This window comes from Coregonus lavaretus (genome assembly GCF_964263955.1).
Source record: "Coregonus lavaretus genome assembly, chromosome: 2".
NCBI classification, from domain to species: Eukaryota; Metazoa; Chordata; class Actinopteri; order Salmoniformes; family Salmonidae; genus Coregonus; species Coregonus lavaretus.
Window position 1 is genome coordinate 46,707,939 of NC_139989.1, and position 72,089 is coordinate 46,780,027.

The window sequence follows — 72,089 nt, forward strand, 5'->3', positions numbered from 1 at the left end:
TCTGTGGCATTGTGTTGTCTGACAAAACTGCACATTTTAGAGTGGCCTTTTATTGTCCCCAGCACAAGGTGCAGCTGCGTAATGATCATGCTGTTTAATCAGCTTGTTGATATGCCACACCTGTCAGGTGGATGGATTATCTTGGCAAAGGAGAAATGCTCACTAACAAGGTAAATAAAATTCAGCAAAAGAATTGAGAGAAATAAGATTTTTGTGCGTATGGAACATTTCTGGGATCTTTTATTTCAGCTCATGAAACATGGGACCAACACTTTACATGTTGTGTTTTTATTTTTGTTCAGTATATAAAGAAATGTTATCAATCTTCAAAGGGATTAAAAATAGAGTCCATGCATCCGGTTCTACAGAAAGCAGGACTCTGGACGTGTGACGCAAGTAAGCGTTGTAATTATTATCATCAGTCCCTGAAGTAGGCTATTTTCTCCAACTGTAATTAGAAGAGTAGTACAGTACAAACATGAAATACAGAAATATCACATTTACATACAGTCAAAAGTTTGGACACACCTACTCATTCAAGGGTTTTTCTTTATTTGTACTATTTTTTACACTGTAGAATAATAGTGAAGACATCAACACTATGAAATAACACATATGGAATCATGTAGTAACCAAAAAAGTGTTAAACAAATCAAAATATATTTTATATTTGAGATTCTTCAAATAGACACCCGTTGCCTTGATGACAGCTTTGCACACTCTTGGCATTCTCTCAACCAGCTTCATGAGGTAGTAACCTGGAATGCATTTCAATTAACAGGTGTGCCTTCTTAAAAGTTAATTTGTGTAATTTCTTTCCTTCTTAATGCGTTTGAGCTAATCAGTTGTGTTGTGAAAAGGTAGGGGTGGGTATACAGAAGACAGCCCTATTTGGTAAAATACCAATACCATATTATGGCAAGAACAGCTCAAATAAGCAAAGAGAAACGACAGTCCATCATTACTTTAAAACATGAAGGTCAGTCAATACGGAACATTTCAAGAACTTTGAAGGTTTCTTCAAGTGCAGTCGCAAAAACCATCAAGCGCTATGATGAAACTGGCTCTCATGAGGACCGCCTCAGGAATGGAAAACCCAGAGTTACCTCTGCTGCAGAGGATAAGTTCATTAGAGTTACCAGTCTCAGGAATTGCAGCCCAAATAAATGTTTCACAGAGTTCAAGTAACAGACACATCTCAACATCAACTGTTCAGAGGGGACTGTGTGAATCAGGTCTTCATGGTCGAATTGCTGCAAAGAAACCACTACTAAAGGACACCATTATGAAGAAGAGACCTGCTTGGGTCAAGAAACACGAGCAATGGACATTAGACCGGTGGAAATGTGTCCTTTGGTCTGGAGTCCAAATTTGAGATTTTTGGTTCCAACCGCTGTCTTTGTGAGACGTGGTGTGGGTGAACGGATGATCTCCGCATGTGTAGTTCCCACCGTAAAGCATGGAGGAGGAGGTGTTATGGTGTGGGGGTGCTTTGCTGGTGACAATGTCTGTGATTTATTTAGAATTCAAGGCACACTTAACCAGCATGACTACCACAGCATTCTGCAGCGATATGCCATCCCATCTGGTTTGGGCTTAGTGGGACTATCATTTTTTTTTCAACAAGACAATGACCCAACACACCTCCAGGCTGTGTAAGGACTGTTTTACCAAGAAGGAGAGTGATGGAGTGCTGCATCAGATGACCTGGCCTCCACAATCCCCCAACCTCAACCCAATTGAGATGGTTTGGGATGAGTCGGACAGCAGAGCAAAGGAAAAGCAGCCAACAAGTGCTCAGCATATGTGGGAACTCCTTTAAGACTGTTGGAAAAGCATTCCAGTTGAAGCTGGTTGATAGAATACCAAGAGTGTGCAAAGCTGTCATCAAGGCAAAGGGTGGCTATTTGAAAAATCTCAAATATAAAATATATTTTGATTTGTTTAACCCTTTTTTGGTTACTACATGAGTCCATATGTGTTATTTCATAGTTTTGATGTCTTCACTATTATTCTACAATGTAAGAATAAAGAAAAACCCTTAAATGAGTAGGTGTGTCCAAACTTTTGACTGGTACTGTATATATACACTGGTCCATAGAGAGACCCAAACATAGAACTGATCAAATGCTATTGGGTAAAAGGATGTGGGAACGATAGTGGTTGATTTATTTCAATATGAGAACAGCAAGAATATAATTTCAGTCACCTTCGAATATGGGGTCAACATTCACTTTCAGCAGCGAGAGAGTGAGAGGAGGAAGACATCTTTGAGAGAGAATCTGAGATGAAGGTTTAGAGCTGTATTGTGTGTGAGAGAGAGAGAGTGAGAGAGAGAGAGAGAGAGAGAGAGAGAGAGAGAGAGAGAGAGAGAGAGAGAGAGAGAGAGAGAGAGAGAGAGAGAGAGAGAGAGAGAGAGAGCGAGAACAAATCAGTATTTTGTGTCTTTTAGAGAGAAAACCGAGAGCATGTATCAGGGGTGTGTGTGTGTGTGTGTGAGTGTGTTTGTGTGTGTGTGTGCGCAACCGCAGATTGTGGGGGAGCTGTGTGTGCGTATGCAGGAGGATGCTGAGGGAGCGTGGAGACCACCTACACTCCCACCTGCTCAGCCTTTTAGAGGGGCCTCTTCAAACAACATAAGGGTCATTATGGATGTGAGCCTCTAGCTGCCAGGCATTGTTTAGCTATTTCTGTCCACTCGCCTAACACTGAAAGATCCACCAGAGCCCCATACAACTGAGGATGAAAATGAACAGCTAGAGAGACAGCATTACTGTACCACTACATCTTGTAGGGAAAATGTGAGTTGGCAGTGTTGTACATCACTAAAAGAAAACTGGTTTGCTTTTAGTGTCAACTATTTTTGATCATTCAAATCAGATGTACATCTTATTTGGGTATAATACAGTATAATAACAACCTTAGATACATCAAATAAGTCCAGGAGGTAAAAATAATAATAATTTGATGAATTAACATGTTATTTTCTATATGTTCTACAGATGTTTTGAAACATCTTTATGCAGAATACAGTGGAGAGGGACACACAAAAAATAAATGAATGATTCATTACCAATGACAGCTCACTACCCATGATGACACATAAACAACCTAATTCTTGTAAACATGCAACACATTAATGATTAAGTGCCTTCATTAAGTATACACATGTTAATACATGAAGACACCCGACTTGGCCTAGTCCATCACTCTGATGTGGAGTGACGAAGCGGCGAGCTGTTTGACAGGCACTGAGAAGATGACTAACTTAACTTTCAGACTGAGGGATGAGTAGAAGATGCTGTTCTGTCTCTCATTCAGGGAAAACAAGTTAAGGAGGCTTTTGATGTCGCAGAGACCTAAGCGAGTTTCTCCTGTAGTGGTAGTTTTCCTGTGGTGCTAGTTTTCCTGTGTGGTAGTTTTTCTATGGTGGTGGTTTTTCCTGTGTGGTAGTTTTCCTGTGTGGTAGTTTTCCTGTGTGGTAGTAGTTGTTTGTATGTTACTGACTGCTCTGGTCTACTTCAACTTTTAGGAGTTAGTTTATCACGTTTATGAGGGCAGTGGGGAGAGGAAGAAGGGTACAGGTAATGGCCAAAATAAAGGAAACACCAGCATAAAGTGTCTTAATAGGGCATTGGGCCACCATGAGCTGCCAGAAAAGCTTCAATGCGCCGTGGCATAGATTCTAGAAGTGTCTGGAGGGATGCAGCACCATTCTTCAATGAGAAATTCCATAATTTGGTGTTTTGTTGATGGTGCTGGAAAACGCCGTCTCCATAAGTGTTCAATTGGGTTGAGATCTGGTGAATGAGACACACACACACACACACACACACACACACACACACACACACACACACACACACACACACACACGTTTGGTATTACTATCCTTGTGGGGACCTAGAATGTATTTCCATTCAAAATCATATCCCTAAACCTTAACCTTAACCCTACCTCCTAACCCTAATTGTAACTCTAAACGTAACCCCTAAGCCTAAAATAGCCTTTGTCCTTGTGGGGACCTGGAAAATGTCTCCACGAGGGAGAATTTTCCTTGTTTTACTATCCTTGTGGGGACTTGATTTCAGGTGCCCACAAGGATAGTAATACAAGTACACATACACAGACACACTTTAAACCCCCTATGCTCCCTTGAAACCCCTCTTTTAAAAAGTCACTGAGATTTCTTCTTCTAGCCATGGTAACCAAAATAATGGGTAAGTGGGCATTTATATACATTACCCTAAGCATGAGACGTTAATTGCTTAATTAACTCAGGAACCACACCTGTGTGGAAGCACCTGCTTTCAATATACTTTGTATCCCTCATTTACTCGTGTTCCCTTTATTTTTGTTACCTGTATGTGATTGTACATTATATATGTTATGCATTACTGTGGCCTGTATATGTTGGATACAGTATATACTGTATGTAAAGGATTTGTGCTGACTGGCCTCCAAATGTCCAAAACCAAAATATTTGCCACAAGTAAACAACGCACAAACAATTAAATAGTGATTTGTGCCAAAACGAGACCATGAAATTGCCTGAGAGAGTCTATATTTGGAGTGGAGCTTCCTAAATGCACTACTTAAGGTAAACTACATTAAATGTGAGGTAATTACTGTGCCACACACAGACCGCAGACTGCTAATTGAGCTGCATGTGGTAGTCCCAGCCTGTCTCCACCCTACATAACCTCTACTGCTGTAAACACCAACCTTGGAGGGTAACCTTCACAACATCACCTCACTGAACCAAAGGCTCTGCCAGGAACTATAGTCTGACGTAAAAAAAAACAAAAAACGGAACATTGCAATGGCACAGATTGGAGATGAGAGCAAGAATTCTGAGTTTTTGTTTTTATGTGTGTTTGTGCTTGCGAAGGGTATATGCGTGTGTGGGAGGGGAATGGATCGTTTTTACATGCACTACTTTACTTGAGGGCAACCATGTCTGGGCTTGTTTAAAACATGCTCAATTCAAGGCCTTGGGAATGACACTCGGTTACAAAATCACACACGGCTCCCTGGGGCTTTACAGGAGTTGCAGACGTGGCCAAAGTCAGATCTTTTTGGTTTTGCGTGTTGACAATATGAGTGCTTTTGCCCCCAGAAACTGCTGGCACTGTGGTTCCATGTAAAGGCCTACTGTTTCTAAACTATGATATTTTGTGAGACATTTCATTGCACATTATGTTTGTGCAACAATAAACTGAGTAATATGCCTGTCTTTAGATGTATGATGTGTTTACATTTGTTTTGAGTTTCCGGTTACGATGGGTGTGTGAGTTGTAACTTACTCACTGCACCGTCATCCCCTCTCACTCTTTATCGCTCCCTCTCCCCAGCCAATGACGTCTTCCCTTTGAAGGTCATGACCTCAAACTCTCCATCTCCCCTGAAGGGATTCCCTGGCCAGCAGGTCAATGCTATGATGATGAGCTAACACTTCCAACTTTCCACAGCATCTCAGCCAGTTTAGATGGCCAAGGTGAGGTATCAGGAAACAGACCAGACTCTGGGAGTGGATGTGACTCCAATAAACATCAACAACTGCTGAAGCGTCTTCACAGCGTGCCACAGAGTGATCGTCAGGTCACACACACATTTTTGATTTGTCTAAGGGGCTCTTTGAGTTTTTTGAATTTATGAGATCTGGTTTGTAATGAAAACCGTAAATCAGTAGGCTGCTGCTTTGAAAAGTGCCTGGGTCGGCAGAACCTCCTGAGGGAGAAATAACTCCTAGAGTGCTATATAATTTATGTTATTATAAAACCCCACTTTATGAGCGCCGTATGACCTGACATGGCAATAATCTGGTGGCATTCACTTTTAATAAAAAACAAAGGCGCATTTCAGCCATGTGGAGGACAGAGAACTAGCAAAAACAAACAGATAACATTAGTGCCGGGCCAAACCGTAACTAAGCGGACCAACTCAAAGGAAATCACAAAGAACCCAGAAAGAGTCAGCAGAAGAAGAAGACCAAGATCAAACATGTGACTGGATTTTGAGGGGAGAGAAAAATCCTCTCATCTTTGATTTGTCTATTCTAAGTCATGGGAACAAAATATTGGCTATCTCATCAGTCTTCCATTCTCTCTCTCTCTCAAACACACTCCCCTCTCTCTCTCTCACATGCATGCACACACACAGAAAAATCAGGAGACAATTGTTTTATCATGCCATGCTTGCTTACCCCCGCATTCCCGTGTTACACTAAATGTTCTCTTGCGCTACAGGCTCTTTGCCTTTTAACTTGTAGTTCTGTATAGGCCAAGCTCATTAAGAGCACATTCAGCATTCATTATAATGATTATACACCACTTCACTAACAGAATAATGAACGGAGAGAGCGATAGATGATAGAGCAGAGGAGGAGGGGGTTGACAGAGCCATGAGGTACAGAGAATTGTTGACCTCTGGCGCTGACATCACTGACCCCCACCTATAGCTGACTAACAGGACCTCTCCGTCCTGGTTGGCCGAGCAGAAGGACAGTTGCCCTGGGGCAAGCCCCCATTACCCTGGCCAACTACCTGACTCACTTCTCCTACAGGCTCCTTTAGGTTCAGTGAGCTTGGCGAGTGTGGGACCTTGCCAAGGAGGAAGGCTTGCTAGATTTAGCTTTGCCCCATTAGCTGCTTTAGCCAGTGCTAAAGGGTGGGGCCGTGTTTCTGCCCAACAGGCTTTTCCCCTTTTATCAAAAAGATGTGAGCAAAAGGTTGTGACAGGACTAGAATGGGCTGCAGAGGCTGCTGGTCTCCAGGGGTAAAGCCTGTCTTGTCCTTTCCTGACTTAAACAGGACTTGACTATGCAGTAGCTGAACCTGAGAATTACAGAATAATGGAACCACCCATCAGTTAGTAAGCACGGTGAACTGGGGGTGAGCAGATGAAACCGGGATTCTCTCTGTGCCGTCCATTGGCCAACCATGACATCAATAGATGCCAATCAATCGACATGAGTTCAAGCTGTTTGGGTCAACAGCTCGGACTTGAGAAAAACACCATCGTAACCATCATGTGATGTTGTTGATGATGATAATGATGATGGATGGTTCTATTTATAGACTCACAACACTGACCACAGAAGACAACAACAACATGAGAGGCTCCATTGTGTCCCAATGGGAGAATCACCCACTCAGTCAAGAGTCAGCCGAGAGGGCATTCACAACCCCCATCCAACCAAGCACGTCTTTCTTTCCCTCGCTCTACCCCCTCTCTCTCTCTGTTCACTTTCCCTCACCCCTCTCTTTTTGCTGACTGGGAGTTCTGGAGAGTTTGAAGGACAGTGGAAAGACTCTGAAGACTTGTTGGTCTCGGGGCTTTGACCTCTGATTGGTACAGACTCCTCCAGCCAGGGTGAGTCAGAGAGCGGGAGCTTCCAGCCAATCAGAGGCCTGTCCTCTGAAGGAGCCAAGGACAGTGGCTGAGGCTGTTGTGAGCCGGGACTGACAATAGCAGGTTTGTGAGGAGGTGTAGAGGGACAATGGGATGGTTGTGAAGAGGTGGTGTGGAGGGCTGAAGACTCAGATCAGTGTCTTATTGTGAGAGCCTGCTTTGTCTGGGGAGCCTATGGAAAAGTCCCAAATTCCCATTTTCCAGGGATTTCTTCCCCTGGAGGTAATATTACATAACATAGAGAATGGAAAAACTGAGGAATAGAGTTATGCATGTCTATCTACTGGTTAGTAGGCTAGAGGTTATATCCAACCGTGATATTATCACTGTCTATGGGTCAATGGCTATTAGGCTGATCCTAGTTAAAGTTTTTCACATAACCATTGTAAAGAAGAAAACAGATATTGTAATAGTTTGAACAATAGATAACTTTTGAAGTGAATGCTAACATGCACAACATCACACAGTATCTCCATATGGTGCAGTGAGCAAAAGCCCTGTTGCTTAGTTCATTATAGATAATTACACTCATCGTAATAAGGCTCTTGAAAATGTCAACACAATAAAACAAGCAGATGTTATCATGTGCAGGAGTCATTTTCGACACGGAAAAACAATACATGCAGAAAGGAAATAATGATCACGTTATCCTCCTCTTTCCCTGCAGATGTTCACACAGCTGCAAGGGTATCTGTTGTAACACATACTGTTGTACACACTCCAGCAAAACAATACGTGCACGTGTGCACACACACACACAGTTTGAACTCTTGCCGTAAATGACTTACACCTCACCCCCTAAGGCATGCCTTTCCCAAACTCACCCAGGAGCAAGAGCAGGTAACATTGAGTTGTTTTTGGCCTCCATCCATGTGAGCCCAACCATGAAAACCGTCTCTTGCCAAGAGGCCTGCCCCTCCCTCTATCTCTCAGAGAGTTTACAGAAAAACACACTAACACATTGGCACAAGACAAGTACAAACACTGATAAAATAGAATAGAGATCTTCAGAAAGACAAATATCATAAAAAGGGTTGATGAATCCAATCTCTATTGTAAACAGAGGCTGATGAAGCACATTGACCTGTTATATTGCTTTTATTACATGGGAGGGTGGTACAGCACATTGAATATACAACTGGAAGTGTGCATTCAATGACCATGTTTTCTGTGTCCCTCTTGCACATATTCATCCCTCTTCTCTCTGTCACGACTTTGGCCGCCTCCCCTCCTTGTTCGGGCAGGCTTCGGCGTTCGTCGTCACCGGCTTACTAACCACTGCCGCCCCAATAATCATCACATTTGTCTTGTCTTGTCAAGCACACACACCTGGTTCTATCCCCTCATTAGTCCGTGTAGAAGTGTTCCCTCTGTCCCGTTGTCCTTGTGGGTGATTGTTATTTGTGAGAATATTATAGCTCGGTGGATCAACTCGTACATTTTGTTGCCAGGGTAGATTTTCCCCTGTGCCTATGTATTATTGGATTATATCCGTTACAGTGTAATTGCCAGGAATGTTAGCTTCCCCTGGACCTGTTTCGTTGATCACTATTTGAGCGCATTTGTGTCAAGATGGAATAAACTCTGTATTCTGTGATTACCCTCTTGCGCCTGACTCCTTTCCATCACACTCATCACACCCTCTTAGCTAACCTGGGAGTGTTTTAGAGTAATGTGTGGCAGTGGCAGCATGTACTCTCATGGATGTTATGGTAAACACTCACTACGCTGAACCCCACTGGGCTGCAGTCAATGCCAAATGTCACAGGAGCTGAGGTCAAAACTCTACCACAACGATGCATAATACCAAAACCAACCTGACCAGAGCTAGTAGTGACAGAATAGAATGTATGAGGGAGGTGGCAGTTTGGGAGTGTTACATTGCCAGTAACTGTTTTCCTCTGTTAGGGTCTATTCCCATGGATACTGACAAAAAGGCAGACTCAATAATCGTTTTTAAATACTTGAGAATTACCAGAGAGACAGCCATTATATGGGCATCATTCAGGATACGAAATAAAGCAGTGGCAAGCCACAGTTTCAAGTTTCAACATGGTCTCTGGACAATTAGATTTCAAGTGTCACTTAAAATCATGAAAATGATGTGCAGTTTTCGTGTTTTGTGCTAACATATCACATTGATCAGTTATCCTATAGCCTCGTGAGAAGTTGGTCCACAGGCCTAAACATGACAAGAGTATTTTCTTATCAAATATATGTACTGACTGTGCAATTCACATTAAATACATGTTGACGCAGGTTGCTGTTTCTGGTTTGTTCCAAGGCGGTAAATGTGTTGAAAGCTTAACCCAGCCCCTTCGCTCCTGCACAGCTCTACTAACCTGTGTGAATGAGGGTGCCAAGAGCTGTGATATCAGCACAAAACAGAAATTCTAAATTTGAATATGCTTAAGATGAGGGATATGGATTTTTCAGGTAAGCTCCTGATGCATTTATGAGTTAGTGAGACAAAGCGGTTATATTTCACTGTCATGTTCTCTGAACCACAATGGGATCTGCAGGTTTGAGCCGTGTTTGTGTGGGTGATGGAAAGATTACACACAAGAGACAAAGCCACTCTTCTCATTAACCAAAACAGGTTCACTGTGGGAGAATCACATTTCCCTCCTCTCAATATACACCGAGTTGGGATGAGGAGTAAACTGAAACTGATCTGCAGAAAAACAAATCAAATGTGGTTTATTGGAACAAACTATGGGTAAAATTCAATCTGAGCACTGGAGCAATTTATCGAACAAGATTCTGCTTCTAGCCTGGCTTATCTTCCCATTGTCTGACATTGCCTTTGAATCCCATCTATGATTAAAGGAATAGAACTCGTGGCAAGATTCCAAATGCAACCCATCTGCAGCACAAAAAGTTCGAACACAGCAGGCTAGATGGAGTTGTTCATTATATTAGTTACAGGTAGAAGGTGTCTTTTAGGTGATGGAGAGTGGCAAAAAAACTTTCCCATTCTCACAGTCAGTCAGCTCACACAGATAGGGTGCCAGTTACAATTACTCTGCTCTGTGTGACACTGACCAGTAGCGAAACCAATTAAGCCACAACAGTTGAGGAGAGAAAGGTTAATCCCCTATGATCGTCGACTCCTGGGACAAACTGTATCCCTCTCTGAGCAGTCATGAAAGACATACAGTGTATTCGGAAAGTATTCAGACCACTTCCCTTTCTCCACATTTTGTTACGTTACAGCCTTATTCTAAAATGGATTAAATAAAACATTCTCCTCATCAATCTAAAAAACAATACCGCATAATGACAAAGCGAAAACAGGTTTTTAGACATTTTTGCAAATTTATAAAAAAAAAAAAACAGAAATACTTTATTTACATAAGTATTCAGACCCTTTGCTATGAGACTCAAAATTGAGCTCAGGTGCATCCTGTTTCCATTGATCATCCTTGAGATGTTTCTACAACTTGATTGGAGTTCTTCTGTGGTTTATTCAATTGATTGGACATGATTTGGAAAGGCACACACCTGTCTATATAAGGTCCCACAGTTGACAATGCATGTCAGAGCAAAATCCAAGCCATGAAGTCGAAGGAATTGTCCGTAGAGCTCTGAGATAGGATTTTGACGAGGTACAGATCTGGGGAAGGGTACCAAAAAATATCTGCAGCATTGAAGGTCCCCAAAAACACAGTGACCTCCATCATTCTTAAATGGAACAAGTTTGGAACCACCAAGACTCTTCCTAGAGCTGGCCGCCCAGCCAAACTGAGCAATCGTGGGAGAAGAACCCGATGGTCACTCTGACAGAGCTCCCGAGTTCCTCTGTGGAGATGGGAGAACCTTCCAGAAGGACAACCATCTCTTTAGCACTCCACCAATCAGGCCTTTATGGTAGAGTGGCCAGAAGGAAGTCACTCCTCAGTAAAATGCACATGACAGCCCGCTTGGAGTTTGCCAAAAGGCACCTAAAGGACTCTCACACCATGAGAAACAAGATTCTCTGGTCTGATGAAACCAAGATTGAACTCTTTGGCCTGAATGCCAAGCATCACCATCCCTACGGTGAAGCATGGTGGTGGCAGCATCATGCTGTGGGGATGCTTTTCAGCGGCAGGGACTGGGAGACTAGTCAGGATCGAGGGAAAGATGAACGGAGCAAAGCACAGAGAGATCCTTGATGAAAATCTGCTCCAGAGCGCTCAGGACCTCAGACTGGGGCGAAGGTTCACCTTCCAATAGGACAACAACCCTAAGCACACAGCCAAGACAACGCAGGAGTGGCTTCGGGACAAGTCTCTGACAAAGCTTGAGAAGATCTGCAGAGAAGAATGGGAGAAACTCCCCAAATACAGGTGTGCCAAGCGTGTAGCGTCATACCCAAGAAGACTCAAGGCTGTAATTGCTGCCAAAGGTGCTTCAACAAAGTACTGAGTAAAGGGTCTGAATACTTATGTAAATGTAATATTTCAGTTTTAAATTTCTAAAAACCTGTTTTTGCTTTGTCATTATGGGGTATTGTGTGTAAAATGTATGCACTCACTAACTGTAAGTCGCTCTGGATAAGAGCGTCTGCTAAATGACTAAAATGTAAATGTAAATGTAGATTGATGGGGGGGACGATTTAATCAATTTTAGAATAAGGCTGTATTACGTAACAAAATGTGGAAAAACTCAAGTAGTCTGAATACTTTCCGAATGAGATGAGAAAGTCAATATCGCTGCTACAATTGGAAAACATTGAATTATTAATTTTACATTTTAGCAGACGCTCTTATCCAGAGCGACTTACAGTTAGTGAATACATATTTTTTTATACTGGCCCCCGCAGGAATCGAACCCAAACGCCATGCTCTATCAACTGAGCTACATCCCTGCCGGCCATTCCCTCCCCTACCCTGGACGACGCTGGGCCAATTGTGAGCCACCCATGAGTCTCCCGGTCGCGGACGGCTGCGACAGAGCCTGGATTCGAACCAGGATCTAGTGGCACCGTTAGCACTGCGATGCAGTGCCTTAGACCACTGCGCCACTCAGGAGTACAAGTGATTTTAAGTGATTAATAATAAGACTCATGGGGTACATTCAATGAATCGGTAACCATGAACTCAGTAAGCTGAAAAATATTTGTTCTCATCTAAAATGATTCAAACAAAAAGTCCCTAGCTCTCACACGGATGGCCTTTATACAACAGGAATGCTGCTGGCTTAGCTTCCCGATTCTCTCAGAGGAACTAACGCGTCAGCATGCCCAAATATGGACTGCGGACTTAAATACTCGATCCCACCACAGTACATCAATATATATGGTTAATACAGCTGGTAGAGCACGGCGCTTGTAACGCCAAGGTAGTGGGTTCGATCCCCGGGACCACCCATACACAAAAATGTATGCACGCATGACTGTAAGTCGCTTTGGCTAAAAGCGTCTGCTAAATGGCATATTATATTATTATGTGGTCTCCCCGGTTACAATAACCCCATTGCGGCATTGTTAATCACATTTGCACACGGAACAGTCAAATATAATTTCTGCAGAACATTAGGCTAATAGTTATTCCTGCTACATGCAAGTCATCAAACAAACTTGCTGTAATATTAACAACTTATCATACAGGCCTACACAATATAGCGTCCACATAATATGTAGGCCTAGGCAGCGCAGCTCAGCGTCGAATGGACAATGCCTTTCAATTTGTAAGAATGTAAAAACTTCGACCGTGCAACATCACAGTAACTTAGTTGCAATGTAACAGCCAGATCACAAAACAACGTATATCAACAGCCTACGAACATGTTCACAAATTAGTCTAAACCTCGTTGTGCATTAGCCTGCACAGCGATTTCAATAAATTAGGTGAAGAATGTATCGAAGTATTTTCTTAATCCAGCCCTGCTTCACTGTTCACTTTTCTTGTCTACATGCGCGTGTTAACAATCGGTTTACAATCAAAGTAGTTCCTGGCAATCGCGCCATAACCCTGACGCTTTGTTGTTGGGGCGTGCACAAAGAGTTTCTATCCAATCAATTCCCTTTCCCAATCTTGACAGCGTGTGTGTGGGCCAATTCGTTTTGCATGGCCAGTGCACCGGGTGGGTGGAGATTTGTCTTATGGACCAATGGAACGGTCTAAAATATATAGACTCCGCACACCCGGGGCACCGTGCCATGCAACACGAACTCGCCCAATGTTTGGTGTGTATATAAAACGGCATGTTACTAGCTGCTCACTCAGAGTGATTTTATCACGTAGAATAACATACCGGGAACGCAACCGTATGTGTGGGTATAAAGTTGAGTTTTTTCTTATACAAGGTTGAGAAAGACAGTTCAAGACATTGGATCACGTCAATACTGCGGTCATTCATCCGTTGACAGCCTTCGTGGACCACTGCTCTGTTCTACATCTTGGATTTTCCCTCACACTTTTAGAAGTGAAATTCTTTTTAGTTTTGAACTTGGGTCATTGCTGAAAAAGAACAGGTACTTGCGTTGATGCGTAGGCCTACTTTTTGCTGACACCGTCATTTGTTGACCAATATCCTGAGACTGTTTTTAAACAATTGGTAAGCTCACTTTCCTACGACTTTATGTCTACAAAAATGGAGCAGCCTTTTTATCATGACGACTCTTTTCTCTCGGCTTACGGCCACTCTGATGTTGCATTTCACGACTACAAACTCCTAAAGCAGAATATGAATATGAATTTGACAGAGCCATATCGCAACCTCAAGTCTGACTTGTACCAAGCAGCGCACCAGGACGTCGGGTCACTGAAGCTTGCTTCCCCCGAGCTCGAAAGGCTTATCATCCAAAACAGTAACGGTATAATTACTACTCCAACCCCAGGCCAGTACTTCTACAACCGGAGCATCACCGATGAGCAGGAGGGCTTTGCGGAGGGCTTCGTGAAAGCCCTGGACCAGCTCCACAAGATAAACCATATGCCCATGGCCCCGCCCAACGTCTCTATTGGAGCCAGTGGTGTGACGACCTGTTCGGCGGCGGCCTCTAGTGTCTTCGGCTCCTCCCTGCAGCCGGAGCCTCCAATCTACACAACACTGAACGCTTATAGCCCAAACACTAACCTCTCTTCTGCTTCCAGTTACCCCAGTACCACCATAAACTACCTACCGCCGCAACACCAGCAGAGCCATCACCAACAGACCTCGACGCACGCGTCACACCACTTTCAGTACTCTCTACCTGGAGCTGGGGTCCATCCACAGCGCCTTGTGGCTTTCAAAGAAGAACCACAAACCGTCCCTGATCTACACAGCAGCGACGGTTCCCCGCCAATGTCCCCAATCGACATGGAAAACCAAGAGATAATCAAGGCCGAGCGGAAGAGGCTTAGAAACCGACTAGCAGCAACCAAATGCCGGCGCCGTAAACTGGAGCGCATCTCCCGACTGGAGGACAAGGTGAAAGTTCTGAAGTCGGATAACGCTGGGCTCTCCAACACCGCGACTGTGCTTCGTGAACAAGTCGCCCAGCTCAAACAGAAAGTCCGGACACATGTAAGCAGCGGCTGTCAGCTGATGTTGACGAGCAAAATGGAGGCATTTTAAATGGAGAGGCGAGGGCATTACGCAGAGAAATTCATGATTTAGAAGTGACAACACTGGCGGAATGTTCTACATGAACAGCACTGGAATATGCCCTATACCGGCAGGCTATTGTTGGTAATGACAATAGGGCTGCAGGCTGTGTAGGCTACACTCATTTCTGGTAAAAGACTGACAGAAATGGTACTTCCGGATGCTGGACACCGCGCAAGGGACCATATAACCCAAATACATGACAACAGGAACATCATCCAGACTGAACAGAGACACTGACACTCAGAGTGACTAGAAAAACAAACCCAGAGACCACTTGATAGGCTTGTTTGATTAGGTATCAAATGGAAATATGTTATTGTATTGTTTGTAATTTTGCATATCGTCATGCAATGTTGCATTCATCAAATGTGTAAGTTATTTTGTTTGACAGGTTGATCCTGACAAATTAATATGATGTCATATGTTTACAATGTATTTTTTATTTGTGCGATGTATATTTAAGTAAAGTCTCTCTTTCAAAACGATTTTGGCTTCATGTTTGTCTATTGGTGTCATTATGCCATCCATTCATGGTGTTTGATCAACATGAGTATGATTGCTATATGCACAGAGGATTTTACACATTTACTGAAGTCTAGTGTTATCCCTATGTAGGCCTAAACGACAACTTCAAAAGCGTGTGAAATAAATAGCTAGTTTTCATTGAAGACAGGTTTATAATTTCTGGCTACTTTACAGTGATAGATCCTATGCAATCGATGCCACTAGACTACATTCAGCGCCTTCACGTCCAGAACGTCAGCGCGTTACCTTTCCTTTACGCACAGCGTGTCCATATAGGGACATTTCTGGTAGAGATTACGTCACTGAGAGCGAAGCTTTCTGGGAACCCCCGCCTACCTTACAAATTGGTTTCATTCCACTTCATCTAACACTTCGTATCAATAAGATGAAGGTTTGGCTCACAACGGAATTTCCAATATTATTGAAACTAAGCTGGCGCATAGGGTAATAAATAATTAAACGTAGAACTGAGATAAGGAGCATGAAAAGGAAACAAACTTTGACCAGATATGGACTTGGCACAGTCATAATTTCACAAGGGTTATCAATAGACTACAGATAAAATTCAGTCAGAATACCAGACACTAACATTTCTTGACTATTTACAGTATATTAATTTTTCATATGGCATGAAGTGGCCTACCACTAGACAGAAATATTCAGTCATCCCATATTCAAGGTGTCTGTCCACAGTCCATAAATTCTCTGGTTGGATAATCTATTTGTATAAAGATTTATGCCCAATGGCCACCAGCTCATTCTGGGCACATTGTTTCCCATGATGCCCAGCCAGGGTAACTAAACATGGTGGTTGCATACACACCACAGTTAAGACCGATTTGGGTCTTATCATATTTGAATGAGTGCACATGGAAGGAAGTGACAGTGGCCTTTGGAATGCTGGGGGTGTTTAAAGATGCCACACCGCTTGGCAGAGCAGTAGGAGCGAGTGGGCATCTGGTGTGTGAGAGCATCTGTGTGTATGGATGGGTTGGGTTGGCATTGCCAAGGACAAGAACATTGTGGGGACATCAACAGAGAAATATGAGGCCCTGTTCTCTTCGAATTGAGGCAGGGATATGGGAAAAGTCCCAGTAAAGTCGAGTTAATTGAGGATTAGTCATCATACATTAACTTCTTATCCAAACAGTCTTTTAAATTCAAGCCCTTCAAAGTTGGCAACAGTCGCAACTCCTGTTGTGTTGCGGTCTTTGGCAGACAGAGGAGTTATTGAGTATGCACAAGCTGCTCTCAGGAAAACAGGAGGGGGAATTCTGTCCTGTTAAGCTGTTAATGATATAGGCTACAGCAGCCAGCTAGGCAAACAACCCAGCCAGCCAGCTCTCCACAACCTTCAGCACACTTGAGAAGAAAATTCAATAAAACCACTTCAAAAGAATCGCTGAACGCTGGGGTTTTGACACACTTTCTAACCTCAGCTGTTTTGGAGAGAGGTTAAAACTTCTTCATATCTGACATAAGTAAATGTTCCATTGCCAGATGGAAACAATGTTATTTGGATACTTGATTTCCCAGATCCCACCAAGGGGGAAATACATACAAACATGGTGTTAACATGGCCTACACAATATGAACATATGCACACGCACAACCTGCCCATTTCAGCCAAACCGCTTCTCGCTACCTCAGCCAACAACACACAGTGTCTGTGGGAACATCTGTGATGCAAGTGATGACGTATGAAGATCTGGGGTGGGTTTATTTTCCTCCCCCCTAGCCCCCTTCCACTCCTACAGGCCTCACTTTCTCGCTCCATCTCCCACACTTCTCTAGCATCATACATATTCCTCCCACCTCACCATGGCCATCTGAGCTTCTTTCAATAATTACATAACAAATTACCGAGACATTTAGGGCTACGTAGGACAATGCAGATTGAATGGGATTTTGCTATGTAAAGGCGACATGGGTCTTCAATAGGAGTCGTCTAATGCACTACTACAGCCTTTTCCATCTATGTCAAACCTAGGGAGGTAATCCCATAATCTTTCAAAGACAGTCAATTTGTGATAAGTAGTAGTCTACATAATGTCTGGTTTCTCAGTCCCATGTGTCACCAGAGGAGTAAGTTAAGTTGTAATAGAATGGAGTTGGAGTGCAGTGTACACTGTGCAGCTCACCATTAATGACCTCTGGAGCACAGGGAACTGATTATAACCTCTTCTGAGACATGCAGGGCTCACTGTCACCCTGGAAGATACAAGAAGCAGTTCAGTCAAACAAGTGGGGTCATTCAAAACTAGAGAAAGTTTATAATATATTATAATATAAAACCTTTAAAAGGGCAACTACATTTCCTGATCTCGTTTTAGATTTGGATAATTAAGAAATGCTAGTGGCCAATACTGAATTCAAATGTGAGTTGATATCGGGGTGTGGTTTGATGTGGGTGTCTTGTGTGTGTGTGTTCGCAGGTAGGAAGAGTTAGCCAAATTGTTTTGCCAATTAGCTTCAACCGGCTGGTGTGCAACTGTGGCAAAATTGGTTTCACTTTGGATAGCCTATCTCCAGGGCAAATTGGGGACCGTCAATAAATTACACAACGTAAATTAGAATATTTTCATGTTGCACACCTTTTAGTTCTCATTATGCTTTACATTTTTGTATTTTAATTTCTACAATTTATATTGGTTTGAGGTTTTTAAGTCATTGAAATTTGGAGCTATTGGATTTTAAAGATTTTGTCCCATGTACATTGTGTAATTTACCAATGGTCCCTAACTAGTCCCATAGGTACAGTATATCCAAAGACAACCCAAATTTAGCACAGGTATTATGATCGGGTCACATGCAGCTGCACTCCGAAATAATGATTACTTGTGTGCTGCCAGCTGTGGGCAGGTTTGAAACAAACCCAACCTTCATTTACATTTTGATGCAGTCATGACCACAAGTCTCACAAAACTCTGTTTTGGATGAGACTATGACCAAAATAATCCTATTTACACATTGTACTACATTTTGACAGTAGAATACATTTTTCTGACTCAATGCCACATAGGCTGTTTTCTGTTTTGTAAATGAGAAGTTGTTTTTTAGGGGCAGTTGCTCTTTAAGACTAATCTGTATGTATTGTATAAATAAACAAAACCTATACAAAACCAATATGTTCCAGAAAAACAGGACATTGCTTGTTGAATGTGTGCATAGCACCATCTAGTGGTTAGTAACTAAAGCTTACTATTAACTCTATACCAGTGTTTATTTCATACTCCAATACAAAAGTACTGAATAAATCACGTGGTCCTCTGTAGCTCAGCTGGTAATGCACGGCGCTTGTAACGCCAAGGTAGTGGGTTTGATCCCCGGCACCACCCATACACAAAAAAATATATATATATATGCATGCATGACTGTAAGTCTGCTAAATGGCATATTATATTATTAAACTATATTTTCTTTAAAAAGGCAAAAGCAACTTCCAAATGCCTCATCACAACAAAACTAGAGAACAATTTAGCTAGAAATTCTGTTTTTTTATTAACATTCCAGTTCATTAACAAAATGTTGGAATTGTAATCAAGCCCCATGATGGATTCAACATCAAGCCTAATACACAAATAATACATATTTTTCAAGAAATCTCACAAAACACAAAACACAGAATCAATGCGATCAGCAGACTCAGTCAGTCAGTGATCCAGCTAACAACAGTAAGTGCTCAGTTAGTACCCTGTATAAACGTAACACCTCTAAGGAGGTGAGGACAGATCAGTTCTGTTTGGAGAAAAACTCCTTGCTCTTCTGGACGTCTGGGACAATGGTGTCTGTTATGTGAATTATTTAACAAACTATTTCAGTGTCTCTGTGCGTCTCCCAAAATCAAGAAACGGACAGAGTTCCGGTCTGCATAGTCAGAGATATTTATTCATTGAGAATTCGGCCATCACAATTTCAGAGTCCATCTTTTATACTCATACGTCATACAAAAATCCCTCCCCTCTTTAGGCGGGCTGTAGTTTTCCACTTTAAAACTGCTCTCCTGACCATCAGTTCACACACACACACACACACACACACACACACACACACACACACACACACACACACACACACACACACACACACACACACACACACACACACACACACACATGCACGCATGCATTCCTTAGTTATCGCCGTCCTCACAATATCCTGCAAACTCCTTAAAAAGCCTAACAGTTTCTCTCCTCCCAAAATTGGGAGGCCCCTTTATCTTTGTTTACATTTTACATTTACATTTTAGTCATTTAGCAGACGCTCTTATCCAGAGCGACTTACAGTTAGTGAGTGCATACATCATTTTTTATATTTTAGTATTTTTATTTTAGTATAAAAAAAAATTCATACTGGCCCCCCGTGGGAATCAAACCCACAACCCTGGCATTGCAAACGCCATGCTCTACCAACTGAGCTACATCCCTGCCGGCCATTCCCTACCCTGGACGACGCTGGGCCAATTGTGCGCCGCCCCATGGGTCTCCCGGTCGCGGCCGGCTACGACAGAGCCTGGATTCGAACCAGGATCTCTAGTGGCACAGCTAGCACTGCGATGCAGTGCCTTAGACCACTGCGCCACTCGGGAGGTGGCCACTCTTTGCCTTGATGACAGTGTTTCTCAGTTGTCTGTAGACAGCTCTCCTTGTCCTTTGTTGTCTGGTCTAACTCTTACTCACATTGCTAAATAGTAGCTCAATGTCATAGTCTTTACTGGTCCTACACTCACACATTCTAACACATTTCACACAGTTTCAGGGTGTAATAATTAGTCATTAATAATTAATCTATCAATCCACCCTTTGACTAAATATTACACACATACTCACAAAATATATGTTGTTATAGAAATGAATCACACACATTGAAGCATATAAGTTGATTTGCATATAAAAACATAAACAATTGTCTCATTCAATACAGGTTCATCAGGGTTACCCCATGATTAAAAACGTTACTCTTTAGCAATAGTACCTAACCTGTTTACCCACTATCTGGAAACAACAGTCTAAGCCTATAGTGAAGAACATTTGCTTCATCACATCCTGCAACATCGGTTAACTAGTACATCATACTTAAAACAAGACTTTAATACACAAAATATCATTACAATTTTTTTTTATCTAGAGATTTATAGTTCTAGGAAAACATCCAGTCACAGTTCTTCGTCAGATTTTCACTGCAACCTTCACACATTAGAACTAAGAAAAGTTTCATCCAGTCTCAAACTATCTGAATAGTCGTCATCCTCCACCAAGCCTGGTGGGTCATTTTCTTCATTCGGTTGGTCGGAGTCCGGGATTGGGCTGTATCTCACCATCTGCTGTGATACTGCATCCTCCAACGCCTTGCTCACCAACCCTCGGACACAGGGAATAAGACAACATCCACAAAGAACAAGTATACCCATAGAAGCTATAGCTGCACCCAGAATAGTTACAACAATAGTTTTCCATTTACCAAACATGTTATCAAACCAACCATTTAGGGAGCTATCAATACCAGAGTTCTCGGCCAGTTCGTTCGCCAGCGTGGTGAGTCCCTGAAGAGCTTTGGTCACGGACCCGTCCGGTGCTGTATTGTTGGGGATGAAAGTACAGCACATAGATCCAAACAGAACACAAACTCCGCCCGCTCAGCCAAAAGCATATCTAAAGCTATTCTATTCTGCCATGCCATTAAGCTAGTTGCCGCTGTCTGCTCAGCCAATCCCTTTATTGCATCACGAGTGTGGTTTATAAATCTTTGCTGGTTGTAGTAAATATAATTTATCCAATCTACGTTTTTATTAATTATTGACCACCAGAAAAGACTTGATTCAAACCCAGCTGCAATCTGATTCCTAGCTTTGAATTCTTCTGGAACCCCTCGAGGTACTCCTATCCCATCAATATATATCCTTTCATCAAAGGATCCCGGGAGGAGGTCCCGTTTTCTACGTGCCAACCCACCCTTTTCTGAAACGTTTGATTGTTTGATGAGAGTGAAGGGCATTACCAGTTGAACTAACGCACAGGTTCCAGTCCAATTCGTATGTAGGTGAGGCCACAATCTGTCATCACCACACAACCACCAGATGTCAGCACGGGCCTGGTTTTGGTTCCTAAAATCCTCTGGCTGCAACAAAGAGGAGAGATTAGTCATGGTCTCTTTAGTTGTGACATTCTCTGTGTGGGAGCAGGAGCTAAGATGCCCTACCCTGTATCCTATCTTATTAGTCCTAGAAAAACAATAATAAGAATCCCCTGAGACTTCAAACTGAGGTAACCTAGGTCGGGATGACTTTGTTATAGGGGGATACAGATAGTGCAAGTTACTACAAGACTCCTTCACCACATTACCAGGTGGCTTGAACAATTTAATCATGCAGGATAAACCTGACGGAGAGTTAAAGCCCGTCAAGGGGAATGGAGTAGTTGTTAACCTTGGTTTGGCTGTCCCACAGTTGTAACACTCCTCTTTAGACATAGTTCTTGCCAGGGGCGGCCTGTTCAATAGGGCGATATGGGCGACGCACTGCCAAACGGGAAAAGGAAGGGATTTTTTTTCTAATCAATTATATCACGGCAACAGTAGTTATCAGTGTTGTAATCTATACGTCTGATCTGCCACAGTGCCACACTGCCACTAAATGTCGAATCAGGCTAAAGTCGTGCTTCAAATGGCTCCCCCCCCTTTTGGGGCGATTTCAGTCAGGTTGAAAATCGCCCAGAAGTCTGTCATAGACTCCCATGTAAAATCTATTTTTTTCAAATTTCAGAGCCTTCAATACAATCTCAATGGGTGTCTGTGGGCTTGCACTTACGCGCTTTCGTCATACGTTACGTAACCATGAACGTAACTGAGAAAAGAGCGGATTGTTTGAAAGAAGTTCCTTTTTGTCGGCGAACAAATGAAGATAAATTGGCAACGAAACAATTAGGACCTCCCAGACCAAATTTAATAATTCAACAGGTTTCTACTAAAGGCGGAAAGTCCTACACCCGAGGATTTTCCAAAAATTGGTACGAACGAAAAAAGACATTGCCACTCACTCAACTGGATGAGGGATACAGGCTAGCTGTCCGCCGCCACAACGATGAGGTTAGTGTTGATAATCACAAGTTTACTGGAGAACTGAGACCAAGTAGAGACTTTGGACAGGGTGGATATGGTATAATAAAGGCAGTTTATTCAGAGGTAAAGATATCTGGAATCGCGTTCACGGACCCGTTCGTCAAACTCTTAGGGAGCTATAAATTAAGCCCCATTACTTACCATATCAGATAAGAGAAATTGCTGCAGCTACATATATTTTACATCCTGGCCCTACATAGTTCACTATTTGCATCACTTACCAAAATATTACATGTGGTCATATATGCTTGGAAAGTGGAGATGCCATAGAACGTCAAAAAAGTAAACATTGCTGGAGACACATTGCCGTTTTGGAGAAGACATCGCGTTTGCTAGCGAAGAGATTTGTTGTGGCAAATGAACTTGGGCTGGGAATTGCCAGGAACCTCACGATAAGATATATGCATCAGCATTGCGAGTCTCATTTTACATTTTACATTTTAGTCATTTAGCAGACGCTCTTAACCAGAGCGACTTACAGGAGCAATTAGGGTTAAGTGCCTTGCTCAAGGGCACATTAACGTCATTTAGCAGACGCTCTTAGCCAGAGCGACTCACAAATTGGTGCGTTCACCCTATAGCCAGTGGGATAACCACTTTACAATTTGGGGGGGGGGGGGGGGGGTTAGAAGGAATACTTTATCCTATCCCAGGTATTCCTTAAAGAGGTGGGGTTTCAAATGTCTCCGGAAGGTGGTGAGTGACTCCGCTGTCCTGGCGTCGTGAGGGAGCTTGTTCCACCATTGGGGTGCCAGAGCAGCGAACAGTTTTGACTGGGCTGAGCGGGAGCTATGCTTCCGCAGAGGAAGGGGAGCCAGCAGGCCAGAGGTGGATGAACGCAATGTCCTCGTTTGGGTGTAGGGACTGATCAGAGCCTGAAGGTACAGAGGTGCCGTTCCCCTCACTGCTCCATAGGCAAGCACCATGGTCTTGTAGCGGATGCGAGCTTCAACTGGAAGCCAGTGGAGTGTGCGGAGGAGGGGGGTGACGTGAGAGAACTTGGGAAGGTTGAACACCAGACGGGCTGCGGCATTCTGGATGAGTTGTAGGGGTTTAATGGCACAGGCAGGGAGCCCAGCCAACAGCGAGTTGCAGTAGTCCAGACGGGAGATGACAAGTGCCTGGACCAGGACCTGCGCCGCTTCCTGTGTAAGGCAGGGTCGCACTCTCCGAATGTTGTAGAGCATGAACCTGCAGGAGCGGGTCACCGCCTTGATGTTGGCGGAGAACGACAGGGTGTTGTCCAGGGTCACGCCTAGGCTCTTCGCACTCTGGGAGGAGGACACAGCGGAGTTGTCAACCGTGATGGCGAGATCATGGAACGGGCAGTCCTTCCCCGGGAGGAAGAGCAGCTCCGTCTTGCCAGGGTTCAGCTTGAGGTGGTGATCCGTCATCCATACTGATATGTCTGCCAGACATGCAGAGATGCGATTCGCCACCTGGTTATCAGAAGGGGGAAAGGAGAAGATTAGTTGTGTATCGTCAGCGTAGCAATGATAGGAAAGGCCATGTGAGGATATGACAGAGCCAAGTGACTTGGTGTATAGGGAGAAAAGGAGAGGGCCCAGAACCGATCCCTGGGGGACACCAGTGGTGAGAGCACGTGGTGCGGAGACAGCTTCCCGCCACGCCACTTGGTAGGAGCGACCGGTCAGGTAGGACGCAATCCAGGAGTGAGCCGCGCCGGAGATGCCCATCTCGGAGAGGGTGGAGAGGAGGATCTGATGGTTCACAGTATCAAAGGCAGCAGACAGGTCTAGAAGGACAAGAGCAGAGGAGAGAGAGTTAGCTTTAGCAGTGCGGAGAGCCTCCGTGACACAGAGAAGAGCAGTCTCAGTTGAATGACCAGTCCTGAAACCTGATTGGTTTGGATCAAGAAGGTCATTCTGAGAGAGATAGCAAGAGAGTTGGCTAAAGACGGCACGCTCAATAGTTTTGGAAAGAAAAGAAAGAAGGGATACTGGTCTGTAGTTGTTGACATCAGTGGGGTCGAGTGTTGGTTTTTTGAGAAGGGGAGTAACTCTCGCTCTCTTGAAGACGGAAGGGACATGGCCAGCGGTCAAGGATGAGTTGATCAGCGAGGTGAGGTAGGGGAGAAGGTCACCGGAGATGGTCTGGAGAAGGGAGGAGGGGATGGGGTCAAGCGGGCAGGTTGTTGGGCGGCCTGCAGTCACAAGTCGCAGGATTTTATCTGGAGAGAGAGGGGAGAAAGAAGTCAAAGCATAGGGTAGGGCAGTGTGAGCAGGACCAGCAGTGTCATTAGACTTAACAAACGAGGATCGGATGTCGTCAACCTTCTTTTCAAAGTGGTTGACGAAGTCATCCACAGAGAGAGAGGAGGGGGGGGGGGGGGGGGGGGGAGGATTCAGGAGGGAGGAAAATGTGGCAAAGAGCTTCCTAGGGTTAGAGGCAGATGCTTGGAATTTAGAGTGGTAGAAGGTGGCCTTAGCAGCAGAAACAGATGAAGAAAATGTAGAGAGGAGGGAGTGAAAAGATGCCAGGTCGGCAGGGAGTTTAGTTTTCTTCCATTTCCGCTCCGCTGCCCGGAGCTCTGTTCTGTGAGCTCGCAATGAGTCATCAAGCCACGGAGCTGGAGGGGAGGACCGAGCCGGCCGGGAGGATAGGGGACACAGAGAGTCAAAGGATGCAGAAAGGGAGGAGAGGAGGGTTGAGGAGGCAGAATCAGGAGATTGGAGGGAGAAGGATTGAGCAGAGGGAAGAGATGATAGGATGGAAGAGGAGAGAGTAGTGGGAGAGAGAGAGCGAAGGTTGCGGCGGCGCATTACCATCTGTGTAGGGGCAGAGTGAGTAGTGTGGGAGGAGAGTGAGAGAGAAAAGGAAACAAAGTAGTGGTCGGAGACATGGAGGGGAGTTGCAGTGAGATTAGTAGAGGAGCAGCATCTAGTGAAGATGAGGTCAAGCGTATTGCCTGCCTTGTGAGTAGGGGGGGACGGTGAGAGGGTGAGGTCAAAAGAGGAGAGGAGTGGAAAGAAGGAGGCAGAGAGAAATGAGTCAAATGTGGACATAGGGAGGTTGAAATCCCCCAAAACTGTGAGGGGTGAGCCATCCTCAGGGAAGGAACTTATCAAGGCGTCAAGCTCATTGATGAACTCTCCAAGGGAACCTGGAGGGCGATAGATGACAAGGATATTAAGCTTAAATGGGCTAGTGACTGTGACAGCATGGAATTCAAATGAGGAGATAGACAGATGGGTTAGGGAAAAAATTGAGAATGTCCACTTGGGAGAGATGAGGATTCCTGTACCACCACCCCTCTGACCAGATGCTCTCGGGGTATGCGAGAACACATGGTCAGACGAGGAGAGAGCAGTAGGAGTAGCAGTGTTTTCAGTGGTGATCCATGTTTCCGTCAGCGCCAGGAAGTCGAGGGACTGGAGGTTGGCATAGGCTGGGATGAAGTCAGCTTTGTTGGCAGCAGAACGGCAGTTCCAGAGGCTGCCTGCGACCTGGAACTCCACGTGGGTGGTGCGTGCAGGGACCACCAGGTTGGAGAGGCAGCAGCCACGCGGTGTGGTGCGTTTGTGTAGCCTGTGCAGAGAGGAGAGAACAGGGATAGGCAGAGGCATAGTTGACAGGCTGTAGCAAATGGCTACAAAAATGCAGAGGAGATCGGAATGAAATGGACTAAGCATCTGGGAGCGGAGAGAGCAGGGCCTCCCTCACCAAAAACTTCTACCTCAGAAACTAAAATTGTTTCACTGAACCACCCGAACAAAAAACTCTCCCAACTTCCGCCTTTGGAAATCAGAATTGTTGTGAACCACAGCGGTTCAATGTTTAAAGGAATAGACTCAACCCACTTTGTTCAGCTAGCCAACTATGACACCATAGCCAACTAGCAGACTAGCATCCAATAACAATAACACACCGTTTAGCACCAACACTTGGTCACAACAAACCACCAATAATGTGATAACACACTAAACAGATCATTCGTGTCTGTGTCAAGTTCCTTTCATGACGCAGCAATGATTAGACGTTGGCTAGCTAGGACAAGTATATTGTGGTTAGCTACTACAGTACAGCCAGCTGGTTATGTTGGGTAGCTAGCAATGGCCACTGTGTTGACTCTGTTTGAAGAACGGCTAGCTAGCTAGCTTCGTGCTACAGCCGGCACGGCCGAGGACACTGCCAAGACACAGTAACTACCCACAACAACCCACGAAGCCTAGCTATGACGCCGTAGCCAACCTGCAAGCTAGCATCCATTAACACACAACTTAGCATCAACACCTGGCCACAACAAACTGCCAAGAGTGTGTCAGCACACCAAACAGACAATTCAAGTCCGTGTCGAGTTCCCTTCACAACGCAGCAAAAATAAAATAAAAAATTAAACGTTGGAACCAGCTCTCCAGCGTTGCTAATCGTTACCAGTAGCTACCCGCTAGCTAGCTAGCCTCGTGCCTCGATACTAACCTACAACTACCCACGGAAACCTACAATAACATCAACACCAACCTACAATAAATACAATACCTAACTACAGCTAACTACCTACCTACGATCTAATACATGGTTAAGCAAAAGTTAAACGTTGGCTAGGACTACATTACCATTGGAACCAGCTCTCCAGCGCTGCTAATCGTTACCTGTAGCTACCCGCTAGCTAGCTAGCCTCGTGCCTCGATACCAACCCACAATTACCCACGGAAACCTACAATAACAACAATACTAACCTACAGTAAATACAATACCTAACTACAGCTAACTACCTACCTACGATCTAATACATGGTTAAGCAAAAGTTAAACGTTGGCTAGGACTACATTACCATTGGAACCAGCTCTCCAGCGTTGCTAATCGTTACCAGTAGCTACCCGCTAGCTAGCTAGCCTCGTGCCTCGATACTAACCCACAATTACCCACGGAAACCTACAATAACAACAATACTAACCTACAATAAATACAATACTTAACTACAGCTAACTACCTACCTACGATCTAACACATGGTTAAGCTTTACTCAACACTACATGTAGCTTACCTCCTGCTTACCTCCAGCCAGAGAAAAACACGACCTCTCCCGACTGCCGACTGGTGTCTCATGATTCTATACGTATTGCGATTCGATACTGTGATTTTATTGCGCACCATATGTCTGTTGCAGAGGGATCAGAAAGCCATGAGAACGAGTTTTGATCAGTCATGGAAATAAAAGTGCTGAAAACAAATTGGCTCCCAATGTGAAAAGATTGAGAACAAGCTATGAAGGAACAATAATGGTGTTTTGGTGCAGGTACAGCCAACTAGCGCTAAAATATTGCGATATTGTCAATACAGTATATCGTAAAGTATCACTATGTAACTCGATCAGTGGCGGCTCCTGAAAAAATTCTCAGGAGGGGCAATTTTTCTGATGATTTAGGTGACCTACACACATTTAAAAAAAGATATGTCCAGCAACAACATGAAGACAGGGGCAGCATATAAGTCAATACCAGAAGCATTTATTGACTGATCTCAAAAGTGTTGGCTTACCAGGGTTGGTGGAGCCCTCAGTTTCATCTTTGCCTCGCAAAGCTAACTCAAACACTCCGCAAAACTTCACACACTGGATTAGCCGGCTGAGGATGTGGCGGTTCTTGCTAATGTCGTAGTAAATATATTTGTTATAGTGAATATGGAATATGATATGTTGAGTAAAATGTTGTGCTAAGATCTATTTAGGTCAGGAGCTGGTTATAAGTTCTGTTCTTATCCAATAACAATGGACAAAAGGGTCCTATCTTGTCAGCCTTGTCAGCAGGTGGCCAAGGACAACACCCACGCCATAGGCCTCTCAGTTCTTCCAACTCACGAGTTCTTGCTCTGAGGACACACACACACACAAACACACACACACACACATCATCACTGTTAAACACACACACACACACACACACACACACACACACACACATCATCACTGTTAAACACACACACACACACACACACACAAAAATCCCCTCTCTTAGGCTGAACATTTGAAGAATGTTTGCTGGAGACACATTGCCGTTTGCTGGAGACACATTGACACATCGGCAGGTAGCTTAGTGGGTAAGAGCGTTGTGCCAGTAACCGAAAGGTCGCTGGTTCTAATCCACGAGCCGACTTCACCCCAATCCCTCAAATTAACGGTAAATAACTGAATTGTTTGCCCCACATTTAGCTAAGATGATTAGCTAGCCAGCTAAAATGTTTTATTTAGTTAGCAGTCGCATCTACAATAGTTTACTGTCAATAACATGTCTCCAAAAATGACGTGGTGTCTCCAATTGTGTTGACATTTTACAATTGCGATGCGCATCCATGAGTATCCACTTTCTGTAGCTCAGCTGGTAGAGCATGGTGCTTGTAACGCCAAGGTAGTGGGTTCGATCCCCGGGACCACCCATACACAAAAATGTATGCACGCATGACTGTAAGTCGCTTTGGATAAAAGCGTCTGCTAAATGGCATATTATTATTATTATCTGAAGAGAGCCCCGAAACATTGTGTGCAGACATTTTATGCAATAAATGAAGTAGGTTGAATCTAGTAGTTCTGATCTTCTGATTGGTCCTGATGAGTTGGGCGAGGTCCCCTCCAGGCTACTGTCACTGTTGCATTGGCTCTGAGTCGGGTTCTCTGTCTTCAAATGTTCAGCCTAAGAGAGGGGATTTTTGTGTGTGTGTGTGTGTGTGTGTGTTTAACAGTGATGATGTGTGTGTGTGTGTGTGTGTGTGTGTGTGTGTGTTTAACAGTGATGATGTGTGTGTGTGTGTGTTTGTGTGTGTGTGTGTCCTCAGAGCAAGAACTCGTGAGTTGGAAGAACTGAGAGGCCTATGGCGTGGGTGTTGTCCTTGGCCACCTGCTGACAAGGCTGACAAGATAGGACCCTTTTGTCCATTGTTATTGGATAGGAACAGAACTTATAACCAGCTCCTGACCTAAATAGATCTTAGCACAACATTTTACTCAACATATCATATTCCATATTCACTATAACAAATATATTTACTACGACATTAGCAAGAACCGCCACATCCTCAGCCGGCTAATCCAGTGTGTGAAGTTTTGCGGAGTGTTTGAGTTAGCTTTGCGAGGCAAAGATGAAACTGAGGGCTCCACCAACCCTGGTAAGCCAACACTTTTGAGATCAGTCAATAAATGCTTCTGGTATTGACTTATATGCTGCCCCTGTCTTCATGTTGTTGCTGGACATATCTTTTTTAAAATGTGTGTAGGTCACCTAAATCATCAGAAAAATTGCCCCTCCTGAGAATTTTTTCAGGAGCCGCCACTGGTTCTTGCCATATACTGAATCCATTCCAACCACAGGTTAGGATCCCTATACCCAGTCTCCACCTGTACTACTTCCTTCAGGTCTATAGTTTGCACTATCTTCACCACAGCCCCGGTCTCCCTACCTCCCTCAGAGAGGTGTACTCTATAGGGTGCCCCAGTTGAAGAGAATATCTCACTTGTCAGGTCTGTAACATCTGCTGGGTTGATTACTACCCAGAAAGCCACTAATGGGTCTTCACAACATTTGCGGTCAAATCCTATGTACCACATTCCGTCATCCGTAGCCTTTACCTGTTTTAGCGTAATTCAGACTTTCAGACAGTACCTACCCTTATATGGGTTGCACTGCCATTTCTGGTAATTCCCTACTTTCACAATACTCCACCTGTCCTTAAACTGTGTATGGAGATTGACATATCCCCCCCTCTCGGTATGAGCAACTACATGGTCCCAGGATGTACATGGTGACATACATACAGTGGGGAGAACAAGTATTTGATACACTGCCGATTTTGCAGGTTTTCCTACTTACAAAGCATGAAGAGGTCTGTAATTTTTCTCTCAACTGTGAGAGACAGAATCTAAAACAAAAATCCAGAAAATCACATTGTATGATTTTTAAGGAATTAACTTGCATTTTATTGCATGACATATGTATTTTAATCACCTACCAACCAGTAAGAATTCCGGCTCTCACAGACCTGTTAGTTTTTCTTTAAGAAGCCCTCCTGTTCTCCACTCATTACCTATATTAACTGCACCTGTTTGAACTCGTTACCTGTATAAAAGACACCTGTCCACACACTCAATCAAACAGACTCCAACCTCTCCACAATGGCCAAGACCAGAGAGCTGTGTAAGGACATCAGGGATACAATTGTAGACCTGCACAAGGCTGGGATGGGCTACAGGACAATAGGCAAGCAGCTTGGTGAGAAGGCAACAACTGTTGGTGCAATTATTAGAAAATGGAAGAAGTTCAAGATGACGGTCAATCACCCTCGGTCTGGGGCTCCATGCAAGATCTCACCTCGTGGGGCATCAATGATCATGAGGAAGGTGAGGGATCAGCCCAGAACTACACGGCAGGACCTGGTCAATGACCTGAAGAGAGCTGGGACCACAGTCACAAAGAAAACCATTAGTAACACACTACGCCTGCAGCGCACGCAAGGTCCCCCTCCTCAAGCCAGCGCATGTCCAGGCCCGTCTGAAGTTTGCCAATGACCATCTGGATGATCCAGAGGAGGAATGGGAGAAGGTCATGTGGTCTGATGAGACAAAAATAGAGCTTTTTGGTCTAAACTCCACTCGCTGTGTTTGGAGGAAGAAGAAGGATGAGTACAACCCCAAGAACACCATCCCAACCGTGAAGCATGGAGGTGGAAACATCATTCTTTGGGGATGCTTTTCTGCAAAGGGGACAGGATGACTGCACCGTATTGAGGGGAGGATGGATGGGGCCATGTATCGCGAGATCTTGGCCAACAACCTCCTTCCCTCAGTAAGAGCATTGAAGATGGGTCGTGGCTGGGTCTTCCAGCATGACAACGACCCAAAACACACAGCCAGGGCAACTAAGGAGTGGCTCGGTAAGAAGCATCTCAAGGTCCTGGAGTGGCCTAGCCAGCCTCCAGACCTGAACCCAATTGAAAATCTTTGGAGGGAGCTGAAAGTCCGTATTGCCCAGCGACAGCCCCGAAACCTGAAGGATCTGGAGAAGGTCTGTATGGAGGAGTGGGCCAAAATCCCTGCTGCAGTGTGTGCAAACCTGGTCAAGACCTACAGGAAACGTATGATCTCTGTAATTGCAAACAAAGGTTTCTGTACTAAATATTAAGTTCTGCTTTTCTGATGTATCAAATACTTATGTCATGCAATAAAATGCAAATTGTGATTTTCTGGATTTTTGTTTTAGATTCCGTCTCTCACAGTTGAAGTGTACCTATGATAAAAATTACAGACCTCTACATGCTTTGTAAGTAGGAAAACCTGCAAAATCGGCAGTGTATCAAATACTTGTTCTCCCCACTGTATATATCTCCCATCCTTTACGATACTACCAGCCAGTAGTCCCCAACTCCCCAACTGGTCAGCAAAGACCTCAAAGGTGATGTCCTTTCCTACAGTCCCTAGTACTTCCCCTTTCCCTACGTCTAGCTGTCTCCTATGCCTGCGTAGACTGTGCTCTGGTATTATTTTATCAACTTGTGTTAGGTTAACTACTACTTCTGGCGGATCAGGAGGGTTTGAGTGTGTTAGGAATATGGCCCCCACAATCAGACAGCTACCTACCGTCAGGAGACCTGTGAATCCCTACCCTTGCCCTGAGAACATGTCAGACGCCAGAGGCCAACCCATTGCTTTACCTTCTATTGAACTCACACAGGGATGATCAGACAGGGTAAGGGAATCTTCGTTAAGGAGCCAACCCCCGAGCCCTAGTGGTGATCGGTTCTTTCTCCTAACTCTGTGTTTGTTCGTCAGGTGTAGCTGGGTTTACCTTTTTACAGTGTGTGACATGCACCCAGGTGGATCTTTCCGCGATTCTTACAGCGAAGGCCGTCACCAACAGGACCTGATATGGACATTCCCAACGGGGCTGCTTCCAGTCTTTCTTCTTCAGGGATTGGATCCACACCCAGTCACCTGGTTGGATAGAGTGGGTTTCCTTCTCCTTTAGTTCTCCTGTGGGGCACAAAATCTTTAACATACGTGTTTGGTTAATGAACAATCTTCTCATGTGTTCTGCCGACGTGTCTTCTACTTCTATGTCTGCCTGTTCTGGCCCTGCCAACTGTGGCATTCTGTAAGGTCTTCCAAACACTTTCTCAAAGGTGGACAATCCATCCTTATCTGGCGTTATTCGGATAGTCATTAGTACGATTGGCAGACATTGTACCCAATTCCTTCCTGTGCTCATGTGAGTTTTTCATAATCTAGCCTTAATCGTCTGATTCATGCGTTCGATAAGTCCAGCCGATTTCGGGCTATATGAACAATGCTTCTTCATGTTTATTTGTAACCTCTGTCCAATATTATCTATTACTTGGTTAGAGAAATGGGATCCATTGTCAGAAAAAATAATTTCTGGGAGGCCGAACCTTGGTATCATATCCTGGCATAGTGCTTTTGCTACTGTTATAGCATCTGCCGAGGAGGTAGGGAAAGCTTCTACCCATTTAGTGTATTTGTCTATTATAGTCAAACACCACTTCTTTCCTTCACTCCTGGTCAGCTCTATAAAGTCAATTTCTAATTGTTGAAAGGGGTACTTAGCCGGAGGGTACTCACCCAGAGGTGCCCTTTGTCTGCCCTGGTGATTACTTTGAGCACAGATAACACATCTTGAACAAAAGTTTTTTAAATAATTTGTAATCCCATATGCAACAAAGTGTTGTCTAATCTGCTTCTTGGCAAGGGTTCAGTAGTTTATTGGCAAGGGTTCAGCAGCTAGAACCTCGTTCTCTGTCACTACAGCATAACCAGTTGCATTCGTGCCATCAGGATTCTTCCTAGAAGATCCATCAACAAACAATGTTACTTCACAACATGGTATAGCTAAGTCTGTTAAGTCAGGCCTGGGTAGTACAATTTTTTCAGTTTCTTAAATACAGTTATGGGGACTACCATCATTCACAACTGGAACTAATGTTGCAGGATTCAGCGTTGTACATTGTTCAATAGTTAGATTTGGCATGTTCAGCAATATTATCATACAAGATAGGTGTCGTGCTGGTGACATGTACGCCATCTTGTGTTCCAATAGCAGAATTGACACTGCATGTGGAACTTTTAAGGTTAGATCATGGTATAGTACAATTGAAGCTGAATCCTGCACTGCATTAGCAGCTGCCACAACTGATTGCAAACAGACAGGCATTGCCTGAGCCACCTCATCAAGTCTTGAAGAAAAATATGCTACCGGTTTATTTTTGTCCCCATGTTTTTGTGTCAGTACTGATGTCATATATCCCTCTCTACAATCCACAGTTTGAGTGAATGGTCTGTCATATCTAGGAAACGCCAGCACCGTTGAAGAGGTCAATAATTGCTTAATTTCCTCAAATTGCAAATCAGCCTCGTTATTCCAGATTATTTTATCATGTGCTGCCATAGCTTTTCCATAGATAAGATCACTAAATGTTCCAGTGTGTAATGCATAATGGGGAATCCATGCTCGACAGTAATTTATCATTCCCAAAAAGCTCATAATTTGTTTTTTATTCAGAGGTTTAGGAGCTTCTAATATTGCTGTTTTTCTTGACGAGTTTAGGGTTCTCCCATCCTGCGTTATCGTATGACCTAGATATATTACCTCTTTCTGCCAGAGTTGTAGTTTCTTTTTACTGACCTTGTGCCCTTGTCCTGCCATAAAGGTTAACAACTGGAGAGTATCCTTTTTACACCCCTCCTCTGAGGGGTTTGCTACTAGAATATCATCGACGTATATCAACATTTGGCTCCCCTCTTGGGGTTCAAACATTCCCAGGTTATGTGTGATAGCCTGGGGAAAAATTGTAGGACTTTCCGAATAACCTTATGGAAGTCTCGAGAACGTGTATTTCTGACCTTTGAAGGTAAAGCCAAACCATCCTTGACTATCAGGATGTACAGGTATACTAAAGAAAGCATTAGCTATGTCTATCACAGTAAAGTAAGAATGTTCTGGTTTCAATTGGTTCAATAGAGTGTGTGGGTCTGGAACACAGGGTGCTCTTGGAATTATGTTCTTAATTACCCCCTGTAGGTCCATTACCATTCGCCAATCATTGCTTGGAGCTGCCTTCTTTACTGGAAATACAGGTGAGTTACACTGTGCCTCATCTCCCGGGATTATCACTTCACCTTTGAGTAAATGGTCAATTGTGGGAGTAATCCCTATAATGGCTTCTGGTTTCATTGGATATTGTTTTTGGTATGGCCTATGGTTTGACCGCGGAACCACCTGGACTGGAGTTACTCCCTTAATTAACCCCACATCGGCTGGTCCCTTAGACCACAACTCTAGAGGTACAATCTCAAGGTCTCTTTCTTGTTCCTCTGTGAGGAAAATGTCTGGTCATCAATTATCACATCCTATGTCTAGGTGCACAGCGGGTGTGCAACCTGCTCTCCAATTCAACTTCCTACGATATCGGCCGGTTGATTGGCTATGTTGGTCCCCATTAGGAGCAGTCTGCCAGTCTTTAACATACTTTGCCTGTGTCACTCATTTCCCCAGATCTAACCACTCCTCTTGAGCTTCCTTTGCCAAGGAGACATGAGGGCTCAATCTCTCTCTATAGAATTTCTGACTCTGTGGCCCCAATTCGACTTCTGCCGCTGCATGGGTGTCATCATAATGAAACCATTTCAAGCCTATTGTCCTTTCTGTGGTTTTAAACAGAGCTTTCTCATATTCTTTACTAGGGCCAGAGTGTGTATTATACCACAGAGTACAATGTAAGTCATCCTCGGTCATTTTAGGTGAGTCAGGTACTAGGGTTTTAGTCAAGTCTACTAAGGTCTTTGGTATGTCTGAGTTACCTCCCCTCAACAGGTCCTGGCTATACCAATAACATGGTTCCCCTTCACCACTTACAACCATATTATCCTTTACCACGTGAGCCTGCATTCCCCTCACTGTCGGTCTTACTTCTATGTTTAACTGCGTCATCGCATCTCTTCCCAATAGATTAACAGGACATTGTACTGAAATCAGTACAGGCAAACTTAGGAAGGCAATCTTTAACTGTTGGTGATACGGACCCTCTGGTGCCCCTGGTCCTGGATCTATTAGCCTACTGTTTGCATTGAACACATCTCTCAGTCTCTCTAGGTATTGACTAATAGTCTCACTGTCTCCCTGCTTACACTCATGGACTTTGGAGAAGTCGGAATGTCTGTGATAATATTCTCTCAGATTATCACAGAGTTGTGCCAATTTATTTCCATAAGCCCCTCCTTCTGCCCACTCTAGGACCGGCGCATTCCCATCCCCGGGAACCCAGTGGAACCCAGTTTCCCCTCACTGCCTCCCAGTCCTTTAACACTATCTGTCTGACTGCCCTCTCTAGTTCCCCTGTATTCAGCTTAAAGCTGGCGGTCAGCCCTTCCATATCTCTTCTGAACTGATGTACCCCCGTCTTAGGGTGGGGTATCCTTTCCACTGCTCTCACTACATCTCTCTGAGTCCATGCTCTGTATACTTGTAAGGTATCAGGCTGGTTGTCTTCTCCTGCTCTGGGGTTTGGCAGGGCTATTAAGGGATAGGATTGCTCCATTTTACCCTTACCACTGCCAGCCCCATCTGACTCATCATTCCCCTTTCTCTTGGCCTCAGCCCTGTGCCTCTCTAGCTTTTTCCTTTTCTCTTTCTCCCTTTTAGCCTCCTGTCTGACTTTCTCTGCCCTTGTCCTGTACTCCTCTACCTCTGGCTCTTCCTCACCTTGGTCTTCCCTTCCTCCTCCAGCCCCTTCTTCCTCATAGGGAGGTGGGGCCGGTGGGGGGGCGACATTATTCCCCTGCACTCTCCTTCTCCTCACTACGTACTCATCATCTGGATTTTCTCTCCATGACTGGTCTGCCAAGTTTGGATATAACCTTTCTGCCCTCTGCTCTGGGGGAGGCATGGAGACCTAAACCTTCACTTCTCTTTCACTCTCACTCACTTCTCGTTTCTTCCTGCCTTCTTCCCGCTTTCTAGCTTCTACTAGCCACACTCTGGCTGTTTCTAAGCCCTCTCTTTTCTGTTTCTTTAGATCAGTACCACAATTTACATGTATTTGTTTAATCATGGATTCCAGTTTAATTACATCAAGTCGCCCAGTAAAGCCATATTTCTTTCTCCAAATATGTCCATAATACACATTCTGTTTGTCTCGCATTTCCATGTATTTCTCGTCCCCAGTAAATTCTGGGACCTCTTGTGAGGATTTGCCTCCCATGGTTGGTACTGTTAAAAATCCCTTAGCCACCTCTTCTATATAACAAGTTATTCAAAACAGTTTCACACAACAATTGGAATCACCCCTTCCTGTATAGGTACTAGTCCCCCAGAATTATTACATTTACATTTTACATTTTAGTCATTTAGCAGACGCTCTTATCCAGAGCGACTTACAGTTAGTGAGTGCATACATTTTCATACTGGCCCCCCGTGGGAAACGAACCCACAACACTGGCGTTGCAAGCGCCATGCTCTACCAACTGAGCTACAGGGGACGAAATACCCTTTCTTGCAAAAAAATAAAGCCGATTTGATTTAGACTTTGTACAATTTCATAAAGTGTTTTATTCTAGTTTACCATGGAGTCAAAAAGCAACTATAGCTCTAGTCCATGCCCCGAGACTCGCTTGGGCTTGTTTGCTACAGAACTGTCCGTTCAAGGCTAAGGCTTGCTCAAAGTCCGCCTGTCTGCTCACCAGCCCCGAAAACCCCGAACCGAAGATCGAGATCAGATTGGAAATGTTCGAAGTGTCCAAGTGTTCCGAATTTGCATAGGAACAGTCCTCGAATTTCGCTATTTTACACGGCGTAAAATCCGGTACCTCCTCAATATCAGATATATAATATTCAAAGTCAACCTTGCGTTTCTTGGCTGGGTACTGTGCGCCCTGGCAGCACTGTTGGAGAGACGCGCAGCAGTCCTGGTGAAGGTACCCATTCTCCACAGTAGTCACTACGTGCGTGTCCAAATCGAGCACCGTCGTTTTGTTGCAGTGTAAATTGTTGTTCACCGGGGAAAAGTCGCAATTCGATACAGGGTCATCCTCGGCACAACAGCTCTGGTAGAACGAGGGCTCGGTCTCCTTGCAGACCTCGTCGCTTTGGCGAGAGAGAGGCGAGGAGCAGGCGGAGGGGGTTTGCATATGCGCTGAATGCACTGCTGCTAGGTGGCTCACTGGCAGCAGCGCGCAGCACAGACTCGCCGGCTCGCTCACCCCGCCGTTGCCGCAGCAGTCCCCACTCTGCTCCTCACAGTCCTCGGCCAAATCCAGTGGGTTTAACTCCTGGATCTCGTTGCAGACGGTCATCACCTCTTCGTACTGCTGCATCCTGTAAATCTCCGCGTACTTCTCGTTCATGTAGACCTGCCTGGCGTTCCGCAACAGGACACCAGGAGATTTTTGTGCAGCTTGATGCCTCCTCTCTGCGTCCTGGAGTTGTGGATCTTCCGTAAGGAAATGGAGATTAGACTTTGTGCATCCTCTGCACACTCCATCGTGTTGATCATGATGGTGATATAGTCGTTTCCCGCTCCTCTCCGACGCAGAAAAGCGACTTTCTCTCAGTGGAAGTCACGATATTTCGTTTGGGGGCGAAGGCTAAATCAGCTCTGTGGTGAAACATTGAACACGGCTGTCCGCTTCCCTCTGTACGCGAGCAAGCAATCATCAATTATCTCCTACTCTACGGAGGAATTCATCCCCACAATGTAATCTTGATAATTCCCGACAGTTTCATACAACAGGAATGGGTTCTCCCTCCTCTAGTCACCTCTTCTATATAACAAGTTAGTTAAAACAGTTTCACACCACACCTGGAATCACCCCTTCCTGTATAGGCACTAGTCCCCCAGAATTATCTCCTACTCTACGGAGGAATTTATCCCCACAATGTAATCTTGATAATTCCTGACAGCCCCATACAACAGGAATGGGTTCTCCCTCTTTTCTATACAACCACCTGGAACCACCCCTTCCTGTATATGTAGTCTTGACTAGTCCCCCAGAATTATCTCCTACTCTACGGAGGAATTTATCCCCACAATGTAATCTTGATAATTCCTGACAGTCTCATACAACAGGAATGGGTTCTCCCTCTTCTCTATACAACCACCTGGAATTATTCATGGATGTGACTTTTGAGCAAATATTAGGTCTCACACGTATACAACCTTACATGATTTTTGGTTAACACTATCGGTAACCCAGAGTTTGTAAGGCTCCAGTTTCATGAAACGGATAGAGTTACGGCAAAATCTACAGTTGTTTGTGACTTTTGACTTTACTAATATTCTATTTCTCACACATGCTATTTTAATTCCTTCTGGTGTACTTTTTGTATTTGTTTAACCCAGATTATTTGTTGACTGTTCTATAATCTCTTTCAGGTTACATCCCTTAGGTGTACTTTTAACAGTTCCTTCTATTTCAACACCGGGTAGATTATTTTGGTAATGGCCTATTACCGTGAATCGTTACGGACCCACCAACATTTCACTTAAAATGGCTACGCATTGATCAATTTGCTACTTTAAATTATGACGTTACCCTCAGTCAATATTTTAGCAAGTTCTCAAATCAATTTCACCAAGTAATGAATAAAGACTACTGACCTTATCCTTGCAGCCGAGATTCGATGTAGGTTTGGATTCCGTCACCGTCTCTGTCATTAATCAAGTGACCTCTGGCCTGTCTTAACCCTTAATGTCAAAGGGCAGGACTTTCTATTTACGAATGTATCATTCGCTCGTCAACGGTTTTCAGAGTTACCTGGAATGACAGAGGCAGGTATTGGATTCCGGCTCTCGAAGGACCAAGCTGTTATGTTAATTATTTAACAAACTATTTCAGTGTCTCTGTGCGTCTCCCAAAATCAAGAAATGGACAGAGTCCCGGTCTGCATAGTCAGAGATATTTATTCATTGAGAATTCTGCCATCACAATTTCAGAGTCCATCTTTTATATTCATACGTCATACAAAAATCCCTCCCCTCTTTAGGCGGGCTGTAGTTTTCCACTTTAAAACTGCTCTCCTGACCATCAGTTCACACACACACACATACACACACACACACACACATGCATTCCTTAGTTATCGCCGTCCTCACAATATCCTGCATACTCCTTAAAAAGCCTAACAGTTTCTCTCCTCCCTAAATTGGGAGGCCCCTTTATCTTGGTTTCTCAGTTGTCTGTAGACAGCTCTCCTTGTCCTTTGTTGTCTGGTCTAACTCTTACTCACATTGCTAAATAGTAGCTCAATGTCATAGTCTTTACTGGTCCTACACTCACACATTCTAACACATTTCACACAGTTTCAGGGTGTAATAATTAGTCATTAATAATTAATCTATCAGTGTCGCTCCCTGGTCTCCATCTAACTGGGCACACTGTAGAGAGAAACAACAAGTCACACATCTGCCCTGCGATCAAACAGTGTATATCAAACACATTTGCTCACTAAATGCACTGTATATTCTAATACAAATGGGAACTGAGCTGAAGACTAAAATGTAAATGTAAATGTATATTGGTGCCTAACAATATGAGTCTCCTGTCATGTCCTGAGATGTCAGCACTTCCTACTCTAAATCCCCAACCTGCTCTCTGTCCCCTCCTCCTCTCACCCTCTCCAAACTTGTCAGTGTGCTGGAAGGCCTGCACCAGGCGCAGTGTCTCATCCACAGAGCACCCCACTGGCAGGTCGTTGATGGTGATCTGCCTTAGGATGCCGTTGTCATCAATCACAAACAGACCTCTGGACAGCAGGGAGGAAGGTTAGAACAGGTTTAGGGCTGAGCACTGTATAAAGGTCAGTAAATGGGTAGCTGTGAGTGAGAGAGCGAGAGAACAGGATTATAAGACTTGTCCCAGAGCTTGGTAACAGACCTGTAGGCTATGCCCTCATCCTCCTTCAGCACTCCATAGACCCTAGAGATGGCCTGGGTGAGGTCAGCCAGCAGAGGGATCTTCATGAGGCCCAGACCTCCCTGCTTCCTCTCTGTGTTGATCCTGCACCGGAGGGGGAGAGATATAATCACTATTACACACACAATAAATACAGGTGTCGTATCGGATGAATGGTGGCAATTATTGCTGATGAACAAAAGGAGTCTGCTCATACTGAACGTTGATCATAAGGTTTATTCAAACCACGAGTTTACAGCATAGGTACAGACCCGCGATGTCCGGAGAACGGCTCCCCGATTGCTATGGCCGTTCTAACTCTCCGCCGTTCTTCCCCCCTTTATATAGCCTTCCAAGAGTTGAATGGCTCCCTCTACTGTTCAATCCCCGTATCTTACAACCCACTTCCTGTCTGTCATATGTGGCGTCACGCTAAAACCTTCCTTCTTGATACCAAAAATCAACCTTCTTTCAGTTCCATTTAAACAACATTTAACACCATCATATTGTCAATACACTACATTCCCCCCTTTCGAGACAACCTAAACGTCTCGAAACCAAACCAAACAGAATAAGATTATAACAAGTAACAATTTATCTCATTGAGTATCTTTAACATTAAACCAAAACATTCTTCTCTAGAGCGTAAATTCCTTTCTATGCAATAACTGTTTATGAAGTGGGAATACATTACTATGGCATATGAAGAAATCTCTATGGAGTGTAAGAGCGAAAAACTGTCTGGCAGCCATATCAATCAAGACAGTAAAATTCTCTCACGGTCCCTCTGCCCCAGGCAACCACCGTCGGTACTCCAGATAACCTCATTAACCATGTAAATGCATTTGAAACTATGATGCAATTAAATACACATGTAAGCCCCTTTAAACAAAATCCTATCCATAAACATCCATTGTACGGCTGGTCAACCCATTGGACCGGACAATGAAACTCTCCCTTCCTAGCCTCTCTGTCCCTAAACATTCACCGAAATAAACAAAAACATCTAAGATCCTTACATGTAGTCAATAACATCAAACATCATTCTACCAAAATTAATACCTAAAAATATGACACAATTATGTATTACACATGTCTATATTTCATTGCAAACACTGGAATGTAGTCCACTACACTTCATCTCCCTGTAGTGTCCTCTTCCAATGGACTTGTTGATGATGGAATCAGCCACACCCTCCTTGTTTCATCTCCTCCAGTCATATTGTCCCTTCATATTGTCTTTGTTTGAGTATTCCAATCTCCACATGTTCTCCCAAATGCTTCTGGAATGACAAGAAAATAAACGACCAAACAGTATCTTTTGCAAAACAAACACTTTCAAATTAAACCTCAATTTCACCTAAGAATTTAAAAAATGATATATAAATGATGCATGAATCACATAAACCTATTCCCCCCTTTGATTCATAAATCATACCAACATCACCCCAATATTGAAAAAAAAAAAAAAAAAAAATTGAAAAATCATCAAAATGATATTTATCCATCAGTAGTCCATCCATCTTCCTCCAGATCCGGAACAGTCAACACCGGCATCTGAGTGTTGTCTCCAGGAATCACTCTCCAACCTATCTCAATATCATAACTTTCTCAAAGATCAGTAACAAATTACAAACATCACAGTGTTATCAAAGCTGAAACTAAAATCTGACCCATCACTGCCCCTACTGACCTAATTGATCTTGCAACCAAATCTTCTCAGATCTCCCAAACACATCCCTTATAATGCATCTATAACCCCAGTGATCTTATCTGAACTATCTGGACTCAAAGTATAACTAATATTTATCAATATGATCTTCCCAAATGTTACACCACACCATGAATAAAGTCCCCCCTTCTCCCTGACCTTATCCTTCAATGATAGGCTTGAAGACTATGACATGTCGCCATGTCACCCTTTTAACCCTAGATTTAGCTGTGTCCAATGCTATCCCTCTTATAATGGTAAAACCTCATATGGAAGCTTCAACGTTGACATGTAACAAAATCCTTTCCATCCATAATGTAAGAATATATATTTTATCATCACAAACCCACCAAATATCTCTAAAATTCTCCATAGTTACATTGTCAGTCAAAAGCTAATCGTTCCACCATCAAAGTCCTGCTCTTCTTACTCCCTGGTATATTAAAAATTACATTATATTTGTCATCTCTAACCTTATGTTCATGCTCATCCAAAGTTATCATATAACATCCCAATCGAATCTTCCCATAAACATACCCTTTACCTCATATGTTTTATTAGAACAAAAACAACTTTTAGCCCTCAATGTTTCACCTGAATACTTCAGGATTCCGTTGTTACCTGATTTTCCTTTCCCATTTAACAATTCCCATAGGGTAATTAATTTAACCAAGAACACTTAAACCTAGGCTTAAACCACTATTCTGACAATGACATTATTTTATCTGTTACTGATTGTTGCTGATACCATAGTCATGACAAAGCATAATACTGACACACCCTTGATAAAGGTCGAACGACCGTCTCTAACATGTTTGACTGGAATTCTAACCAGACATGGACCCTCAAAATTCCTCACTGATCTTACAGAATGAGCTGCTGGAACCTGCCCATCTATCTCTAATCTTCACAACAGAAGAATCAAACCACTCCCTTTAGTTTCTCTCTTCCCTAACGAGCGGTACTGATCAGATACCTCTCCTGGTCTGTCATCAAAATCAAAGATCTCATCCTGTATCTCCATTATGAATCTATATTCTCTCTACTACTATCTGTTCTCCTATTTTAACCCCATTCGTACTATCATTGACAGCACTCTCCATCCGTAACATAACCCATGAGTCTAAAATCCCCCATTTAATTTCAGAAAAGTTGTCGATGTCATACTCCCTCTTTTGCTATTGCCATCGTATCACTAATCCCTTCCAAAGTTACCATTAAAGTAGTTGACTTAATTGCTGTATCAACCCTAATTACTTCTAGTGCAAAAGTTCCTATTATCCTCTGTATTATCTACTGTTGGAGTGACGGTAATCTACTCTTCCTGAACTCCTTTGGTGACTGTGGAGTCTACAAACCTTAACTCTTCCCTTATAAGCATCACTTTACGAATTACATAGCCCTTTAACCCATAATTCTTAACCGGAACAACTTCTAATGCTTGCCCTAAATAAGTACACATATATTCTCCCTAACCTTTCTCTATAACATTACGCAACATAAGTGAACAGTCACTCCTAACCTCTTCCAAACTATACCGTTGTACAAACTATCCCTCCTTTGACTAAGTGCAACAGCTTCTACTCCTGGTCCTGATAACAATACTTATTCTCCATAATTATCTCTCCATATGGGAGGAACGTCCCCATCCTAAACCCTAATAAGTATTATTCCCCCTAAAATTGGTGCTGTATTGATTCCCTTATAATCAAATGCAATATATTTATGACTTTAATAACTATCAATGTTGAAAGAGTTAAATTGCTTCTCCCTGTTGTTCTAATAAACTGAAGTGTTAATGTCCTTAGTTACTCCTAGTTTTCCCCCAGTTTTCCCCTAAGACTTTGAACTCTTTACTTGTACTTCCATCTATCCCCACTAGTGTCACTTTTTCCCCAAATCTCAGTCCTTTCTCTAAATCCCTGACTTTCAAACCTTTGATTACACAAAATACACCTATAATGACCTTGATCTCCCTGCTGGAAACTGTAAATATAGATACTCAATCACCCTCAATCTTCTCTTATCATTCAGCAACACATACTTTCTCAATGCATCTGCTCCTAACCGATCTAAACTCCTACCCTATCTTCCCACTAAACTTTAAAATGTCCTTCCTCACTGTTCTCTCTCTGTCTTACTACTAACTTTGAAACTTAGCTTACTGTCTCAGAGTTCTTTCAACCCTAATCTACTCCTAACTTATTTTAATCTAATCTTTTCTCTCATAACATTTACAACTTTTCCCCCTGATTTTTCACACAATCCTTTACCACCAAATGTTTAGAATATGTGATTGGGAAAGTTCCCCACCTGCTTCTGACTCATTACACACAGACTTGGCAAAACGACTAACCACCTTTTAGCCTAGCCTGAAATCCCTTAGTGTAAGAATGTAACCCAGAATAATAATCACCCCTTTTAACTTTTCAGACAGATTGTCTTAATAGACAGTCTAGTGTACATCTTATTGTACAATTCAATTCTCTTCCCAACACTGCCATAACAGTATCTTCTAATATTAGTACCTTAAGAGTAAGTAACTGTTTTACTACCTCAAATCCCTATCCTAATTAGTTATCAATTAGTGAGATGTTTAACCTCTTTAGGCCTAAACCCAAATAAGTTTTTTCCCTATTCACTATCACTTCTAATGGCCGGTTGTTTCAACTGTTAGCTATTTTCTCTTCTCCTCTAATCGAGGCTCTCAGCAATGCACCCCCCTTCCGGATCTTCTAGACACTAACAGGTGATCTTGAATTGCCCCTGTATCTTCCTTAAAAATGTTCTCTGTTCTTCCTCCTCCTCCAATTCTGTGTCTGTCCAGAAACTGGCGGTCGATATGGAACATCTGGTCCCCCCTTGGCTGGTACAATTGCCTTTGATATTGTTCAGTTAAAGCTGTAACAGTGATTGTTGATTTGGTTCACTCTGATTCTTCATAACCAAAACTTATCTTCTCCACCCGTTGTATGATTGAGTTTTCAGAGTTTCTTCTTCTCCAATTCTTGGGATCCTCTCAGCAGTTTCTCCTCTTCTGTATCTTCAACTGTGTTACTTCTAAACTATTTGCTTTATCCAGGCATGATAAGCATCGGTCTATATCTCTATTTCTTCTTTGCCAGTCATTGTAGGATAAAATCCTCGAACATAAAGCACCCTTCATCTCCAAATCTTCATCGCTTTCTTCATCAGAACTCGAATCTCTTGTCCCCTTCTTCGTTCAACTTTCATCAGAGATTAAATCTCGTGTATCCTTCTTCGTTTCTCTCTTGCCAACTTCCTTCTGATCACAGAGTCATATCCACCCATGACCTCTCTCAATCACTCTCATCTTCATCATCCTCATCTCCTTAAGTTCCCAGACATCTCGGTTTTCCTTCCTTCTGGAGTTTTGAATTCATCTTCATCGTCGTTTCTGCTTGTATTCGTCTTCATCTCTGATGCCATAATCACCCTGCTAGATGATCACTGAAAGCTGAGGATAAACACCCCTAAGCTATACTTTTCTTCTCGTAAGGTGGGTGTCTTTTTGCTTAATCCGTATGTGAAAAAGGTGTACTAACATCTGCCATTAGTCTTTCTAACACTACTCTCTAACCCTACTTTGATTAAAAAATGACTATTTTAATCAATTTTCCCCTATATCAAGCCTTTTATATTCCTTTATTGTGAACTATGTTATTTTAGACTGTATAGCCTATGGCTTCCCCCCTTAAATTATTAATATAACCCTAAGAACCCCCCCAAAAAAAAAAAAAAAAAAAAATTGTTAAATTTTTTTTTTTCCTCCCCAAAAAATCAAATAAAATCAAATATGAATATTAAAAAAATTCAATTAAATGCCTTATTCAAAAACCCTTTAATTAAAAATAAAAAACCAATTAAAAACTCAATTAAAAATTATGAATAATTTAAAACCAATTTTTTATTCCTATATCACCAATTTATCAATTAGTGTTGGCTATCTAACCACAACCCATCAACTGCAAGTAAATGCAAGTTAGTCATCTTCAGACTAAAATACCCATAAACAAAGCCTTCTAACCTTACAACCCTTCAATACTCCAATTCCCATCAAACCCCAGTGATACACAGAGCCTCCAAAATGCAATTTTTAATGAAATAGCATTTGCCAAGCCTATGTGAAATTGTCATAACATCACATATTTTGTTAGGATGATTTTGTGTACTAGCCTGATCTGATCCTCTCGTCTGCCTCGTCACACCTTGTCACGTGACGCACACGTCAGCCCCTCCTCTCTCCTGTCGTATCGTATCGTATTGCTCCACTCATATGACAGGAAAAAAACAGAGACACAGAATAACATCTTAGTAGTTAATGCAATCCCTGAGTTATTTCAACCATTCAATATTCGTTCGTTCTACATTATTCACTCTAAGACTAAACTCAGAACTAAATAGATCGCTCAAAAACATTATTTTATTTTATTTTAACAAAACATTTTTATTTTAATCCGTCATTTAATTCAATGCATTATACTTCGTCAACATATAGTCAATTTATAAATTTACTACATCTCTACAAATAGTTTAACGTTCACATAACAGTTACTTTAACGATTTTAAAAGATTCGTGTTCACCTTTCTTTTCCGGTAGCCATTAAACCCCTGAAAAGAAACGCCACCATTTTGTTTTGTAGGCTCAACGCGACCACATGTCGTAGTTTTAGCCCTGTAAAATCCCGCGCATGCGCACATCCAATCAAAAACACGTTTTCACCTCCACTAAACGGATAACAGTCCAGCTGTACCTTCCGTTCCCCTCCTAGTCAAACAACATTTAACAGCGCTCACAAAACATACAACCTGACTTACAGACAGTGACAAGTTTAAGAGACTTTAATCCATCGCAATGGAATCTCTAAGGATATCCGTTAGCATGTAGCACGCAACACAATTAGCATGTAGCATTAGCATTTAGCTTAGCCTAAGGTACACTGCGACACAAAACACAATTAGCATGTAGCATTAGCATCCACCTCAGCCACCATGTAGAATGTAGCATGATTCACACTTTAGCCTTACAAAAATTAGCCTTAGCAACGATGTACCACGTGGCCTGAAACAATCAAGCATTAGCCCTAGCCTCCAGCTAACTGCGGCCTACTAGCTATACAAATGAACACCCCGCACCGTGGCCAAATCATCATCATCGCAATTATCTCCGTCTAACTTTTTGTTGCCGTAAGTTCTGGATAATCATAGAGAGGTTACCCCATGCATTATAGTTCGTCAACCATACGATGAGTATATAACATGCATATAATTCGTCCAGCTTAATAATTCCCAGAATCAACCTTACACCACCTAACGCGTTGCAAGGATTTTATGGCCCATTCCTAAAGAATCGCCTCGGTCCGAGGTCTTTTCCGTATTCACGGTGCCCTAACTATGCAGACGTCTTCCAACATTTATTCTCTACCAATCCATTGTCCTAAACATGCTATTATTCCCCGTTTACCCATCAACCAAATTTAGAAATTTTTCAGACTCCTAGTCAACAGCCATAACGCCACCCGAAACACGGTCGTAATGGTACACTCCTCCAGTGTACACAAGCAGTAACAAAACCAACAACTTAGCTGTATGTAGTCGGGTCATGACTCCAAACCGAAGTCAGCTTGAGTTAGTTTGGCGACTCCAAATGCAGCAAAGAAGGACTGCATAACCATCTCCTGGCAAGCTCGCCATTATGTCGTATATGATGAATGGTGGTCATTATTGCTGTCAACAAAAGGAGTCCGCTCATACTGAACGTTGATCATAAGGTTTATTCAAACCACAAGATTACAGCATATGTACAGACCCGCGGTGTCCGGAGAACGGCTCCCCGATTGCTATGGCCGTTCTAACTCTCCGCCGTTCTTCCCCCCTTTATATAGCCTTCCAAGAGTTGAATGGCTCCCTCTACTGTTCAATCCCCGTATCTTACAACCCACTTCCTGTCTGTCATATGTGGCGTCACGCTAAAACCTTCCTTCTTGATACCAAAAATCAACCTTCTTTCAGTTCCATTTAAACAACATTTAACACCATCATATTGTCAATACACTACACAGGACTGTACGCAAATGCCTGCAGACAGACTGATTATTGATGACTTGAACAATGGCCGCTAAACATCTGCTGTGTATCTGGAGGTGCAAACCGACTCAGTCAGTCTTGCAAGGTCTTATCACAGCTACACAGGCTGACAGGAGAAGCTTAACTCTGGGCAGGATGGGGCTTCAGGACCCTATGCAGCCTAGCGCATTTACTTCCTGGATTCCTCTTCACAAACATGAAAATGATTACCTAACCATAGCCACACGATGGGGTATTAAGTTAGATATATGCAGCATGATGAAAAATAATTAAATAAAAACATAGATTATACAGAAGGACAGTAGAGGACAAGATTCTGGTTTGTTTTCCTATATCAGTATTTTCCATATATGACCCTAGTATAGCTCATGGTCTCACCAGGCAGGTGACTGAAGTGGGAGTCTGTAGAGGCTGCCAGGACCTCACAGCCACTCTCCTGAACTCCTCAGCATGTTCACTGAAGGCCACGATCTCAGTGGGGCACATAAAAGTGAAGTCCAGCGGATAGAAAACCAGCACCACATACTTCCCTTAGCGAGAAAAGAGAAATGGGATTTCAAAAGTACAGTGAGGGAAAAAAGTATTTGATCCCCTGCTGATTTTGTATGTTTGCCCACTGACAAAGACATGATCAGTCTATAATTTTAATGGTAGGTTTATTTGAACAGTGAGAGACAGAATAACAACAACAAAATCCAGAAGAACGCATGTCAAACATTTTATAAATTGATTTGCATTTTAATGAGGGAAATAAGTATTTGACCCCTCTGCAAAACATGACTTAGTACTTGGTGGCAAAACCCTTGTTGGCAATCATAGAGGTCAGACGTTTCTTGTAGTTGGCCACCAGGTTTGCACACATCTCAGGAGGGATTTTGTTCCACTCCTCTTTGCAGATCTTCTCCAAGTCATTAAGGTTTCAAGGCTGACGTTTGGCAACTCGAATCTTCAGCTCCCTCCACAGATTTTCTATGGGATTAAGGTCTGGAGACTGGCTAGGCCACTCCAGGACCTTAATGTGCTTCTTCTTGAGCCACTCCTTTGTTGCCTTGGCCGTGTGTTTTGGGTCATTGTCATGCTAGAATACCCATCCACGAACCATTTTCAATGCCCTGGCTGAGGGAAGGAGGTTCTCACCCAAGATATGACGGTACATGGCCCTGTCCATCGTCCCTTTGATGCGGTGAAGTTGTCCTGTCCCCTTAGCAGAAAAACACCCCCAAAGCATAATGTTTCCACCTCCATGTTTGACGGTGGGGATGGTGTTCTTGGGGTCATAGGCAGCATTCCTCCTCCTCCAAACACGGCGAGTTGAGTTGATGCCAAAGAGCTCCATTTTGGTCTCATCTGACCACAACACTTTCACCCAGGTCTCCTCTGAATCATTCAGATGTTCATTGGCAAACTTCAGACGGGCCTGTATATGTGCTTTCTTGAGCAGGGGGACCTTGCGGGCGCTGCAGGATTTCAGTCCTTCACGGCGTAGTGTGTTACCAATTGTTTTCTTGGTGACTATGGTCCCAGCTGCCTTGAGATCATTGACAAGATCCTCCCGTGTAGTTCTGGGCTGATTCCTCACCGTTCTCATGATCATTGCAACTCCACGAGATGAGATCTTGCATGGAGCCCCAGGCCGAGGGAGATTGACAGTTCTTTTGTGTTTCTTCCATTTGCGAATAATCGCACCAACTGTTGTCACCTTCTCACCAAGCTGCTTGGCGATGGTCTTGTATCCCATTCCAGCCTTGTGTAGGTCTACAATATTGTCCCTGACATCCTTGGAGAGCTCTTTGATCTTGGCCATGGTGGAGAGTTTGGAATCTGATTGATTGATTGCTTCTGTGGACAGGTGTCTTTTATACAGGTAACAAACTGAGATTAGGAGCACTCCCTTTAAGAGTGTGCTCCTAATCTCAGCTCGTTACCTGTATAAAAAACACCTGGGAGCCAGAAATCTTTCTGATTGAGAGGGGGTCAAATACTTATTTCCCTCATTAAAATGCAAATCAATTTATAACATTTTTTACATGCGTTTTTCTGGATTTTTTTGTTGTTATTCTGTCTCTCACTGTTCAAATAAACCTACCATTAAAATTATAGACTGATCATTTCTTTGTCAGTGGGCAAACGTACAAAATCAGCAGGGGATCAAATACTTTTTTCCTTCACTGTATTGCTTACAGTTTATGGTAATTTGCCTAATAGTAAAAAATCTGCGTCCATGGCTTAACCTCAACACCATGGGATGTGTATAGATAAGCAGAGATTTAAGTCTGAGAAATGTTGAGTTTGAATGTATTATTTTGTTTGTGTGTAGTTGATTTCACACCAAAGCAAAGCCTCTCCATTCACCCAGTTCCACCATTACCTCTGTAGTAATCTTGGTTACCCAGAAGTAAACTTCTCGCAAAGTTGTCACTTCCCTTTTACACGTGAATCTGTCCATGAGAGATTACCTCTGTAGTCGGACAGCTTGACCTCTTTGAACTGTCTGTCCACTACGGCTGTAGGAGTGAACTCTGGGGCTGGCTGGCCAATGTTGGCGTTTCCGGCTGACATGATGAAAACTGCTCTCTGGTGGAAAAAGAGGCTGACGTGAATCAGAGTGGACAACCTTGGTTAGCAGCATGACAGGCCAATAGACTTAATATTTCAAGAAGGGTATTCATTGAGCTTAAAAGTAAAATTCATGTTTGAGTACTATAAGCCACACTGACCAAAACGAAAGTGTGTGGACTAAGAAAGCTGACATTTTGATTTCTTGAGACATGAAAACCTGTTGTTGAGAGTCAGGAATCTTTGACAACACTATTGTCTGCCTCAAAACACTTCTATGGTCTCTTTGTAAAGTTCTCATGCAGCAACCTCTCAATGAAGGACACCATAATATTTGCACGCAAGCTTGTTTTCAAATATTTACATTTACGTCATTTAGCAGACGCTCTTATCCAGAGCGACTTACAGTTAGTGCATACATTATTTATTTTTTCATACCCCCCGTGGGAATCGAACCCACAACCCTGGCCTTGCAAACACCATGCTCTATCAACTGAGCTACATCCCTGCCGGCCATTCCATCCCCTACCCTGGACGACGCTGGGCCAATTGCGCGCCGCCCCATGGGTCTCCTGGTCGTGGCCGGCTACAACAGAGCCTGGATTCAAACCAGGATCTCTAGTGGCACAGCTAGCACTGCGATGCAGTGCCTTAGACCACTGCGCCACTCAGGAGAATAAGTACCCCTTGCTGCGAACATAAGACAGTTCACTGAACTCACTGCTCCAAAGGGGAACTCTAAGCTGCAGACAATGACCTTGAGAAAAATGTACTTAGAACTTGATATAACACAGGGATATTATAATCATATTGTAGTGTATGAAGAATTATGACTTTGCTAATGTTTTCAAGTGGAACCTGAGAGGATGTTTATTCAGTGTTAGGGGGAGTAGTTTTGTGGTGACACACCATAGAATAGGAAGTCTGTTAGGTGTCCTCCTGGGATTGGTCTGTAGGGAACACCCATATCAGATTACATAGCATATATACCACAGTTGGGAGAAAGGAAGACAGAATAATCATATTAGAGATGGGGCGATTATTCTCCGGGTATCTGCAGGTATCTGTAAATCGACACTGTAACCCTTTGTTATGAATAAACCTTATGATGAAAATACAGCGTCAGCGGGTCCTCCTTGTCATCACAGCATAATTAGCAACGTTTACTCGACACTACAAAATGGCGGCGAGGATTTGGAAGGTATTGCGTTTTTTCTCAGCGTTTCATTCATGGGCGCCGAGCTGACTCTAGCTCCAGAGGCAGATAAGGGTGAGTTTTGCTCACAACTTTGGGCTCTGGTCAGTTCGTGTGTCTGTGTGTGTGCGTTGAAAGAATGCACCGTTAAAGAACTTGCGTGTGTGCGTTGCTGATGTGCTGTGAGATAGGAGTCCATTCTAAATTTGTTTGCGCTGGTAAACAACGCAAAAAGGGGGGAGTGTCTATAGGGATATTTTGCTTGAATGAAGTTCAAGAAGAATAGATTGAGAGGAATAAGGCCTAGGAATATGTGTGTAACTTAGAACCGCTGTGAATCTATGGTAGCCCTCTTAAGGAGGCGATCATTATGATGGGCCAAAAAATCCTATAACACGTTAGGTGAAGTAGGTAAGTCCAGGGGACTTGAGGCTGTGGTATATTTTGATTGTATGTTACCGCTCAGCTTGTGGTTGACGAACCATTTGTTTGATGTGACCGCTCATTAGATTTCCGGCGGGACCTCGTGGTAGCAGAAATTTAGGAACAAAGGAATTTTACGACACGGCGGAGGTTGAAATGATACATGCTACATGCTAATTGCTAAAATGATACATGCTACATGCTAATTTTTACCTTGGGGGTCCATTGAAATGGATCGAGCCTCCAAAATTGTCTTTAGAATAGTGTGAGCCCTGTTAAGTGTTTTTGTTTGTCTATGAGGGGTAAAAGAGAGGAAATACAGCGGGACTGTTAACTTTCTGTTGCCTAGCTTGGAGAGAGCTGGGAGAGAGCTCCTTCCACTGTGAAATCGTAGTGATGTTTGAACTGCGCATGCGTGTGATTTTATGACACTAGAGTGACGTAGGGGTAAATATGCCACTCCTCTGCTACACTGTGCTGCGGGGAGACGCAGACGAACGAAGGAACAAAGAGAAGGGAACATTTAGAGGCTAATGGTGTATTCTGGTTGTTACATCGGCTGTTTGACGATGAAACTGTTTTCTTGAGACCTATTGAATTGATAAATGAGAGAGAGATGTTGACGGATAAAAAAATAATTAAATAAATAAATAAAATAAAAAATGTTATTGAGCTATTTATATTATTCCTGAGTTAATTCGTAGCGCGAATGTGACTAGAGGAATATTGAATGGTTGAAATAATTCAGTGACTGCATAAACGACTAAATTCTTGTCTGTTTCTTTGTTCTTTTGTGATATGAGAGACATAAGAGGAACGAGGAGAGAGAGAGAGAGCGGAAGTGCTGACGTGTACATCATGCGACAGGGTGTGATGCGACAGAGTCTGCTGCGACAGGATCAAGTAAAAAAAATTAAGGCTAGTACTGTTTTATTTACAAAAACCTACCTTCCCATAAAGGATATGTTGTGTGCCTAGCTTAATTGATGTTATGACAATTTCACAGGGACTTGGCAAAAGACTGATCAATTGATGGAATTGCATTTTGGAGTTTTTGTGCATGAGTGGGTTTGATTAGAGTTGTGTGGGGGAATCAAGTACTGACATTATTCTGTAAAATTAGGGTAATTGGATGCTTATTAAGCAATGGGTTTATGAGTATTGTAGTGTTGTAGGATTAGAAGTCTTTATTTTTTGGATTGCTCTGAAGTTGACTACTTTCATTGAATTTCCTGATTGGATGTGGTAAGATTGCCATTAATCACTAAAAATAAAAAATAGAAAGAGAGAAAAAAAATAGGGAGGAAACTTTAGGCTATATAGTCTAAAATAATGAAATAATTTACAATAAAGGAATATAAAATAGTTGTTACAAGGGGGGAAAATGACATCAGAACTATGAAAGTAATTACACCTGTTGATATAGTTGAAAATAGTAAACATTGCAATACTATTAACTAAAGGTTATCTGGAAAAGGGAATAAAAGTTGGCCTGACATTGAACAAACATAGCTAGTAGAGGGAATTTTAACACTGAGGTCATCAACATTTACATTTTACATTTTAGTCATTTAGCAGACGCTCTTATCCAGAGCGACTTACAGTTAGTGAATACATATTTTTTTTATACTGGCCCCCCGTGGGAATCGAACCCACAACCCTGGCATTGCAAACGCCATGCTCTATCAACTGAGCTACATCCCTGCCGGCCATTCCCTCCCCTACCCTGGACGACGCTGGGCCAATTGTGCGCCGCCCATGAGCCTCCCGGTCGCGGCCGGCTGCGACAGAGCCTGGATTCGAACATGATGAAAGTGATTGAATAATAGAGAAAGGATAAGCAGAAACGACCATAAAGATAAAAGAAAACTCCAAAAGGATGAAAATGAGATGTCTGGAAGAGAAGAATGAGGTTCGGAAAGATGAAGACAAAGATGAAGACTTGGAGATTAAAGGTGCTTCATATTCAAGAGGATTTTATTCTACAATGATTAGTAAAGAAGAAATAGAAAGAGATATAGACTGAAGTGTATTATGCCTGGATAAGGGGAATAATTTAGAAGAGACAAAGAGAACTGGAACAACAACTACAGAAGAGAAGAGAAAAAAAAACTGCTGAGAAAAGGATCCCAAGAATTGGAGGAGAAGAATACATTGAGGAAAGGAAAGAGAGCACAAGTAAGAAGATGATGGAAGGTGATCATTCGAGGACAGAACTTAGAATATAAGCTTTTGAAGAATACCGATATGTCAACAACAAGAAAAAACAGGACCAAGAAACTCTCAGAAAACTTGATGAAATACAACTGGGGGAGAAGAAGAAGGAGAAGAAAAGCTTTGGTTATGAAGAATCAGTGTGCACCAAATCAACAATCACTGCCATAGCTTCAACTGAACAAGGTCAAATGCAATTGTACCAGCCACAACTAGTGGTATAAGTTGTTTCATATCCATAGATCGTTTCTGGAAACACAAGAGGGAATTTCAGAGGAAGATACAGGAGCAAGTGAAGATCATCTGGAGGACAGGTGAACCCTTAAAGGAGCAAGGATTCTAGGAGTGCCTAGAAGATCCGAAGGGGGGTGTCAGCTGGTAGCACCAATTAGGGAAAAATATCTAACAATTGAAGTGAAAACAAAGGACTATGAGAAGTGATAGTGGAAAAGCTTTTATCTGTGTTCAGCCTGAAGAGGTTACACATCTCACTATGTAAAATTAACTAATTAGGATAGGGATTCGAGAGAGTAAAACAGCTGATTACTCTTAAAGGAACCAATTGAGCTCTGCTATAAAAATCAAGAGAATTAAAATACCCATACTGGTATCAGAACATATACCTATTGCATTGTTGGGAAGATATTTCAAACTAGGCTAAAAGATGCTCAATCGTTTGCCAAGTCTGTGTGTAAAGAAATCATAAGCAGGTGGGGACTTCCCGATCACATATTGAAAAATTAGAGGGAAAGGAATTTGTGAATAAATCAGTGAAATGGGTTTTTAAAAGTTAGGAGAAAAGTCAGATTAAAAAAAAAAAGTTAGGAAAACTAGAGTTGAAGGAACTCTAGGACAGTAAGCTAAGTTTCAATGTTAGTAGTAAGAGAGAGAGAACAGTGGTGAAGGGAAATTTAGAGTTAAGTGGGAAGATAGATATGGTAGGAGTTTAGATCTGTTAGGAGCAGATGCATTGAGAAAGTATGCGTTGCTGAATGATAAGAGAAGATTGAGGGTGATTGAGTATCTATATTTACAATTCCCAGCAGGAAGATCAAGGTAATTGTAAGTGTATTTTTTATAATGAAAAGTTTGAAAGTGAGGGATTAGAGTTAGGACTGAGAGTGAATGTAGTGACACTAGTGGTGATAGATGGAAATACAAGTAAAGAGTTCAAAGCTTAGGGGAAAATGGATGAATCGACAATGACATCAACACTTTAGTATATTATAACAACAGTGAGAAGCAATTTAACTATTTCAACATTGACAGTTATTAAAGCCATAAATATATCACATTTGATTACAAGGGAGCCAATCGCTTCAGCACCAATTTGAGAGGAAAAGACTGTTATTAGGGTTAGGATGGGTGATAAAGCTCATTTCCTTGTAGATGTGAGAGAAGGAATGTGTAGAGGTGAGATTCCTCTCATGTGGAGAGAAGTTTTGAATGATAATGTGACTATGGGGGATTTTAGAGATATTTAGGGGTTTGTGGTGAGAGTATATATTCTTACATATGGATGGAAAGGATATTGTTAGAAGTTGAAGCTTCCATATGAGGTTTTTAAAATTAAAAGAGGGGAAGCAAAGGGAAAGAGATAAATCTGATTCTGAAAGAGAGAAGTTTCATAGTCTGGGAAGCCTATCATTGGAGGATAAGTCTAAGAGAGAAGTGGGGACTTTTTCCATGGTATGGTGTAAAATTGGGAAGATAACATAGATAATATTACCTATAATTTGAAGGGTTTTGCAAATGAAACGATAAGAGGGTTTAACCTTCTGTGAAGACTCAAAGGAGTATTGATAGATAGATATCAATTTTGAATATCAGATAATTTTTCAATGGTTTCAATATTAGTGTGATTTTAGTATTTTGTTATGAATCAAAGGGGGGAATAGAATGTGATTCATTTAGATTCATTTTATATATCATTTTTATATTCTTAGTTGATATTGATGTTTTAATTTGAATGTGTTGTTTTGCAAAAGATACTGTTTGGTCTTTTATTTTCTTCCAGAAGCATTTGGGGGAATATGTAGAGATTGAAATACTCAAACAAGGACAATATGAAGGGACAATATGAAAGGAGAATATGAAGGGACTGGAGGAAATGGAACAAGGAAGGTGTGGAAAGGTTCCGATTCCATCATCGAAGATGCATTGGAAGTCGACACTGCTGAGGAGATGAAGTGTAGTGGACTACATTCCAGTGTCTGCAATGATATATAGACATATTTGCATGTGGAATACATAATTTGTGTCATATTCTTTCTGTATTAGGTATTAATTTTTGTAGAATGATATTTGCTGTTATTAGATACATGTGGGAATCTCAGATGTTTTTGTTTATTTCGTGAATGATTAGGGATATGGAGTCTAGGCAGGGATAGAGAGAATCCACAGTAGGGTCCGATGGGTCGACCAGCCTGAGTGTGGACATTTTGGATAGTATTTTGTTTGCTGAGGCTTTCATGTGTATTTAGTTGCATCATAGTTTCAAATGCATTGATAAAGATTTATGAATTGATCTGGAGTACTTAAGTGGTTGCCTGGGGCAGAGGGGCCGTGAGAGAATTTTACTGTCTTGATTGATGGATGGATATTTGGAAAGAAGGCTGCCAGACAGGTTTTTCGCTCTCACACTCCATAGAGATTTGTTCATATTTCATAGAAATGTATTCACACTCCATAAAGATTTGTTCATATTTCATAGAAAGGTATTTACACTCCAGAGAAAAGTGTTTTGGGTTTATTGTTTAAAATACTCAAGAGAAATTGTTACTTGTCATAATCCTATTCTTTTTGGTTTCGAGACTTAATGTGTCTCGAAGGGGGGAATATGTAGTGTATGAAGAATTATGACTTTGCTAATGTTTTCAAGTGGAACCTGAGAGGATGTTTATTCAGTGTTAGAGGGAGTAGTTTTGTGGTGACACACCATAGAATAGGAAGTCTGTTAGGTGTCCTCCTGGGATTGGTCTGTAGGGAACACCCATATCAGATTACATAGCATATATACCACAGTTGGGAGAAAGGAAGACAGAATAATCATATTAGAGATGGGGCGATTATTCTCCGGGTATCTGCAGGTATCTGTAAATCGACGCTGTAACCCTTTGTTATGAATAAACCTTATGATGAAAATACAGCGTCAGCGGGTCCTCCTTGTCATCACAGCATAATTAGCAACGTTTACTCGACACTACAATATCCTATTGTATTATTTTTTACACATACCACATTTTTATAATTGTTACTTTAGGCTTTAAATAGATCATCTCAGACCTGTGGGCAGAGGATTTCCCCCCACATGACACAGCAAGAAAGTAGTACAGGAGAATCAAACACAGAATACTAATTGTTCTGATTACCAAATAAAACCAGAAATCTGTCTCAGAAATCTTTTTCATTAAACATGAACTTCAGATAAGAGTTTGGTAGAGTTAAAGATAGTATTAAACATTCAAGGAAACAGTCACATTTGGTTAAACTGTTCTTCTATCAATCTACTACATTCCAAACATTGTAAGATAAAATGTGTAGTCTACAATAGCCTAATAAAAGAACACTGCAGTGCACACACAGCCATCAACCAAACTAACATACGCTGTCTGATCTATTGCACTCTCTATACACTGTAGCAAACTCTATCTAGTCTGTCAGCAGTTTGATAGTGTCAGTCTGACTGTCAGTAGAGTGTAGAGGAGGTACATATGTTATAGCCCTTGGTACTTTCTCAAGTCACAGCCACACAAATAAGAAGAAATAGTACAGGTGTTTGAGTTTGTGTCAAAGAAAGTGCACAATCAAGTGGCAACAGATAGACTAGGCCCTAACTGCTGCGGACATAGTAAAAAAGATGATCAACAGTTGACCAGTAACTAAAAGCTGATGAGGTGATGAGATGCAAATCCCGCGAGAATAGGCCTTCTCAGCTTTCTGGAAGTGAAGAATTTGATTGACGTCATTAATCGCGGAAAAGGTATATCACAGTTTCTAAAACAAGAGACGCAACATCGCGAGACTTCCAGGAAAATTACCATGCAGACTAGGCCGGGTTTGAGAAGCCAATGAGAGAACTGAAAAGTTATTCCTTAGTTGTTAATTTTCTAAATCTAAAGCCACAACCTAGATTTGAGTCAGTGTCTTAAGTAGTTTAACATATTATTACCTAAACCTCGTGAAAGTAACAAACTGATGTCACGGGTGCTGTAGGTGGGTGTGGTGCAGGAATCAAGCGCAGGACGCAGAAACTAAGTCCAAAAGACTTTAGTGAAATATTCACTTAGTACACGAGCTCAACAAGCCCGGAGGCGAAATAAAGGCGCACACAGGCGTCAAACAAAAGGCGCACTAACATGTGCGAAAAACCCTCTCCAAAACAACGGAGGGAAACACGTAGCACAGAACACCAAACAGAAGCGCAATCACACACAACACCTGACACACACAACGAGAACTAAATAGGACACTAATGAACACTAACTGGAAACAGGTGTACAACATCAAGACAAAACCAAACGAACATGAAACATACAACGGTGGCAGCTAGTACTCCGGGGACGACGACCGCCGAAGCCTGCCCGAGCAAGGAGGAGGAGCAGCCTCGGCCGAAACCGTGACAGTACCCCCCCCTTGACGCGCGGCTCCAGCCGTGCGCCGACCCCGGTGACGACCAGGAGGATGCGGAGCAGGGTGCGCGGGATGCCCCCGGTGGAACTCCGACAGGAGAGACGGGTCTAGGATGTCCCTCCGCGGCACCCAGCACCGTTCCTCCGGGCCGTACCCCTCCCACTCCACGAGATACTGGAGACCCCCCATCCGACGTCTCGAGTCCAAGATGGACCGAACGGTGTACGCCGGAGCCGCCTCGATGTCCAGTGGGGGCGGAGGAGTCTCTCCTATCTCACCTTCCGGGAGTGGACCAGCTACCACCGGCCTGAGAAGAGACACATGGAACGAGGGGTTAATATTCTTATATTCAATAGGCAGATGTAACCTATAACACACCTCGTTCAGTCTTCTCAGGACTTTAAAAGGCCCCACAAACCGCCGACCCAGCTTCCGGCAGGGCAGGCGGAGGGGCAGGTTTCTGGTCGAGAGCCAGACTCGATCTCCAGGTGCGTACACCGGCCCCTCACTGCGGTGGAGATCGGCGCTCGCCTTGTGTCGACGGATGGCCCGCTGCAGATGGACGTGTGCAGCGTTCCACGTCTCCTCCGAGCGCCTCACCCAATCATCCACCGCAGGGGCCTCGATCTGGCTCTGCTGCCAAGGTGCCAGAACCGGCTGGTAACCTAACACACATTGGAAGGGGGTTAGGTTGGTAGAGGAGTGGCGTAGAGAGTTTTGGGCCATCTCCGCCCAGGGAATATACCGAGCCCACTCCTCCGGCCGGTCCTGGCAATACAACCTCAGAAACCTACCCACATCCTGGTTGACTCGTTCTACCTGCCCATTGCTCTCCGGGTGGTACCCCGAGGTAAGGCTCACCGAGACCCCCAAACGCTCCATGAACGCTCTCCAGACTCGGGAGGTAAACTGGGGGCCTCGATCAGACACTATATCCTCGGGTACCCCGTAATGCCGGAAGACGTGGGTAAATAGTGCCTCTGCGGTCTGTAGGGCAGTAGGAAGACCCGACATAGGGAGAAGACGACAGGCCTTAGAGAACCGGTCCACAACGACCAGGATGGTGGTATTCCCCTGCGAGGGGGGAAGGTCTGTCACAAAATCCACTGAGAGGTGGGACCAGGGTCGTTGTGGAACGGGCAGGGGTTGTAACTTACCCCTGGGCAAGTGTCTGGGTGCCTTACACTGGGCGCACACCGAGCAGGAGGGGACATAAACCCTCACATCCCTAGCTAACGTGGGCCACCAGTACTTAGTGCTAAGACAATGCACTGTCCGGCCAATACCCGGATGTCCAGAGGAGGGTGACGTGTGAGCCCAGTAAATGAGTCGATCCCGAACCTCGAGCGGAACGTACTTCCGACCCACAGGACACTGTGGAGGGCTAGGGTCGGCACGCAACGCCCGCTCGATTTCAGCATCGACCTCCCACACAACCGGTGCCACTAGACAAGACGCCGGTAGTATGGGAGTAGGCTCAACGGACCTCTCCTCCGTGTCATACCGCCGGGACAGCGCATCTGCCTTACCGTTCTGGGACCCAGGGATGTACGTGATTTTAAATACGAACCTGGCGAGAAACATACTCCATCGAGCCTGGCGAGGGTTCAGTCTCCTCGCTGCCCGGATGTACTCCAGGTTCCGATGGTCAGTCAAAATGAGGAAAGGGTGTTGAACCCCCTCAAGCCAATGCCTCCACACCTTAAGGGCCTCAAGCCAATGCCTCCACACCTTAAGGGTGTGCAGCTAACAGCTCCCTGTCCCCGACGTCATAATTTCGCTCCGCCGGGCTGAGCTTTTTAGAGTAAAAAGCACAGGGGCGGAGTTTAGGTGGCGTGCCGGACCGTTGAGAGAGTACAGCCCCTATACCGGCCTCAGACGCGTCCACCTCGACCTGAAAGGGTAAGGCGGGATCCGGATGCGCCAGCACCGGAGCCGACGTAAACAGGTCCTTCAGTCTCCCAAAAGCCCTGTCCGCCTCAGCTGACCACTGCAGGCGCACCGGACCCCCTTTCAGAAGGGACATGATGGGAGCTGCCACCTGTCCAAAACCCTGGATAAACCTCCGGTAGTAATTCGCAAAGCCCAAGAACTGCTGCACCTATTTGACAGTGGTTGGGGTTTGCCAATTACGCACGGCTGACACACGGTCCACCTCCATTTTCACCCCTGACGCGGACAACCGATAACCCAAAAAGGAGACCGACTCCTGGAAAAACAGACATTTCTCTGCCTTGACATACAGGTCGTGCGCCAACAGCCTCCTCAATACACGACGCACCAGGGCTACATGCTCGGCTCGGGTAGACGAGTACACTAGAATGTCTTCAATGTACACGACCACCCCTTGCCCCTGCATATCCCGGAAAATCTCATCCACGAAGGATTGGAAGACTGACGGAGCATTCATCAACCCGTATGGCATGACGAGATACTCGTAATGACCCGAGGTGGTACTAAACGCTGTTTTCCATTCGTCGCCCTCCCTAATGCGCACCAAGTTATACGCGCTCCTGAGATCCAGTTTTGTGAAAAACCGCGCTCCGTGCAATGACTCCGTATTTCACAGTAATCTGATTGAGACCACGGTAATCAATGCACGGGCGCAACCCTCCATCTTTTTTCCTCGGCCGAAACCGTGACAACTGACACGTTTTCATTTTCGTCCAAAACAACTTTATATCCAAGGAGTGCCTTTGATTTGACGACATGAACATTCTCAGTTCGGCGCGAGACGACCGTTAGACCCGATGACGTGTTTCTGCGCATGAGCTTAGCTAGCAAATGTCGCCATGACATCGCCTACAAGCGTGATCGGGATTACTATTGGAGAAGCAGTTTCTGCCTGTCTTCATACTGTAGGCTACTGTCTTTTTGAGGGATATGCCGCATTCACATCCTAATCGGAACTAGGAAACTCTGACATTTCCGACATGTTGATTCGTTGAACGCAGCACGTGTGTAACTACAACTACACTGAACAAAAATATAATGCAACATTTAAAGTGTTGGTCCCATGTTTCATGAGCTGAAATAAAAAATCCCAGAAATGTTCCATATGCACAAACAGCTTATTTCTCTAAAATGTTGTGCACACATTTGTTTACATCACTGTTAGTGAGCATTTCTCCTTTGCCAAGATCAGATGAGAAGTATTTATGTTTGTAATAAAGCCCTTTTGTGGAGAAAAATTCATTCTGATTGGCTGGGCCTGGCTCCCCAGTGGGTGGGCCTGGCTGCCAAGTGGGTGGGCCTTCCAAGGTCCACCCATGGCTGCCCAGTAATGTGAAATCCATAGGTTAGGTCCTAATGAATGTATTTCAATTGATTTTAACTCAGTAAAATCTTTGAAATTGCTGCATGTTGTGTTTCTATTTTTGTTCAGTATAGTTAGCATTTTGGAATGTCCGAGTTCCGACTAGCAAGTGAACATGGCATTACATGTACAACTATAGACGGTTTTTCAGTACACTACACACTGACGTCAGGCACGGATGCGCTACCATCAAGGATTCAGAAAGACTGCCATCCGATTTGCCCCCATTTAACATAGACTACATTATTTACATAATTATTACTTCTAAACAAAAACACTTTTTTGGGGTTCTTATACGATTAGGATGATGTTTTGATTATTATTTGAACAGTCGCTAGGATTATATTTTGTTGTCATCTTTGCAAAATACCTATTTTGGACGCAGCGATTGTTAGCTAGAATGGTAACAGTCATTGACATAGGCTGTAGCAAAAGCTAGCAAAAGAGTCATTTTAATGGTTGAAGATGTTTTGAAGGGTGTTTTCACACTTGGTCCCTTTCAACCAATTTTGGGGAACTCAGTGCGGTTCGCTTATTTTTTTGTGCAGTGTGAACTCAGACCCCTCAAAAGAGACCCCGAAGCGAACCGAACTCTGCTTAAATTCTGCAGTCCGGTTCCCCTTTTTTAGGACAATGTGAACACAAAACTCCCCAGGTTCGCTTGTCATTATTCCCACACCACACACTAGACTACTGCACCACGGTATCGCCTGCCATAACCAATCACATTGATGCCACAAAAGACAGAAGATGATGATGTGCAGGTTCGCGGAAAAAAGCATAGTTTTTGGATATTGATTAGCGATGGTCAAGGATGCACAGAAATTCCAAAATATGTGTGTTTTTAGTTCAGATTATTTGTTTGCAATATCCTATGTGATCTATAGGCTAAGGGAGCTTAATAAGCCGTTTATTCGATTGTGGGGTTTGAATATTGTGAGAAGACAACAACATTGGTGAGAAACACAACATAGGGTACAAAATCAATTCTAGGTCTTAAATGCATACTTCGGGATTTTGGCAGACTCAAATGAACTCGTGGACACCATTTTTATGCCTCTGTGTCCAGTATGAAGGAAGTTAAGAGGTAGTTTCGCGAGCCAATGCTAACTAGCGTAAGCGCAATAACTGGAAGTCTGTGGGTATCTGCTAACATGCAATAACCTATATTGGGTGTACAATTTTCAATTACAGCATTATTTAATCTGCATTTATTATTCTGCTATTTATTCTGTTACCAATAATATTAACATGTTAATAGTGTCTTTTAACTTTTAGGTCAGACACTTCAAAACCTTATTCCATATTATTTATTTTTTGACTGTCTATGTGTTCAATGTGTTTCTATGGGCTATAGTAGTAAAGGCCAAATTCAATATACAATTCTAAATCAAATATCAAATAGCTAAATGATCCATGGTATCAGCGGCTTAGACCTTTAAGAAATAAAGCATAGCCAGTCCTAATGATTTTCAACAATGATTTGACAAGCACTGTATTCTACTGCTGGAGTTCAATGACACTGCCCCCTAACAATATTTTTAATAAAGCGCACAGGGAAAAAGACAGGCCTGTCAGAGCCTACAGACCCACTGTATAAAATTATATAGAGCTACAGATAACTGCCAAAATAAAGGAAACACCACCAACATAAAGTGTCTTAATAGGGCTTTGGGTCACCGTGAGCCAGAACAGCTTTAATGCACCTTGGCAAAGATTCTACAAGTGTCTGGAACTCTAGTGGAGGGATGCGACACCATTCTTCCATGATAAATTTTTTGTTGATGGTGGTGGAAAATGCTGGCTCAGGCATCACTCCATAATCTCCCATAAGTGTTCAATTGGGTTGAGATCTGTTGACTGTGACGGCCATGGGATATGGTTTACATCGTTTTCATGCTCATCAAACCATTCAGTGAACACTCGTGCCCTGTGGATGGGGGCATTGTCATCCTATAGGGGAATAGCTATGGTAGCCAAAATAATGGCCTGCCCAGAATTTTTGATGGGATGTTAAATGCTTAATTAACTCAGGAACCACACCTGTGTGGAAGTACCTGCTTTCAATATACTTTGAATCCCTCATTTACTCAAGTGTTTCCATTATTTTGGCAGTTGCCTGTACATTCTGTTTATAATATCCCCATAATGTACTGTACATGGGCAGAAACATTATCTATCAACCTTAGGAATTATACAGAAGAAGGGCGGGATGGAGAGAATTCAAGAGGGTGGAGCAGGCTGTGTTTTGCTGTCTATCCTTTAGGCAGGAAAGTGTCAAGTACTACTTTGTGTGTGTGTGTGTGTGTGTGTGTGTGTGTGTGTGTGTGTGTGTGTGTGTGTGTGTGCGTGCAGGAGTCTAATACAAATAATACAATAAAGTTGTGCGTCATTATAGCTATAGTCATATCAATAATACCACACACACGCATGCACGCACGTATGCATGCACACACACACACACATACACACAGTGTGGTCTCATACTACTAATTTGAGTGGGACATTATTATTTTAAAAACAACTATATTGAAGGCTTTAACTTCTGGTGTTGCGTCTTTGTAATTTTAACATTACATATACAGTTGAAGTTGGAAGTTTACATACACCTTAACCAAATACATTTAAACTCAGTTTTTCACAATTCCTGACATTTAATCCTAGAAAAAATTCCCTGTTTTAGGTCAGTTAGGATCACCACTTTATTTTAAGAATGTAAAATGTCAGAATAATAGTAGAGAGAATTATTTATTTCAGCTTTTATTTCTTTCATCACATTCCCAGTGGGTCAGAAGTTTACATACACTCAATTAGTATTTGGTAGCATTGCCTTTAAATTGTTTAACTTGGGTCAAACATTTCGGGTAGCCTTCCACAAGCTTCCCACAATAAGTTGGGTGAATTTTAGCCCATTCCTCCTGACAGAGCTGGTGTAACTGAGTCAGGTTTGTAGGCCTCCTTGGCAAATGTTCTATAGGATTGAGGTCAGGGCTTTGTGATGGCCACTCCAATACCTTGACATTGTTGTCCTTAAGCCATTTTGCCACAACTTTGGAAGTATGCTTGGGGTCATTGTCCATTTGGAAGACCCATTTGCGACCAAGCTTTAAATTCCTGACTGATGTCTTGAGATGTTGCTTCAATATATCCACATCATTTTCCTTCCTCATGATGCCATCTATTTTGTGAAGTGCACCAGTCCCTCCTGCAGCAAAGCACCCCCACAGCATGATGCTGCCACCCCCGTGCTTCACGGTTGGGATGGTGTTCTTTGGCTTGCAAGCAGCCCCCTTTTTCCTCCAAACATAACGATGGTCATTATGGCCAAACAGTTCTATTTTTGTTTCATCAGACCAGAGGACATTTCTCCAAAAAGTACGATCTTTGTCCCCATGTGCAGTTGCAAACCGTAGTCTGGCTTTTTTATGGCGGTTTTGGAGCAATGGCTTCTTCCTTGCTGAGCGACCTTTCAGGTTATGTCGATATAGGACTAGTTTTACTGTGGATATAGATACTTTTGTACCTGTTTCCTTCAGCATCTTCACAAGGTCCTTTGCTGTTGATCTGGGATTGATTTGCACTTTTCGCACCAAAGTACGTTCATCTCTAGGAGACAGAACGTGTCTCCTTCCTGAGCGGCTGCGTGGTCCCATGGTGTTTATACTTGCATACTATTATTTGTACAGATGAACGTGGTACCTTCAGGCGTTTGGAAATTGCTCCCAAGGATGAACCAGACTTGTGGAGGTCTACAATTTATTTTTCTGAGGTCTTGGCTGATTTCTTTTGAGATTTCCCATGATGTCAAGCAAAGAGGCACTGAGTTTGAAGGTAGGCCTTGAAATAAATCCACAGGTACACCTCCAATTGACTCAAATTATGTCAATTGGCCTATCAGAAGCTTCTAAAGCCATGACATCATTTTCTGGAATTTTCCAAGCTGTTTAAAGGCAACTTAGTGAATGTAAACGTCTGACCCACTGGAATTGTGATACAGTGAATTATAAGTGAAATAATCTGTCTGTGAACAATTGTTGGAAAAATTACTTGTGTCATGCACAAAGTAGATGTCCTAACCGACTTGCCAAAACTATAGTTTGTTAACAAGACATTTGTGGAGTGGTTGAAAAACGACTTTTAATGACTCCAACCTAAGTGTATGTAAACTTCCGACTTCAACTGTACTATATTTATTCACTCCCATAATCAAACTGTCAAGCTGTCTGCCAGATTGAGCTGGGCTGGTGAGAACATCAGAGGTGGACTGACCCTGCGGCCATGTTGGGTGATGACATCATCCCTGGAATACACAGTGTTCTTATCCTGAGGTGACAGGTCAAACGGTTGGACAGTGCTGCATATGGAGAACACAGAACATATATTTGCTATGTCTTTTGATCTGGCAACAGCTCTAATAACGACATAATCGAAAATACCAAGGAATTATTTAGAAATCCAGTGTTTATTGAGGATGTCAAGAAACAAAAGAACACCAAATTGGTATTCTTGTCACACTCAGACAAACAGGTTCCCTTTTGGTCCTCCATTCTATAGACATTCTATAGAGTTTGGCTCTAATTCTACTTCACAGCATCTTGAATGACATTGCCTCAATAGAGTTTTGATGCATTATCAAACTAACACAAAAGCATTACTGGCATGAGTCATGTTTCTACATCAGCAGTCTAGGTCTGTCCTTTGCGCAGATTCTCTTTCTGAAATTCAAGACTTCCTCCAGCTATAAAGAATACTTCAGCATTTTTACAACTTGACTGACTCCTATGGTTGCAGGATGGCAACCACTCTAATGATGTTGCTGTGCACCACCATCACAAACACCCTACCTCCCTCCTCCACTATCAAACATTTAATGACAAGAAGATAGTAGTACATTACGTTATATCACAATAGTAAAATCTGCCAAGCATGTTGACAGTTGTACAGGTATGTCTACAAAAGTGTTTAGGATTGAGGAATAGAGGAATTTTGGATGCTTCAGTATTAATACTTAAATCTCCTTTATGCCTAGTCTGATGGCAAAGTTACACAATTGCAGTTTAGAAACTACCAGCTGCAGTCTACTGATGGGTAAACATAACTCTACAGTATGATATGCATTGAGCCAGCCCCAGGCACCTCACACGATGATAGATATTTTAATTTGTAGGCCTATTAATGTAGCTGCAAGACTACATATGTTTACATGACTGACAATTACATGTCAAACATTGATGGTGATCATGAATGGTGTCACCTGTTTTAGCAACTACTTTACTTTATTACATTTACGTTTACAGGGACAGTGCACATTAACATTACAACTATATAAATGTGCCAGTTTTAGCTAGCCGGCTAATTTTCAACTGCTGTCCCTGGGCCAAGTACCATGTAACAACACACTGTAATACAGCATGATGTCATACACTTTGATGTTAGCTGCTGATTGTTTTGCCTTTCAGAATAATGTTACGGTCAATGTCACTATTCGTACATTATTTACACAGTGTTAAAGGCATGTCATGTCAGAATGGTTTATATGTCTGGTATTACTTCAAAACATGGAGCGTCTCTAAGCAACATTTGATTGATGGGTTATAATGGTGCGTAATGACAAGAGGTACAGTATGTGAGGTAAGGTTAGTTATAGGAGCAAGATATAACAACCCCAGCTGGGGGACAGTGCTACAGATTCAGAGATCAGATTCTGTCAGTTCTTCTACAGCCCACTCCCACTACCCTCCACATCATCCACCACGACCGAGCGTTTCCGCATCACAATGTTGTCGATGCTCCTCCGTGCCTGCGGGGGCAGTGTGGCAGGCTTGGTCTGGGGCTGCGTGTGGCAGGGGGCACGGTACTGAGGCAAGCCACTCTTGGTGGTGTCCAGCTCCTCTGGGTCTTCCTCCAGGGCCCTGAGGGCAGCGATCACCTCCCTGTCCGAGGGGCTGAGGGTCAGGCATCCACAGGGACGTCCACTATTACCATTGCTAATACCCTCACCCCCCTCTCGTTCCTCCTCCTCATCTTCCACCGTCATGAAGGAGTCCCCCCACAGGCTCTCACACAGGTCCCGGCCGTGCTGGTACATCTGTGATAGCAAAGAGAAAATCATTGGAGGTGTGGTTTGACATTAGATTCAAACTAAATATATTGGCACATTTGAGCCTTATCTTTTCTTTGTGTTGCAAATTATACCTCTCATTAAGGCACTCATTTTAATTGGGACTATTGATTATGTACCTTTTCAGGGCAATGCCAACCCTGAAAAAACAAAGCCTTTGCAGCAGCTGCCACTCCCACTCCCACCCCTCTCTCACCCATCCATTAGTGGCCCTCATCATACAGAGAAAGGCTTTTAGAGACACGGGGGAGCAGCACACAAGGTCATGCTTCATCTCTCATCTAAAAGCTAGCTGATTAAGGGAAATAAATGTGTTTTTCCCTTCACTTTAAACCAAATTCAGGTTTTAGGGCTAAAAAAAACATAATGAAGTCTAAGCCTACATTTCTCAGAAAAGCTTGAGATTGGAAAAGCTTTTTAGTGGAATGGTAGTGACACTGTGGTTCTACACATTTACAGATGTAGGATCTGAATTTGATCACTGAGAATTTTCCTGCACCGCAGGAAATGCCGATTAGCTTTGTGATTTATATAAATTAACTGAAAACCCAATCTAACCCACGATTATATTAACAGTATTACACTTTTCATGTAGCCTATTTTTGGCCAGCTAATAGCTTAACCACAGCTCCAGCAACATTATGGACTAAACATTGAAATCCTGTTGCTGCATTATTATTTTGCTGTGTCAATATAGGTCAAATTAAGATCCTATATCTTTAAGCTCTGATTCTCTGGGGAGTGAGTCATCACCACTTTGTAAGAAGTGCAACCGTTACAACTCTTCTCTCCCCCTCTCTCCTCCCACCCACCTCTCCTCTCCCCCTCTCTCATCCTGTCAGTCTGAGGGATTAGGAGTGAGTGAGTCACTCAGAATATTTAGGAAGCACTGCTATATTGACTGTGTTAGAAGGACAAAGCTGTTGCTGTGCAGCAGAAAGCTACAAGCTGGTCTTATTACTAGCCTCCTCTCCTGGGGCGGCCATGGTCATGTGCCTAACCCTAACCTTACATTTGTTTTCATACATGTTTACAATATAGCCAATATTTTGACTTTGTCGTTGGCCGATCTAGCGGAAATCGCTCAGTTCTGCCTTAAGGAGAAGATTCATCCCAATAAACGTCAACCTGCTGTTAGCGCAACACAGGCTGTCAGTCTGTGTGCATGTTAGTGCAGAGTCACTTCCGACTTCAGACCCAGTCTTTGAGCGGAAAGCGTGAAGAGAGTGTTGGTTTCCTTATTGATGATGTAAATAAGAACATTGCTGTGGCCAGTGAGGCGATATAGAGGAGCCAGCAGAGCTTACATATGATGAGGGAGAAAGCCAGAGAAGAGCCTTGGAGAAGGGCCAGGGGGACGTTTTGATGGTCTGTACGTGTGTGTGCAGTATTGTATGTGCATGGACAAATGTTTTTGTGTGTGTCTAGCTTACGTGTGAATGCAGTATGTGCATGTGTGTGTGTGTGTGTGTGTGTGTGTGTGTGTGTGTGTGTGTGTGTGTGTGTGTAGCCTATATGTGATTGCAGTAGCCTACGTGTAAGTGTGTGTGTTTCCGTGTATTTATTTGGAGCCTGCCTGTGCTGTGTACAGTGGCCCTGAGGCAGACTGAAGCGTTGTCAGCTCGATTAGGGAGGACATGTGAATGGGTGAGGTGCAGTTGGCTTCCCAATTCCTTTGTCTGATGAGGAATCAAACTGAACATTCCAGTCTAACCTACAAACTGTCTACCTCAGACTATCTATGTTAAAACAATAGTTTTAACATAGAGTTTTGAACAGCTGAAGATCATTAAAAGAGTCGTCATTAAAATGTCTGGACACAAATGGCTTCCAACCTCATTTGAGTTCCAAAGTCAGTTGCTCTTTTGCAAAGGGTCAAACTAATGTGAGTTGATGTGAGTTGTTTTGTTCAAACATTCTGACTCATCCTTTTGGGGTCTTTTGGAAGTCTCTGTATAGAAGGACCCTCATTATATTCATAACAGCTTAACTTTAATTGAATAGCCTCACAATAATTCTGTTTTTATTTGGTCTATTTGTGGTTCCCACACAAACATACACACACTCCTGTCACCTCTCATCATCACATCTAGCCACTAATTATGTGTGTGTGTGTGTGTGTGCGTGTGTGTATGAAAGAGGGGGCTGGTGGGAGGAGCTATAGGAGGACGGGCTCATTGTAATGGCTGGAATGGAATCAATGGAACGGAGTCAAACACGTTGTTTCCATGTGTTTGATGTGTTTTGTACCATTCCATTTATTCCAATCCAGCCATTACAATGAGCCAGTCCTCCTACATCTCCTCCCACAAGCCTCCTCTGGTGTATGTGCACGCTTGTGTGTGACTCTGGGAAGTTCACAGTTGGTCCCAGCTGTGCGCTAGCCCTGGGTCACTCTGCCTCTTTTTATATCCTCTTCTGTCCTGTGGAGCAGTACAGAGCAGAGCCCAGGGGCGGACTGGCCATCTGGCATTCTGGGCAAATGCCAGATAGGCTGGACCATTTTTAGCACAGTGGGCCTGTCTAACTTGGATTATTTGTGCAAAATGATCATTATCTGGCTAATAATGGCGGCCTCAAGGGAAGAAATGGGCCGATGTGAGGGCCTCGAAGAAAAAAATGGGGCGGTGTGGGGGCATCAAGGAAAAAAATGCCAGGTTTGTTAGAAATGCCAGGGATGATATCTGGTCCCAGTCCGCCCCTGGCAGAGCCCCGCCTTTTATTCCACTGAGCCAGGCTCTGTGTCCTTAACCCCTCACTGACCACTGAGACCAGCAGTACCAGTACAACTAACACTGACTCAGCTATACTACCCATGATTCTTAGCTAACCTAGCCTTGCGTGCCAGGCTTCTATATGTTCCTACAGCTCTATCATAAGAGACAGAGTTGGAGAAAAAGACTAGGATGGTCCTTTACTTCCTCAAAGAAATGAATCACTGACTCTAAATATCTCTTTTCGAAATCAAAACTTGTCTTCTAAGGTTAAAACACAGCTCAACACAGCATTACATCCAACTCAACATGACTACCGCCCATGAGACTGGCAGCTGCCCTCCAAACAACAGCCTACCTGCTGATACGGCACACAGTTCCCAGTGCAGTTCTGTCCTCTGGGGTCTCTGGCCCAGTTACGAGCACAGGTCATGTCCATCCTGCAGGCCTCATACCTGAAGAAAAATGTTATGTTGCAATGACCAGATGACAGATCAACATTTGATACTGCTGGATGATGTGATGTGGTTAGTGCAGAGCCTTCAGTACAGTTTAC

At 43.2% G+C, this 72,089-nt stretch overlaps 2 protein-coding genes and 2 pseudogenes across 4 annotated transcripts in view; 1 reads left to right on the forward strand and 3 right to left on the reverse strand.

Annotated features, from left to right (window-relative positions):
- Positions 1-13,625: 13,625 nt before the first annotated feature.
- Positions 13,626-15,479, forward strand: LOC311146995 (transcription factor JunB-like). Its single transcript, XM_084183593.1, has one exon. It carries the CDS (start codon positions 13,981-13,983, stop codon positions 14,959-14,961), a length of 981 nt encoding a protein of 326 aa, XP_084039719.1. The 5' UTR covers positions 13,626-13,980; the 3' UTR covers positions 14,962-15,479.
- Positions 15,480-19,251: 3,772 nt separating this feature from the next.
- On the reverse strand, positions 19,252-50,921 carry LOC311146208 (peroxiredoxin-2-like; annotated as a pseudogene). Its single transcript has 6 exons — positions 50,819-50,921; positions 48,741-48,892; positions 40,526-40,676; positions 40,264-40,394; positions 39,997-40,026; positions 19,252-19,307 (listed from the first exon to the last, which is right to left on the reverse strand). The product of its transcript is annotated as a peroxiredoxin-2-like (transcript).
- LOC311101792 (immediate early response gene 5-like protein) lies at positions 37,223-38,145 on the reverse strand (annotated as a pseudogene). The gene has a single exon. The product of its transcript is annotated as an immediate early response gene 5-like protein (transcript).
- A 16,226-nt stretch (positions 50,922-67,147) lies between the features above and the next one.
- Positions 67,148-72,089, reverse strand: part of LOC311101801 (riboflavin-binding protein-like) — a 6,613-nt gene continuing 1,671 nt past the window's right edge. Inside the window, exons 5-6 of the mRNA XM_084142990.1 lie at positions 71,892-71,988; positions 67,148-68,786 (exon numbers count right to left, since the gene is read on the reverse strand). Coding sequence (XP_083999116.1) covers positions 68,415-68,786; positions 71,892-71,988 — 469 coding nt within the window. The 3' untranslated portion in view covers positions 67,148-68,414. The remainder of the gene's footprint in view (positions 68,787-71,891; positions 71,989-72,089) is intronic.

Coding starts and splice junctions, on each gene's coding strand:
- LOC311146995 (XM_084183593.1), top strand. CDS start 13,981: ATGTCTACAAAAATGGAGCAGCCTTTTTATCATGACGACTCTTTTCTC.